This window comes from Hypanus sabinus, chromosome 30, assembly GCF_030144855.1.
Source record: "Hypanus sabinus isolate sHypSab1 chromosome 30, sHypSab1.hap1, whole genome shotgun sequence".
Lineage (NCBI taxonomy): Eukaryota > Metazoa > Chordata > Chondrichthyes > Myliobatiformes > Dasyatidae > Hypanus > Hypanus sabinus.
In genome coordinates, this window is record NC_082735.1 from 23,659,050 (window position 1) to 23,728,527 (window position 69,478).

Here is a 69,478-nt window from a genome sequence, read left to right on the forward strand (position 1 = left end):
AACTCTATCAGGCTTGTTAGGCACAATCTGCCTTTCACAAAGCCATGCTGACTGTCCCTGATCAGACCATGATTCTCTAAATGCCCATAGATCCTATCTCTAAGAATCTTTTCCTACAGCTTTCCCACCACAGACGTAAGGCTCACTGGTCTATAATTACCTGGACTATCCCTACTACCTTTTTTGAACAAGGAGACAACATTCGCCTCCCTCCAATCCTCTGGTACCATTCCCATGGACAACGAGGACATAAAGGTCCTAGTCAGAGGCTGAGCAATCTCTTCCCTCGCCTTGTGGAGCAGCCTGGGGAATATTCCGTCAGGCCCCGGGGACTTATCCATCCTAATGTATGTTAACAACTCCAACACCTCCTCTCCCTTAGTATCAACATGCTCCAGAACATCAACCTCACTCATATTGTCCTCACCGTCATCAAGTTCCCTCTCAGTGGTGAATACTGAAGAGAAGTATTCATTGAGGACCTCGCTCACTTCCACAGCCTCCAGGCACATCTTCCCACTTTTATCTCTAATCGGTCCTACCTTCACTCCTGTCATCCTTTTGTTCTTCACATAATTGAAGAATGCCTTGAGGTTTTCCTTTACCCTACTCGCCAAGGCCTTCTCATGCCCCCTTCTTGCTCTTCTCAGCCCCTTAAGCTCCTTTCTTGCTACCCTATATTCCTCAATAGACTCATCTGATCCTTGCTTCCTAAACCTCATGTATGCTGTCTTCTTCCATCTGACTAGATTTTCCACTTCATTTGTCACCCATGGTTCCTTCACCCTACCATTCTTTATCTTCCTCACCGGGACAAATTTATCCCTAACATCCTGCAAAAGACCCTTAAACATCGACCACATGTCCATAGTACATTTCCCTGCAAAAACATCATCCCAATTCACACCGCAAATTCTAGCCTTATAGCCTCATAATTTGCCCTTTCCCAATTAAAAATTTTCCTGTCCTCTCTGATTCTATCATTTTCCATGATAATGCTAAAGGTCAGGGAGCAGTGATCACTGTCCCCCAGATGCTCACCCACTGACAGATCTGTGACCTGATCCGGTTCTTTACCTAATACTAGATCTAGTATGGCATTCCCCCAGTCGGCCTGTTAACATACTGTGACAGGAATCCATCCTGGACACACTTAACAAACTCTGCCCCATCTAAATCCTTGGGACTAATCAAGTGCCAATCAATATTAGTGAAGTTAAAGTCACCCATGATAACAACCCTGTTATTTTTGCACCTTTCCAAAATCTGCCTCCCAATCTACTCCTCGGTATCTCTGCTGCTACCAGGGGGCCTATAGAATACCCCCAGTAGAGTAACTGCTCCCTTCCTGTTCCTGACTTCCACCCATACTGACTCAAAAGAGGATCCTGCTACATTACCCACCCTTTCTGCAGCTGTAATAGTATCCCTGACCAGTAATGCCACCCCTCCTCCCCTTTCTCCCCCCTGGGCAAACAAGTGGCAAATAAAATACAATGTTGGAAAGTATATGGTCATGCACTTTGGTAGAAGAAATAAATGGGCAACTATTATTTAGAAGAGGAGAGAATTCAAAATGCAGAGGTGCAAAGGGATTTGGGAGTCCTTGTGCTGGATACCCTAAAGGTTAACCTCTAGGTTGAGTCGGTGGTGAAGAAGGCGAATGCAAAGTTGGCATTCATTTCTAGAGGTATAGAAGAGAGGAGCTGGAATGTGATGTTGAGGCTCTATAAGGCATTCGTGAGACCCACATTTAGAAATTTGTGTGCAGTTTTAGGCTCCTTATTTTAGAAAGGATACACTGACATTGGAGAAGGTTCAGAGAAGATTCACGAGAATGATTCCAGGAATGAAAGATTTACCATATGAGGAACATCTGGCAGCTCTTGGGCTGTATTCCCTGGAGTTCAGGAGAATGAGGGGGGATCTCATAGAAACATTCCAGATGTTAAAAGACCTGAACAGATTAGATATGGCAAAGTTATTTCCCATGGTGGGGGAGCCTAGGTCAAGAAGGCACAACTTCAGGATTGAAAGACGTCCATTTAGAACAGAGATGCGGAGAAATTACTTTAGTCAGAGGGTGGTAAATCTGTGGAATTTGTTGCCATGAGTGGCTGTGGAGGCCAAGTCACTGGGTGCATTTAAGGCAGAGATTGATTAGCTGCGGTATCAAAGGGTATGGGGAGAAGGCAGGGGAGTGGGGATGACTGTAAGAATTGGATCAGTCCATGATAGAATGGCAGAGCAGACTCAATGGGCCGAATGACCTACTTCTGTTCCTATATATTATGGTATTATTTCCAAAACACTGGGTGTGCAACTTCAGACGCCTCCCTGATGGTCGCTGTGGGGAGACAACATCTCCTGGATGGTGAAGACTTTAATGATGAATTCTGTCTTCCTTGAGGCACTGCGTTTTTAGGGTATTTTTGAGGATCGGAAGACTGGTGCCCATGATGGAGCTGGTTAACCCTTGGCAGCTTTGTTTGCTCCCTTGGATTGGAGCCTCCTCACCAGACAGTGACGCAACCAGGCTCTGTAAGGGTTTGCTAGCATCATTGGTGACATGTCAAATCTTGTCATAACCATAATGAAGCTTAGCCACTGTTTGTTACACAACTCGGAATCTGAATCAAAATTAGGTTTAATGTCACCAGCCTATAGTATACTAGATAAATAAAAAAAGTAGTGAGTTCAATGTCCACTCAGAAATCAGATGACAGAGGGGAAGAAGCTGTTCTTGAATCACTGAGTGTGTGCCTTCAGGCTCCTGTACCTCCCTCCTGATGATAGCAATGAGAAAAGGACATGTCCTGGTTGGTGGAGATCCTTAATGATGGACGCCATCTTTCTGAGGCTCTATCCTTGAAGATGACCTGAATACTACGGCGGCTAGTGCCCATGATGGAAATGACTAATTTTACAACTCACTGCTGCTGACTTTGATCCTGTGCAGTAGCCTGCACCCCTCCCGCCCCCCAAAACCAGACGGTGATGCAGCCAATCAGAATGTAACTGAAGTACATTCCAAAAAATTGACAACATCTCAAGAACCCCAAAATGTATCAATTCTCCTCAGGGGATAGGACATAAAACATTAAAAATAGCACAGAACAATATGAAAAAGATGGCACTGTAAAAGCCAAATATAATAAGTACTTTATTGATCCCAAGTGGAAAATTACTTAATTTGGTTTAAGAAGTCTTTGGTCAAAATTAAAGCACAATTTCTTCAAGCGGGACTCACTAAATCTCTTCAATTAAAGTTACACCTGCAATCCATTTGTAAATTAAGAAGTAGCCACAGAACCAGTTTAATTGTTTGTTTTAAAGCATGGGAACAAAGGGTACATGTGGGTGTGAAGAAAATAGAGGAGAATGCTTTCTGATCACTGGAAGTTGCACTTATACACATTTACAGTATATCATGTTATTTACATTTCACACTCCCTCAGAGGCATGTTTAATACTCAAGGCCCTAAATGAGAGGTTTTACTTTTATCTGCAGGTGATAAATGCATGGCCCGTATCATCATGGTAAAGTGAGACGTGTCAATTAATCATAGGGACAGAATCAGAGACAACAGCTCCATAGAGTTTCCCTCCCCCACAACCTGGCTGCTTGCAACCTGTGTCGGCATCACATGATCAATTGAATGTTTTTCTCATTGGAAAGGTCTAACATCACAAGGTCTCTCTTTTTTTAAAAATAATTTACTCTCTTTAAATAAACGTGGAACATGTACCATTTAGAAAACTACATACGATTAATCATACTTAATTCTGTATAAGAACATTTGATGCTCCAAATTACCATCGACACAACTGAGATTCTGCAGCTTTTCATATTGCCTAAGTGTAGTTTGTAATGTGACGATTATACCATTGCCATCAACGCACATGAGACCATTGTGAAATGACTCATGTTTTCATCCATTTTAAATTATTGGTCTGTCACACAGCTTAACTGGGAAATGGAGCAGAATCCCCATCGGAACGTTGCCAAAAATATCCTCCAAATCCCGTGGTATCATTCCACTGATGTGTTGAGGGGCATCAATGAAATTTATTTTCTATTTCAAAATCTTTGTTTAAAAGTCATGGATTTAAATGGCAAGAATGGATATAAATTTATTGATGAGTAATGCTTTATTCCATGTTTCAAACATGCTTCAAAATAAAAAAAATTACAGAATTAGTATTTCAAATGTACTATTTTTCCTATGCAACTGTACGCTAACTAACTATGAAGTGTGGTGGGGCATTTCCAAAAGTGAGAACTTGTCATAAGAAATTAAAATGACTTTAGTTACATAACTCACAAGGTATTTACGTCGAAGTTCTGATTTTGAGCCCGGGTCTCACGCTAACCCACTCAAAACAAGAACAGAGGAGGGGGCAGCACGGGAGCTTAGTGATTAGCACCACGACCGGGATTCAATTCCTGTCGCTGCCCGTAAGGAGTTTGCACATTCTCCCCATGAACGCGTGGGTTTCCTCTGGGTGCTCTGGTTTCCTCCCACAGTCCAAAGAAGTACTGGTTGGTAGGTTAATGGGACATTGTAATTTGTCCCATAATTAGGTTAGGATTAAATCGGGAGATTGGTGGGTGATGTGGCTCGAAGAAATGTATCTTAATAAATAAACATTTTTACATCGTAAGACCTTTTTCAATGATATCATAGAACAATAGTAACAGAAGAGTACCATTCAGTAAAGTAAAGCACAAAATGTCATAACTTAACTGTACTTCACTTCCTTCCATTCACTTACCTTATAAACTTGTCAGCAAACACTTTGAAATTTCAAAATGACCCTGAGTCATTAACAGTCAATGAGTTTGATGTAATGAATGTGGACTTTCAAAACACATTTTATAAAATGTCACAGAATATGTTTATCATTTAAGACTGAAGCCCAGAAAGTCCAGAAGCAGAATTGGGGTTAGGTTTAATATCACCAGTACAGGCCATGAACTTTGTTAACTTTGCAGCAGCAGTATCAGTAATAGAGGAAATACTGAATTACTGTAAGTATATAATTATAATAGTTACATTAAATAAGTAGTGAGAAAAATAGAAATAAAGAAGTAGTGAGGTGGTGTTTATGGGTTCAATGTTCATTCAGAAATGGGGAAAAGCTGTTCCTGAATCATTGAGTATGTGCCTTCAGGCTTCTCTACCTCCTTCCTGATGGCAACAATGGGAAAAGGGCATGTCCTGGGTAACATGGGTCCTTAATGATGAACTCAGCCTTTTTGAGGCATCTCTCCCTGAAGATGTCCTGGATACTGTAGGTTTAAACAAACAAAACGGTGGAGGCATTTTGTGTTTGGAAAAAAAAAATGAAGTAACTTATTTATTGAACACCAAAAAAACTGTACACAAAGCACGCTAATAGTCCTTTATATAATTTCTTCATCACATCAGACCAGCCTCTTAAAGTGAACCCCAACCCGATGTCAATGGTTGTGAATTCTGTACGTTTCCACCAGTTACATTTCCCAACAATACTACAGAGGCTAGTGCCCATGATGGAACTGGCTAATTTTACATCTCTCTGCAGCTTTCTTCGATCCTGTGTAGTAACACCTCCCCCCCACAGCCCCCCTACTAGACAGTGATGCAGTTAGTGAGAAAAGGTAACTTTATAATCGAACATTCTATGAACAGTCTCCCTTCACAACAGAGCATGTATTCAGAGTTGCTCAGGATCCTAGCTAGTGTAAATCCTAGTTAGTGTAAATTAAAGGGATTTATTACTATTTGGAGGTGAATTTTTATTTGATTTCCTTTGGGAGCTGGTACCTTTAGGGAACGTCTCCGTTTCTTAAGTCTACGAGGAATAGTGCGCGAGTGCCTTTGATGTGACTTTAAAGCTCATGCACAAACCAGATGCTTCAAGACCCGAGCAATTCTAGGTACTCCTTCTGGAGTACAGCATCAAGGAATTATTCTTGCCGACAAAGAACAAGTTGGACGTTTACCCTTCAATAAAGAGATCCAAATCCAAGGGAAAATACATATTCTTATTGAATGTCAAACCGACTACGGCCATGCAGAACATACTTCCAACCTGAAAGTATTGGCGGCATCATAGTTGCCCATCTGCAACATTTTCAACATTAAACCTCAAAATGCTGTCTGCCATTCTTTGCCATTTAGAATATATATACACCACATTAAGTGTTTGGATTGAAGCAATCATTCAGAAGGAAGTTTTTCATTTCCTACATGTTCTTTTCCTGCACATATGGTTTTTTGCAGCCAAGAATGTCCTTTATACATTCAACTGTTTATTACTTTCTCAGAAGATTCTGAACTGCTTCACAATTAACAACCAATTCCATTCCTGGTTTTGTTGACATATGGGCAAATCTAACAAACAATTTTTCCTGTAAATAATAAATTTTAAACAAGCAAATCACCTGACAATCTGAAGCTTTGCTTCAAAATGTTGACAGAGGAATGTTTCCCAGAACTCAGGGAGAACTTTTTCTCCTTTGAAAGAGTGCCATGGCACTGTTTAGACTGAAATGTTTCACAAGAGGAATATCGAATCGTATGCCAGCCCAGAGGTACATAGAAAATGTCACGTATCATCAATTCAGTACTGCAATGTTACTGCACCTTATGTTATTTGACAAATTCAGAGTTTGAGACTATACCAGAACTAGGTGTTCGATAATGGGCTAGTAATTAATAAATCTAATCCAAAAAACAACTAACCTGAAAGTTGACTGTGAAGCTATTAAACTACCACAGAATGGACAACATGCTCCTACTACGATTGCGTGTGTTACCTCCAAAGAGATCTAACATCCCTAAACCAGGCAACCAGGTTAAAACTCAGGACATCATCATTAAAAGAGCATTGCACCACAAGCCATAACATTGTGGGCATCACATATCCCTCTCTATCATCATAAAACTTTAAAGATAAGAATCACATGCCAGAATATCAGTGGAGCACCAAGAAACAAATTTACTAATGGGATGATATGCAAAGTAATAATGCTGGTGCCAGCATATGCAAAGCAGATCTAGGGAATCCTGCCAATAGTAGATTACATCAAATCTTCGGTGACCTTCTTGTATGGGGTGTCCTATAACACCTCCATCTCCAGAAGAAATTCTGTGAACATGTTCTCCAACATAGGAGTATAAATGATCAAACAGAAGCAGTAGAGTGTGAAAGTACTCTTAACAAACACTAATATCTTGCTCACCAGTCTATGATTTCAGTTCTACCAGAAGCATTGAGTTCCAAAGCTTTGGTTGAAATATTGACAGGAAGTTTTTATTTATTTATTTTTTATGCGTTTCTACAAAACAACTACAAAAAAAATCAACAAAAATGAAGATTAATACAGTGCAATACAACAAAAAGTTTGAATTCCAAAGTTGGTTAAATTCGACAATATGGAACTGCCCTGCACGTCTTCTGCAGCACATGTCGGAATGTTGCTTGAGGCTCCTATCTGTTGTCATATTGAATTCCCTTGTCTCAATTATAATAGTACGTGGATTGGGTTCAAGTATTGACTCAGCTGGCTGAATCTAAAGACAAAAAGTATAGTTCTAATTCTATGCTAACAATTTTAAAGTTCTAGAAAAGGACTAAATATGTTTTGTTCTACTTGCCATATACGCTCAATGCATACTTTATTAGGTACAGGAAGTACCTAAGAAAGTGGCCACTGAGTGTATGTTCAGTAGTTATTACACTTCAACCAGCTTGGATAACTTCACTCACCGCAACTCTGAACTGATTTCTCAACCTATGCACTCGCCTTCAAGGACTCCTCATCTCATGTTCTTGGTATTTATTGCTTATTTATTAGTATTATTATTGCTTAGGGCTGAAGTGAGGCACCATCATGTCCGCTCTGCCCTAGCAAAGGGAGCACACCCTCGGCAGCTGCCCAAAAGCCCTGGGAGAAGGCTACTACTGCTGGTGCCATGACCTGGTGATGAATGCAGCGGCAGAAATGATCTCCTTGGCCACTAACGACAGTAAGCACCTCTACCAACCCAGAAAGCCCTTAGCTTTTGTCAAAGCTGGAGACTAACCACTCAACCACAGTCTCATCCAAGATCACCAGCAGGCTTGCTCGTCATGACATCTGACTCGCCACTGAAAAGTCGATCTTGGCAAACAAGGGAAGTTCCTTGACTTTGTTGCATCATCCCTGAGGCCTGACATGGTCATTCGTCAGAAAGCTTGAAGCGGGTGATCATGGCGGAACATACAATGCCTTGGGAAGACCGGATTGAGGAGGAGTTTGAATGCAAGGAGCTGGTAGAGCAGTGTCAGTGATAGGGGTGGAGGGCACGATGTGAGCCTATATAGGTGAGATGTAGAGGTTTTGCAGACTGCTTGCTGGGAAGAAATTACTCTCTGCTTGGCATTATGGGGCTGCAAAGAAAAGAGACATCAGGACCGACACAGAGGCTGCTGAGTGAGCCTCCAGATGACTATGGATCAAGAGCTGTGACCCATGGACCAATGCTGCCAGGATACAAGCTGGGACCTGATCAACCCTGAATGGGTCACCTCAGTGAGAATATCTGATGTTGAAAGACCCAAAACACCTGATGACATCACCGACGATGTGTCCCAGTGCATCATAGGATGCATCTCAGCATTACAACTCACATTCTCAGTATTATTTATTTGCTGTTTGTCTTCTTTTATACATTGGTTGCCAGTCTTTGTGTGTAGCTTTTCATTGATTCCGTTGTATTTCTCCATTCTAGTGTGAATGCCTGCAAGAAAATGAACCTCAAGGTCGTGCAACTGATCGGCAGACGGCGCAATAGCCACTACTCTACACACCATCCTTACACATCTGGAGAAGAAGGATGCTTATGTGAGAATGCTGTTCTTGGACTACAGTTCATCATTCAACACCATAGCTCCGTCCATGCTCAACGGAAAGCTCAGAGACCTTGGCCTTGACCTTGCCTTGTGCACTGGATCCTGGACTTCCTGTCAGATCCTGTAAGAGTGGGCTTCCTCCTCTCCACTCCTCTGATCTCAACATAGGAGCCCCTCAGCCCCTCCCTTACTCCTTGTATACCATGACTGTGTCGCCACCCACAGCTCTAATCTGTTAATTAAATTTGCTGACGACACTACATTGATTGACCTAATCTCAAACAATAACCAGTTGGCCTAGAGGGAAGAAGTCATCTGACACAGCGGTGTCAAGAAAACAACCTCTCCCTCAATACTGCAAAAACAAAGGAGCTGGTTGTGGATTACAGGAGGAATGGAGATGGGCTAACCCCTATGGACGTGAGTGGATCTGGCATCCACATCACTGAGGATCTCACATGGACTGTACACACCAGCTGTGCGGTGAAAAAGGCACAACAGCGCGTCTTTCACCTCAGATGGTTGAGGAAGTTTGGTATGGGCCTCCAAATCCTAACAACTTTCTACAGGGGCACAATTGAGAGCATCTTGCCTGGTACGGGAACTGTATTTCCCTTAATCGCAGGACTCTGCAGAGAGTGGTGCAAACAGCTCAGCGCATCTGTAGTTGTGAACTTCCCACAATTCAGATCATTTACAGAGACAGGTGTGAAAAAAGGGCCCGAAGGATCATTGGGGACCCAAGTCACCCCAACCACAATCTATTCCAGCTGCTACCATCCGGGGAATGGTACCGCAGCATAAGCCAGGATCAACAGGCTCTGGAACAGCTTCTTCCACCAGGCCATCAGACTGATTAACTCACACTGATTTGAGTGCATTTCTATGTTACATTGACAGTTGTATTTATTACAAATAACTATGATTGCACATTTAGATGGAGACGTAATGTAACGATTTTTACTCATGTATGTGAAGGCTGTAAGAAATAGTCAATTCAATGAGGTGACATACACGTATATACTGTGATAATAAATTGACTTTGAACTTTAATTTTTTCCACCCACTTGTGTTCCTTTCTTATCTTAAGGCAGCCTCTCAACCAGCAAGCATTCTTCCATAGCATCAGTAGTCCTCTACTTCCCTACCCAATCTCTCTAATTACATAGCAGGCAGCATCCTGAACAGACTGCTGTTTACATTTGCAATATTTCGGGATTAGTGGAGATACTCATTGGCAATCTAGTTGCAGAGATCACTGCATTCTTGTCTTCCAGAGATGGTGGCTATATTCGTTGAATCTTGCACTAAATATTAACCCTTCTATCAGGCCGAAAGGACGACAGAGAAAGGTGCAAGGAATTACTGGAGTGAAAATTGTGCTCTATATATGTAACACAATTATATTGTGTTGTTATTCGTGGTATAATGCCATTCAAGGAAACAATATCAGTGATATTGCCAACAGAAATTGAAGAATTAAACAAAATGTTATGGTTAAGTGCTCTCCTTGGTGCACAAGTTTATTCAGAGTTCTCAAGGGAGTTCAAGGTGGCGAAAGGGACACTGAAATTGTCATTTCCTTAGCAGCAGCAGATGTGTTGATGTTTCCAGTGACATTGCTCATGGGAGGTGTTAAAATAGTAATGGAATGGTCCTTCACAGCTGCTTCCACTAGAAGGCACAACACAGGAGTCAACTGATCGACACCTTTCCTTTTTTGGTCAGCAGTTACAAATAAGTATACGCATGCAATTATACAAAGCCCCCGGGGGCTTAATGTGGACTCCACATCGCACATAATTATTTCAGCACAAGCTTTAGGATCCTTCTTTTTGTCAGTGGTGTGTCAGCAGCAACTTTAATGGACCTCCATAGAAAAGAACTGGAAAAGTAAATCTCAGAATAATAAATTATCTACATCTATGTGATTGGGGCAGTTTAAGAATTAATTTGAGGCCCAGCAAAAACCTATCCTTTCGGAGCTATAAAATAATTGAATTCATCATATGTCCATGTTGGTCCTAAATCCCTCAGAAATGAAAATATTTATTTGTGTTTGGTACAAACTAAAACAGGAAGTGACTGAAACATTTATAGGTGAAATCAACCTGAAAAGGCCAATGATAGGAAGTTCCCCAGCTGCAAATTATGTTAATTAAAAATTATATTTGTTGAGATCAGTTTGTCACTTAAACAGGAATTCCCTATTTTAAATAGAAATAGTTGCTTTGGATAATAAAGTGCTAATAATACACTGCAGATTAATAATTCAGCGTTTGGACTGACTTATGAGCAAAACTCAAATTGTTTATCTTTTCCTTTTAAACACAGCTTAACTTTTTCCACTTGGATGTTAGGTCGCCAATTTTTTGTCTATCTATATCCATTAATTACAGCCATACAAAAATTAGAATACTCATGCAGGTTGAAATATGAGACATCAAATTAGAAACTTTCTGGCATTATGGGCCTATAAGTTTCTGAGATATATGGGAAGAAATAGAAGCAAAAGCTGATTACAGCAGAGCAAAGTCCAGAGTGCATCTTGGTGAATGACTTAAATCACCAATCGTGCCTTTTAATTTAAAAAAAAACTTCAAAGGTTGCAGCACTATGAAGGAGGAAATGGGGAAAATTAGAGTAAAAGGTAGAAATGAAAGGAAATAGAGATATAAAGAATTACATTTTTAAAAAACAGAAGAACTAAAATATATATTAGAATTACCTTCAAGAATTAATTATGATATCAAAAAGTTGCACCATTTAAACCATTCCTTATCTATGTTGGGCGGCCTAAAAAGCCATTAATGTTGAGCACAAACCTCAATTTTCTGTGAAGAATTTAGTTTATTTTTTTTTAAAACAGTGCTGGTGGGAGTTGATAGTTTTATCAGAGCAATGCAAACAGGTCAGCAAATTGGGGTGACACGTCTTCCTTGCCATAAACAACTTATTTTTGTATGGTAATATAAACCTCCCGTTACTTTGTCAGCAAATTCCATCTTCAGCTCGCCTCTCTTTACTTTCACATTACCTTTCTGCCAGTTGTAATACTCGTTAACTCCATGATTATTTTTATGTAGGGCGTAACTTGGTACGCGTGGATTTCTTGTCATAAGGCACAAGGAGAGAGGCACTGTACTCCATTTGGAGCATGATTTACAGGAATTTATCTCAAAGCATCAGGGCTGGGTGTTAGTGAGAAAGGCAGGGAGGGATCTATGCAACTGGTAGAAAAAAAATGTGACAGCTTTCAGGAAGTCATGACAGAAGTAAATGCTGGATAAGTGCTACAAAACAGGAATAAAGCACCAAGTTGATAGTCAACAGAAGGCAGATAAAAATACTTAAAACAAGAATAAAATGCAAAAAATATCACAATTTACTTTATTAAGCTGTGAAAATGTCAGATTCTGGGGTGAAAAAATCCATAAAGCAAAGGTCACATTATTAACTTCAATGAAAGAGCATTGTCTACTATACATTATATTCTGCTTTGACAAACTGGGTATCTGTAAAAGTTTTACATCCACCAACAAAAAAAGACACTCGTAGCGGTCCCACTTTCTTGGTTCAAAATGACAGAAAGTTACCTGTCATGCTTATTTCGCAAAATACAAAACAGAATTTTGTAAAACATTACATTGTGTTTTGGAAAACTAACCAATGATTTTACCATAAACAGAATAATACAAATTTGCAAACATCCACTTCTCTTTCAACTTCGTTTGAATTTGTGTATAGACTTTGGAGAGTGGTTCTTGAACTAATGAGAGGAAGAATAAAACTAAATTAAGCAAGCCTTGTCACTGTAAAGAGTCTGAAGAAGCAGCATTTCATTGGTTTAGAGTAAGCCTTGTCGTTTCAAATCTTCATAAGTCTTCTTGTTAACTACATTTCCACTTGAGTCTTCATATTCTTCCTGAAGTGTAAAATATTAATTCATAATTAAAACAATTCTTATAGTCCTGCAGAAAAATGTTATTATAATTTCAAAAATAAGGTAGTTAAACTATTTTAAGTGGGAACGAGTAAACTTGCATTTAGATATCTATACTCAGTGATCGTCTAAGATTTTATAGAATGAAAAAAAAAATCAGAAAAAAGGCTGTTTACTAATTTAGGTTTTTTTAAACTATGTTAATAAAATAATATGAATAAGATGCTGTTCTACTTCTATAATCACAAAGGGTCAGCATATTTTCACCCAAGTTTAAAAAGTCACACTATTTACATTTGCTCCAGGACATAAGCAATAGTTGGGAACAATTAATTCTGAGGAAGTGCCCTCAGAGAAATCTTCTGGATGAGACATTAAACTAAGGCTCCAGCTAACATTTCAGACCAAACAAAAGATTTAATAGTACTCTTGCCAAAAAAAAAGTAGAAATTCTCCTTGTGCCCAGCCAACATTTATCTGTCAACAATGTAAACAGTCCATCTGATTAAAGTTTATTGTTTTGAAATACCATTTCTCGTTTGTGATTCTGAAAATGCTGCCTGACCTCCCAAGGATTTCCAATAGCAATATTTTGTTCCATTCGTGTCCTCAATTTCTATCTTTCACATTACTAGCAGTTTCACTGGTTATTCTGTCCAGGGCTGCTCACATCTGTGCAGCAAATAGTTGCTGTGTTTATTTACAAAACATTAGTGATTCAATTTCAAAAAGGACAGTCAGGCTGGGTATCAAGGACACAGAAGGTACCATATAACTGCCAAGCGTGAAAACACTTTTTAGTATCTAAACTGTCAACACAGACAAAGGATTGTCAAAACAGCACAATGGTTACAAAATACACCATTGAGTGAACTGGCAAAATGCTTGCTGTATTACAATCTCACTTCCCAAAGCTTAAGAATAGCATTAATGAAAATGGTTGCAGGAATTAATATCCACTAGATACAAGATGGTCTGTTGTGTAGAGTTAGCAAAAATTGAAGAGATGACAATTGAGTGTGTGGTCCATCAGGAAGATTGGCAAACTAGTTTTAAATATAAATTGCAGAACATTTAATTTAGATATATACATGTAAAGAAATCAACCAAAGGAACACTATCTAAATGAATCTCAATAAAACAGAAGATAAGCAAGGATGTAGTGTTGCGGCTTTATAAAGCATTGGTGAGGCCTCACTTGGAGTATTGTGAGCAATTTTGGGCCCCTTATTGAAGAAAGGATATGCTGACATTGGAGAGGGTTCAAAGGAGATTCGTGAAAATGTTTCTGGGTTTGAAAGGCTTGTCATATGAGGAGCATTTGATAGCTCTGGTCCTCTACTCACTGGAAGTCAGAAGAATGAGGGGTGACCTCATTGAAACCTATCGAATGTTGAAAGGCCGTGAAAGAATGCATGTGGAGAGGATGTTGCATATGGATGGGGAGTCTAAGACCAGAGAGCACAGCCTCTGAATAGAGGGGCATCCTTTTAGAACAGCGATGAGGAGGAATTTTTTTGGCCAGAGAGTGGTAAGTGTGTGGAATTTGTTACCACAGGCAGCTGTGGAGGTCAAACCATTGACTATATTTAAGACAGAGGTTCAAAGATTTTTGATTAGTCAGGGCGTGAAGAGGTACGGGGATGAGGCAGGAGACTGGGGCTAAGGGGAAATGGATCAGTCATGATGGAATGGCAGAGCAGACTGGATGGGCCAAATGGCCCAATTCTACTCCTATATCTTATAGTCTTATAATCTTACGAATTTCAAATATCTCAGGCTGAAGAGAAAGGCTCAAATCAAACACAATGTTAAAAATAGGGTAGGAATAAGCTTCATAGTTAAGTATGTCAATAAAGGAATTGTTGTATGTATTACAAACTGTATAAGCTGTAAATTGAACCATGTTAACTATGGTAAATTTTCTTTAGATAGCACCAATAAGCTTCACATGAAGAGCTCTAATTGGCATTTTGGGAAGACTATTTCTAATACTAAGTCAATTCCCAGGCTAGTTACTAGTCAGAAATCACCAAGTCTAGCCAGGAGAACGGTAGCAACAGACTTCGCAGTAACACAGCTATCAAATTTGGTTGGAAGAGACTGCTACCGAATGCAGTGAAAGCAGCAAATCGTTCACATTAAGACCCTGCCAAATCAAAGCACTGTAAATATTTCACAACATTGTGACTAACCTGAATGCTAATGAGCAAGAACTCATATCAGTGTAAAAAGTAGAATATTTAGGGAAAGTCAGCATGGCTTTGTGAAATCATGGCTTACAAACTTGCTTTGAGTATTTGAGGAGGTGACAAAAGTGCATGAGGAGGGTAAGACAGAGGATATTATCTGGAATGACCTTACAGTGCTTCAACTGGTGAGGCTGCACCTGGAGTACTGCATGCAGTTCTGGTCTCCTCGAGTGAAGATATACTGGATTTGCAGGTGGTGCAGAAGAGATTCATTAAGTTAATTCTGAAGATGAGGCTTTAGTCTATGAGGAGAAATTGAGTTATGTTCGACTATACTTGCTGGAATTTCAAAAGGAGAGTGGATCTTATAGAAAAATAAAATTATGAAACGAGTAGATTAGAGCCACGGAAGTTGTTTCCTCTGGTGAGACTAGAACCAAGGGACAAGGTTTGAGGAACAGATTCAGGAGGGCCATAAAGAGAAAATGCTTTTCCTCCAGAGCTGTGAATGTATGGAATTCTCTGCCCAGGGAAACAGAAGAGGCTACCTTGTTAAATATATTTTAAGATGCAATTAAATAGGTTTTTGCATAACAGGAGAATTAAGAGTTATGGAGAAAAAGCAGGTAGATGGAGAAAAGGCAGGCAGGTGGAAATGAGCCCATGGCCAAATCAGCCACAATCTTATTGATCGGCAGAGCAAGATCTACAGGCCAGATAGCCTACTCCTGCTCTGCTTCTTATGTTTAATAAGGCATTTGACAAGGACCCTCAAAGTAAATTGATTTAGCAGATAATGATGCATGGGACCAAGGTAATTTACAAGTTCAGATTTGTAACTGGCTGATAGACCGTATCTTCTTCTGGTTGGAAGTCAGTGACTGATGGTGTTTTGCAGAGATTGGTAGGTACAGAGAACTCTGTTGCTTGTGATAATGGTTTGGATGAAAATGTAGATGGAGAGATTAACACATTTGTAGATGGCACCAAGATTGGTGGAGTTGTGGATAGTTTAAAGGACTATCAAATAATATAGTGGGATACAGATATGGACAAAGAAATCGCAGATGGAGTTTAATCCAAGCAAGTGTGAGATGTTGCACTTTGGGAGGTCAAATGGAAGGAGAAAGTATATAGTTAATGGTAAACTCTTTAATAACATTAAGGTACAGAGGGATCGTGGTATCATGGTGACTGATAAGTGACACACGGAAAAGTAATTTTTAATGCAGTTCTCCATACCTGCATATCACATGGACAGCATGGTTGATCCTGAGCAACAGAAGGTCTCAAAGGGAACTGGACAAGTATATAACAATGTTTCCAAGATTAGGGGAGAGTGACTAGTCAGATTGCACTTGCAAAGAGCCTGCTCAGACTGGATGGATTAATTGACCTTCTGTGCTATGATCTACATTAACAAATCCATTGATCCCTACAGTGCAGTAACTGTTTTTCTCCAATTATTCTCCTTTCATCCTGACTTTGGTCATAGAAACATCCCTCTGATTAAAATAGCTGACCGAAAAACCATATGTCTCCAACCTGGAAGTTATCCAAGTATTTCAAGAGCAAGCTGCATTAAATACTATGTGCTTCATTCACAGTTCAAGTAGCTTAATTACTGCAATTACCTCTGTGTCGGGCTGCCATCTCTCCGCTGCCTTTGAATGCTTGAGTTTTGCCCACACTAATTGAGAAAAAGAAATTGTTAATAGTCTTATCTAAATATTATCTAAAAAATGAATCCTTCGCTCTAGATAAATCACACCAAATAACAACCTGCTTACCAAAATGTGTCGATAAAAGTGTTTGACAGATTACTCTATGTAGTTTAGAACAGTCTAAATATTCTATATATAGTCTAAGTATTATAGATTAAGCAAAAGTATTACTTCTACTAAACAAGAAGACCTAATAGTCTCCTGTGGTTCATAATTTGACTTTTTAAGGTCATACCATTTGACTGTGCATTTTCTTGATCTATGACAAAGAGGAGTTGAAACCTCTGATTAAATATCGAACACTAGGAGCAAAGGCAGTTAAGCATTTTATTTATTGAAATATTTCGAATGTCCCAAAATCACCTACTAAGAAGATGATGTATTTTAAATGAAGTACTTTTTAAAAGAATAAATTTCATAAACCCACTGACTGTTTCTAGCATTTTGTTCTGACTGAAAGTGACCCCACTGTATAGAGCCTCTGTGCTAGAGGGAAAAACATATTTTTTCCATTTTAATCAAAACCGTAATCGGTCATAATAATGAAACAATTCCATAATTGTTAACAGTGCAAAAACCCTGACAGTGTGAAATCATCAATAGAACTTTTACACTGGTAAGTACAGAGCTCAATAAAATCATCTGTAAGTTTAGTAGTGACTTTGTAACCACAGGGTGAAATTAAAGGGTTAATGCTATTTGCCTGATAAAAACAACTATAAGTCCTTGCCAGCTATATATATATAGACACACACACTCAAACATTTGGGAGACTGATAGGATGAATTTGCTGGCATCTGTGGAATTGCAAGCATAACCTGCCATATGGGAACTCAGCTCGTGGCTGCATTATCACTTGCAAACTGTTTAGAAATTTTCAATTGCAGCTGTATTGTGATCTGCTTTTGGAATGGTTTTGTGTTAGAAGGGATATATAATGTAATTTTATTCAATCTGGACTGAAGTAAAACAAAAGAGCACTTACAAGATACTGCATCCTCAATTTGGGTGACATTTGCAAAATGAGCAGTGTTGGGGATTCCAAGACACCTCATGCCATGAGCATGACGCCATTCCTAAAAATGGTGGAAAAAAGTAACATGCATTGAACAGCAGAAATACACAACCTATACAATTTTCTGATTTTTTTTAAAACAATAATTTAGTTGTCAGCTAAGTTCTATAAAAAGCAATATGTTCAATCATTGTGGATTGGTAGGTGCTCCTGCTTTTATCTCCTCACTTCTCTCCAAATATTTTCTACCAAACCTTGTGTGTGTAAGTAAAAATGTCCTCTCTGCAGATACTACCTTGCACTGGGGCAAAGCATTACAGCAATAGCTTGCATGGACAGAATATCCATTAAATGGATTGGGTGAAAAAACAAACCTCACTTTAGTCATAGCTTCCCTGGGCACATCTACAGACTAGACACAGCAAATGTCCTCCTAAAGAGATACTTAAATAAAAAATGAGTAAACCAGCTTTTAACAATCTGACAAGTCATTAACACTGAGTCAGATATCATCAGCTTACAACGGGGTCAAAGTGGCACATGGTACAACACACATTTATTATTGTGATCCTAAGGAGAGGATTTCCTGATCTTAACTTTGTAGCTCTGTACAACTTAAAGTAAGGGCTGGGATCACAGAAAATAAAAAGAGGCCATTCCATATTCTAACAGCATAAAATACCAAACTGACTTGCCCATCTCAAAAAAAACCACAAAGGAGAATTACAAAATAATTAAACCAACTCACTGCTCCTTTTTGGGGAATTAATACAACTAAAGGAAGTAAAGTAAAAATTGGATTTTAGAAATGCATTTTAAAATAACATAAAAGTTTACAGACAGGTGAAATTATCACTTACAGCAAAGTGGCGTTGGAATGCTTTGGGTCCTCTGTAAGTGTAATTACCACAGATTTCACAGTTATAGTTGATATTCAAACCATGTAGCTTATATAACCAGTATGGAATGGGCTGCAAGAGAGAGAGAATAGATAAGAAAATTAAAACCATACTTTCGAAAGACAAAAATGCCTATTGAGATGTACAAAATTAATTAACACTGCCATCTGCTGATGACTTGTAGCACTGCTGACAATTGACCTCAAAGTGAAGAAAAATGGATGCCTAAAACCGACAAGAGTTTAAAGCAACCAGGACCAAAGGTAGAATGTGAAAATTCTACTTCCCACTCCCATTCTGACATTAGTCCATGGCCTCCTCTACTGCCCCAATAAGACACTAGGTTGGAGAAGCAACCCCTTATAAAGTCTGGGGAGCCTCCACCCTGATGGCATTAACACTGATTTTGTGAACTTCCATTAATTGCCCCCCCCCCCTCTTCTTCACCGTTCCCCATTCCTACTTCCCTCTCACATCTTCTCTTCTTACCTGCCCATCACCTCCCTCTGGTATCCTCTCCTTTCCCTTTCTTCTATAGTCTTCTGTGCTCCCCTATCAGGATCCCCCTTCTCCAGCCTTTATCTCTTCAACCAGTCAACTTTCCATCTCTTTACTTCACCCCGCCCCCCCACCCCCAGTTTCACCCATTACCTGTCACCTTGTACTTCTTCCTCCCCCTTCCCCAGCTTCTTAATCTGACATTTTCCCCCTTCCATTCCAGTCTTGATGAAGGGTCTCGGCCTGAAACATTGACTGTTTACTCTTTTCCATAGATGCTGCCTGACCTGCTGAGTTCCTCCAGCACTTTGTGTGTGTTGTGGGTGATTTCCAGCTTCTGCAAAATTCCTCACATTCGTCAAAGATTCTAGTTGTTTGAACTTAACATTACGTTTCCATGAACGTAATTTTCAACAGGAACTTAAATTAATTAAAACTACAGTAAAAGATGAGGTGTAGAAAAGGGTTTTAACCAAATTGGGTAAACTATTTCAACGTGGCAGCCTCCTTTATTTGCATTACACTATACCATGACACAATACTAATTCAAGACTCACCACTGATCAATTATTAGGTCTTATTATAATTTGCCATTTTTACTCAATTCATGTAAAACTTTAAGGAATTTGGGTGTGTTTCTCTGGAATTTATACATCAAAATTATTATCCAAAGAATGGTTCAATTTTAAAATCATTCAAGTGGATGAACGGAGGAATTGATAGGAGCACAGAAGGGTAAAGTTGATGAAGATTTACAGAAAATTTGGCATTCTCTTTTGAGTTAAACATCATTTTATAAGTAATCAACTAATTGCAAAAATTAAGATGGCCCAATTAATGGTTTATGAATCTGTCTAAAGCTCACCTTGCCATCCCAACCCAATGGCAGGTTCTTGGGATTGTAGATGATTTCATTTTCCTCATCTTCACTTTCACTTTCACTGATGTGTTCCTCTTCTTCTTCCTCCCGCTCCTCCCCCGTCCGGGCTTGTTTGCGTTGCACATTTTCTCTGGTGAGCTGTCTCTGTTCCTGTGGTACATGGACAAAAATCTCAGGCGGCCACAAATACTTTGCTGTACTAAAATAACAGAACTAATTTGTTCAGTTTACCAAACTTAAGATTTTTGTTGTGAATGTACATGTTCAACCATCATATTTAACATTAGGAAAGAAGCAATATAGTGTCTACAGATTATTAAATATTATAAGCTTTTATATTCTATATGAAATCTTTGGGCAATGTATCTCTATAATGTTCACCAGGGAGGAGATGATGGACATGCAAATGAGTAGGTCACATGGAAATATTTGCATGCTTGGAGGAGCTTCAACTTAAGTGGTAAACAAGGTTTCCTAAGACCTGATGCAATTTGAACTGTGACAACAGGTTTCGTTTATTGGGGTATCCTTCATAAACAAAATTTTTTTTTCAATATAGCAGTTCCAAACATGTTTTTAACAATAATATCTACACTTTAATTTTGTTAAATCAGTTATCAGTTACTGTGGAGAGTATTCTAACAGCAACATCACCGTCTGGTATTTTAGTGTGATGTTGCTACTGCACAGGATCGAAATATACTGCAGAGAGTTGTAAAATTAGTCAGTCTCATCAAGAGCACTAGCCTCTGTAGTATCCAGAACATCTTCAAGGAGCGATGCCTCTAAAAAACAGAGTCCATCAAGGACCCCCATCGCCCACTATCACCAAGGGCATATCTTTCTCTCATTGGTACCATCAGGGAGGAGGTAAAAGAAGCCTGAAGACACACAGTCAACGATTCAAGAACAGCTTCTTCCTCCCAGCCAACGGATTTCTGAGTGGACATTGAACCCATGAAAACTACCTCATTATATTTTTGTTTCTATTTTTGCACAACTTATTTAATTTAACTACTTATACACATACACACACTTACTGTAATTCAGTTTTTTCCTATTATGTATTATACTGCTGCCGCAACCAATTTCCCAACATATTATGATGCTATTAAACCTGATTCTAATTTCTCAAATACAGAAAATGTGCTCAAAGACCAAAGACCACAAACCTGCCTCACTATCACACATTCCTTGGGCAGGATGCCTGGCCCAGGATCATCGTTAGCAAGCATCTGTCTCATACCCTCTTCCTGGAGCAGAGACCTAAGATCTGGCTAACAACCATTTCCAAACATTTTGCAAATGCTCTGATAGTATTAAAAAGAGATCAGAATTTTGCATTTCATTTGTTCTACAAGAGCAATCATTTAAAAAAAACACTTCCATCATTTTTTTTTGATGCAAGTGCAAGATGTGATGTAGATCAGCTTTTTTATTATACAAGTCACTTATACAATTATTTCTAAAAAGAGTAACTTTGATCCACCGGAAAAAGCAAGCATCCATGTAGATGTTATTAAACAAATGGTCCTTTCCAGTGCTGCTGAGCTTAGAGATGTTGGGAGCCAGGTTCATAGCTCATTGAAAGTGGCTACACAAGTCAAGAAGGTGGTTAAGAAGGCTTATGGAATGCTTGCTTTTATTAGTCAAAACACTGAGTTCAAAAGTCAAAAGGTTATGCTGCAACTTTATAAAACTCTGGATAGGTCACATCGGGAGGTTTGCATACACTTCTGGTCGCCCCACCATAGGAAGGATGTTGAGGCTTTGGAGAGGGTGCAGAAGAAGTTTACCAGGATGCTGTCTGGTTTAGAGAGCACGTGCTATCACGAGAGGCTGGACAAACAGGTTGCTTTCGCTGGAGCAGCAAAGGTTGAGGGGAGATCTGATAGAGGGTTACAAGATAATGAGAGCTATAGCTAGAGTGGACAGACAGTATCTGTTTCTCAGGATTGAAATGCCTAATACCAGAGGACATGCATGGAAGGTGAGACGGGGTAGGTTTGAAAGGGGTGTGAGGGCCATAATAAAACTCTCCCCTATCAGAAAGGTCAGAACAAACAATAGATTTACTCATCTTACCCCAAGAATCTCTATGTATTCATAGACTTGAGCTTCAAGGAAAGCAATTTCTTTGTTGCGTTCTGAATCCCTGCAGTTGGGGTGGGAGGATAGCAGCCGAAGAACGAAGGAATGGAACACAAACATATTATTGAAGCAGATGAAAATGAATCAATTCAGTACAGTAAGATCACCTTTTTTTTAAATGAAATGTTGAACATTTAGAATATTCATCTGAACTGCTGCTATGGTTCAATTTTCAATTCGTTTAAGTCATGTAATTATATAACACTTTCTCTCTTATCTCTAATTCTACCATATGCACATAATATTCCACAGCAGTTCCAATTTATTAGCTTTTGTTCCAATTAAAATAACAATTACAGGCATGAGGAAATTAATTACTCTTTTTTCCATTTCATGCAATGCACACTACCAGTCTGATACAGTATAGATATTTACTTAGTGATACAGTGCAGAGTAGGCCCTTTGAGCCATGCCACCCCAGTAACCCCCGAGAAACCTGATTAACCCTAACCGAATCACGGGACAATTTATAATGACTAATTAACATAGCCAGTATGTGTTTGGACTGCATAAGGAAACCGAAGGACCTGGAGAAAGCCCACGCATTCCACGGGGAGGTCATCCAGAGACTCCTTACAGACCAGGGCCGGAACTGAACTCTGGAACACCTTGAGCGCTAACCGCCACGCTACTGTTGCACACATTTCACAGAGACGTTTTTCAACTTATTAACTGCGAGGGCTTTGGTGACACAGCATGCTCTAATTTTCAAGGGGTTTCCATCATGGTTTCATTTTAAGGCTTTCTAGATTTGGAAAGCAAAATGTGCTGAACCTATTGTGTTACCTGAATCTATGTATTGTAGCACACAGAAATGGTATCATGCCATCCAAATATCATATAAACATATCAAACGTTCACCTGTTGATCCACTGAAACAGCAGGTTCGATAACAATTGGCACTTCCAACTGAAGTGTAATAACATCATGCTTAATCAAATATGTGAAGAGTTAGCTTATACAGAAACTTCTGAATATTACGTTCTTAGCTTATCATGATGAAATAGAGCCGACTCCACCACTTCTGTGGTACAGGAACATTACGAACCAAAAACCCTGCAACAGATCCCTCTTTGCGTGACAAGATTATCATTTGGCTGTGAAGTGTCCAAACAAAAAAAAAATGACTGCCAACAACTGGCTTACTAGCGCAAGCTACTTCACAGTATTCAGTCTTAGCAACACTGTATCGATATCACATCAGGAGTAAAAGAGTATTCAACAGAATCTGGGGAAAATATTCCAAAAATTATCAAATATCATTGATCCGAATCGCTAATTCTGTTTCCCTCTGCACAGAATCTGCCTACCACAAGTACATCCAGTTTAGTGCTTTTAATGTTTAATTTACAAGACATAGTAATGTTGCTGGTTTACTGACCGTTACCATAGCAAGCAGACAAATGAACATAAACACAAAGATCACAGCTGCATTTCTCTAAATACAGCAGAGCTACTCTGGTTGTGTATGAACTCTTTGTTCAACAAGCTTTCTTGGTGAGGTAGAAGGTAACTAGATCTAGTAGGCCTGGTGGGAAACTGATGGGATCAGACCGTGTACCCATTTTACACAATTGATTTTACTTTCCAATGAAGTCAACAGAAACTAAAAATGAGGAAGGGATTAAAACAAGTACCCTTCCAATTCTGTCAAATACACTGGAAGGCGTTATTAAAACTACCTACACCAGTGACCATGAACTATTTCATTAGAAGACTTAAGAGCAAACAGAAAAAGGCCGTGAGAAGCAGCACTTACAAACACAAGAGATTCTGCCGACACTGGAGATCTACAGTAACACATGATGCTGGAGGAGCTCAATAGGTCAGGCAGTGTCTATGGAGAGGAGTGAACAGTCGCTATTTCAAACAGAGACCCTTCACTGGGTCAACTGTTTATTCCTTCATAGATGCTGCCCGACCTACTAAGTTCCTTTCAGTATTTTATGTGTGTCATTCAACATTCACAATGCTCAGAGCAAAATATGGAATGATAGACGAAGTCAAAGCAAAGGGCAGGTATCATATCCAAAACTGTAAGGTTTTATCTTTGGCATTATGTTACGCGCTGTAAGGATTCACTGCTAAGGTAATGGCTTCTCTGTAATGATTTATTGCTAAGGCTAATGAAATGGTTTCTCTGTAATGTTCACTGCTGAGGTAACGGTTTCTCAGTCGCAGCAATCTCTGGGTTATGGCTGGAGATAACAGAACTGTGGCATGCATGTTAGCCAATCAGAATTTTGTTGCTCTGTCTTGTGAATCGGGAAGATTTTTCGCGGGCTTTTGCCGGGGAGAGATGAGGAGAGAAGACGCGAATGAAGAAAGTTGGTAGACCGTCGGATGGGTTGGACTTGGAGCGAGGGTCCAAAGGGCAGCTACGATCAGAGGAGGTTGATGGTGGACAATCGACTTATCAGTGAGCTCCACCTTTGTGCAACAGACTGTTTAATAAGATTGGGCCCTTTTCTTTCTTTTTTCTCGTTTCTTTACTAACCATATAGTCAAAGTAAGAATTATAAAGCTTAATTGTTTAATCGCTTATCGTGTATTGTTATTTTGGGGTACTGATTTGTAACAGGGGACACATTGTGAAGCATCCACCCAAATGAGATTTCTTAAGTTTGGCCGGGCTGGGGGTTATCAACCCTATATTAAGCCACTAGCTGAAGCGAGAGTTACAATTATAAATGGCATATAGAGATATGCAAACTTATTTAAGATGAAGTGGCTTAATTGATTAATGGAGACCGAGGCATCCCCTGTTTGCGCAGAATCTTCCGTTTCCATTAGATGTGCAATAATGATGCTACAATTGCTCATCACACGGATGAGTGATGCAAAGGAAAATCTTTCACTGCTGTTTGCCATACAGCTATCATGGCTAATGAGTCAACTGCCTGGAAGTGATAAAGGAAACAAGATTCAGATAGAAAGGTCTGTTGTTTATAAAAATAATTTTTTTTCGATGATACATGTTAAATCTACAGAGAAACTTGCAGCATGGCCTTTACACACTAACATAAGTATCAATTTTGATATTTTACTAACTTTTTAGTGCCTTTGGATTTAGATTTTGCGAAAAGCGAGGGATCCAGTGCCTCCAAAGATTTCCCTTTGGTGCTGAATAAACGCTGAGCTCTTTCCTCTAAGGTTCTGAAAAAAACGATCAATTTTAATACACTTCACAATTCAATCTTAAAGTACTCCGACTTAAAAACATAAAAATTAGGTTATTTGTTTCCCCCATGAGTTTTTATCCGAACACTTACCCTCCACATTTCAGACCTAAAGCCATCAAAGCAGATTTCAATCTGTCCAGCCCCAGGGAAGCCAATTCCTGACATTTCAAGATAATAACAGTTATGAAAACCATCTAACACAAAAGGTTATCACATAAAGTGTGTCCTTATAATTAACATTAATATAATAGCACAAATACAAGATAATTGAAATGAATGGATTATTTTCAAGTCTGGCAGTGATCAATGGGTTGTATGGAATGGATCCAGGGCTCCGGCTGTATTAATTACTTAAATGAAAGGTCCAAGGGTAATATAGCCAAGCTTGCTAACAAGTCAGACTTCAGGGGCATTCAGACTGCAACATGGTTCCAAAGTGTGTGTTACAGCAGAGGGCATGTTAGGAGAGCTTTTTAGAAGATAGCAGAGTGTATTGTGGAAAAGTATGGGATTTTTCATTTTGATGGTTTTTTAAAAAAAATTATATGAATATAAATGTTGCTCAGTGGGATTGTATTTTATGCACACTGACGAATCAAAGTTGCCGTGCAGGTACAACACATTGGCAAAAGTCAAATGTTACATCGGGTCATTCTTGCAAATGTCAGAGGAGAAAAGCCAATTGCTTCTCAAGCTAAAGAATCTCGAAGCAGGGAAACATGGTTTCAGCACACCTAGCACTACAATGGGTAGAAATTCATCAGAGATCTGAGGGATAAGTGTTTCCACACAGAGCGTGGTAAATTTGCAATGAACTAACAGAGGAAGGAGGACAGGCAGATCCTGTTATAATCTTTTAAAGACATTTGGAAAGGCAGTCAGATAGAAAACAAGTATAGGGATATGGACCCAAAGCAAACAAATGGCCTCTGAAGTAGAAAGGAAATAATTTAGGAATCTACATAAATAACCAAAGTATGAGCCATGTAATTGTGTAAACATTTCAATATTTTCATTAATGGGTTGAAAATTAAAGTTTTAAACTATCAAACCATTTAAGGACATTAACTATGGCTCTACCAAACACATTCCAACTCAATATATTTCAAATTATGTAACCTTTAGACTAATCAAAAAAGGAATAATTAAAAGAACCTACTTCCCAAGATGAAAATGCTGACAAATCTAAGTGAGCTCCCGCATGAGTCAAGGCACTGCTGGTCTCTTTCTGTCAAAAGAAAAAGCAATTAAGTTCAATCAAACTAAATGATGCTAATATACAAGGTGATCTTAAATTCCTAATGCAATATAAATAGGCTGCAATGCTTGATGACTTTATTCAGATCTTTAAATTGTGTGACAGTTCAATGCACATATTTAATGAAAGAGCAGATCAAAGTAATATTTAGACTGTAAAGTGAAAAAAGTATATAAATATCATGTTCCAGGTCTCAGCTTTGTGAAAACATTCAAGCTTGTATAATTCTGTACAGGTGCCCCCCATTTTTCGAACATCGCTTTACGACAGCTCGCTGTTACGAAAGACCTACATTAGTACCTGATTTCGCTAACCAAAGAGGATTTTAGCTTCTATGAGAAAAAAGACACCCGCTTTATATGTGTGTTTACCCCAAGAAAGACTACCATGACCGTGAAGCCTTGTGTGGGCAGTTGTGTGTGCATACGTGTACATGCCGACTTTTTTTTCTCCAAATCGATTTCAACTTGTTGTCTTCCCGATTTTGATAAGTGAAACTAGGCCGTACATAAAATACTTCTACTTTATATAGGCTGTATATTTATCATACCATTCCTGCGTTTACTATATCTTCCTGTTATTTTAGGCTTTATGTGCTATTTGGTATGATTTGGTAGGTTATTTTTTGGGTCTGGGAATGCTCAAAAAATTTTCCCATATAAATTAATGGTAATTGCTTCTTCGATTTATGACATTTCCGCTTTCAAAAGGTTTCATAGGACGCTCTACTTTCAGATAGTGGGGGAAAACCTGTACTAAAATTATTCATGTCGACATGGAATTTTGACCCCCTCCTCCTACTCATAAGTTTTACCATGACTTGTTTGCCTCTCAATGATTACTCCATTGACTTTCTAGATCAAGTTTATAATTTTATAAGATTTCTGGAAGAGCACATATAAATCAAATTAGCCTTAAAGTATAAAATACTACAGATGCTACACACCTGAAATGTACACAAAAGTTCCAGGAAAACACTCAGCAATCACACAGCATTTTGGAGGAACAATTTATCCGTCACGTCACCAGTGACTTATTTTTTTAAATTCTAATGAAAAGTTTTCGACTTAAAATGATGCTTAAATTTCTTAAAAAGATCTGTGAAATGGTTTATAGAAATGTTATTGTTTTCCTTCTTAATTAACTTGGTACCGGCTGTGGAAAGTGAATAGGACAGAAAAGAGTTGGAGAGGAGTCTAATCAGTTCTTACTGATCTTTAATAGGCACCAGAGAGGAAAAAAAGGAATGAACTTTAATGTGATACAATCAGTAAACTCCTCCACAAAACCCACTGGACCAACAGTACTAGGGCAAAATGATACTCCAGATTAGGACTGTTTGGAGACAATGTTTGTGTGGCAACAAGTTACTGTACATTAACTGTTTCATTTTTCTGGCATTTTGCCATTTTGACTACAAACATTATATTGCAAATGGTGAATGTCAGAGCTGTATTTTTCTCCCAGCTAATGTTTAACGGCTTGCTCGGGACATCTAACACATTTCAGTAGGCTAGATGTAAATGACAAACACAAAAACAAAATTGATACAGATTTGCCTTGTAGCAGTTAAGTGAAGTTGGCACAAAAAGTCACACAGGTATGTGTCTTTGCAAATAATACTGAGAGAATAACTGAAATATCACATACTGGCCAGCCAGGAAAAGTGCCATTTTCCCATTTCTTCTCAAAGTCATTTTGTATTTTTCCGAATAGCTCATTCTGATCCAATAAAGGCTTCACTCGATCTCCGTAATCCTGGAGATAATCCAGCAACATTTCCAGGTACCTAAAGCAATTACAAACTACTTTTAAGAGTTTTTATCTAGGTATTTATGTCTTTTAACGTATAGTGACTTTATATATAATAAAACACGGGGTGACTTAGTTAAAACAAAACAAGGCACTTGGTTAAGGAGTGCTTACATGATTTAAACAACTTTAAATGATTTTAAGTGAAATAAATTATGAATCTCAATTTCAATTTTTAAGTTAACTTGTCAAAAACAATTCACTTAAAACCTCCTCTAACCATTATAAAGTGCCAGAACAAAACTTCTAGATACTGACACTTGGATTGCTCAAAAAATTTATACTCAACACATCATGCTCCCCAATTTTCTGCACTGTGAAGGAAAAGAATTGAATACATTTCTTTTAAAATATATCAATATAAATTTACAGAGTGGTGTTTGTAGGAAACAAAATTTGTCTGAAACTAGATTAACTACTAGCAGAAAGGAAAGCATATTGACTCATATTGCCAAGTACATGATTTGCATTTCAAATTGTGAAAAATTTGCTTATCAGTTATGAAAGTATAATTTTCTAAACATTTTCAAATTATAATGCAACAAGTTAAAATGCTTATTAGTTTCTAGAAGCTTGCAATCAAAAGCAATTCACACAGAATCGGATTAAAATCAAGGATATTTCAGGACACAGAAGAATGAATTTTCAGCTATATCATACTATTGACTCATAGTTTACTTCATAATTAGTTAATTTGAGCCGGGGTGTCTTGTAAAGAAGGTAATCACTTGATTGATTTAGATACAGCGTGAATAAGCCCTTCTGGTCCTTGGTGCCGCACCAAAGTGAAGCTAGAAGCCACACCATTGGCTCAAAGGCTTGAGAGGATCTGAAGTATAAAACAACTATCCTCCAGGGTTTATTGAACATCTTTCAATTAATTTTCAGGAGATGATATAAATAAAAAAAATATTGTTAACTCAAACTGATGATAGAACAAATAAAAGTAATTGTTCTGCTTCTAATTGTTCTTTCCATGTTTTGTCTGCAGTTCATTTTATTAAAACATCACTTCCTGCGTGGGCTAATTCATACTTCAGCTTGAAGCATACACTGTACAAAGACATCGATCTCCATCCACTCCTTATTTGCCCATGAAACAGCAATACCTTTTCAGAAGGTTTTCTGAATAAAAACCCTAAAGGAAGCTTCTGGCTTGGGTTACTTTTGAGAAGGTGTTTAACTCCCTCCGTTCCCTGCTTTGTACACAATGCACTGCCAGGGCAGTAGGTGAATGTTGCTTGAAATGGAAACTTCAAGAAAAGGAAAAAGAATATGTGCTTTTGATGAATGACAGCAATTTCGCTCTTCCATTAAACAAACTGCTTAAAATTCCAATACTGTCATTTCTACCTTAAGAACTCGAGCACTACAAATGCATTATTCCATGAGGTCAGATTGGAGCCCTATATATAAAATTAAACAAATGTACAAGAATGTCAACACTTATGAATTGTTATTCAGCTCCTTGTTATTCAGGTCAGTTATTAATATGCTGCTGGGAGATGAGTTTGATTTAATAAAATGCTTGCATCTTACATCAGAAGAAAGTGATAGCTAACTTGGGGAGTATTTATAGTCCGAACAGAGGGGCGAACATTTATATAAAAACTGACAACTTACCGCTTATATTCTGCGTTTTTCTTTTCTTTTGGAATATCAAAAAGTTGATCAAATGTAATTAAGTAGGTAATATAATCACATTTCTAGAAAACAAATATTTGTTATAGTCATTTCTGATACAACATGATAACAAAATAGTTACTTTTATGCTGATAACACTGCTATTTTATCAGAAAGCATCAGCTGATTGTGAAACAACCTTGGTAAAACAGACTGAACGTCTGGTCATGCTTTACTGAATTCTAAAGAGTACTTTATCTCAGATCCAAAAATACTGCATGTGGTTTATGTGCATTATTGCAATCTTAGTGTAAAATTATTTAGTTTACTTAAGGCAGGTGTTCCTAACCTGGGATCCACAGACCTCTTGGTTAATGGTAGGGGTCCATGACATATAAAAGGTTGGGAACACCTGGCTTAAGACTTGATTCTGTCTCGAGACCTGTGACTAGTGGAGTGACACGGGGGTCAGTGCTGGGACCTCATTAATTATTTATATAAATTATTTGAATTTGAATGCACATGGTATGATTAGCAAGTTTGCTGATTTTTCTAAATTAAGGGGTCTTGTTGATAGTGAATCGGGTTACAATGAATTGCAAAGAGAGCCTGATCAGTTAGGGAGAGAGGCTGAAGAATGGCAAGTAGATTTCAACTTAGATGAGTGTGAGGTGATGTATTCTGGATAGTCAAACTGGGGTAGGACTTACAAAGTGAATGGAGGGGCACTGATGAGTTTTTTGGAACAGAAGTACCTGGGAGTACAAGGGCATTGTCTGCTGAAAATGGCCACACAAGTACACACGGCTGTGAAGAAAGTGTTTAGCATGCTAGCTTTCAACAATTAGGGTATCAAGTTCAGGAGAAAGAAATTATGTTGAGTTACACAATTTGTTGCTGAGGCCGCACTTGGAATATTATGTACAGTTTTAGGCACCCTGTTATAGGAATAACTTTGTCAAGCTGGAGAAATTGCAGAAGAGATTTGAAGATGCTGTCTGGACTAGGAGGACTGAGTTAAGAGAGAGAAGTCGTCCAAACTGAATTGGTTATTTCCTGGAGTGCAGAATGGGGGATGACCTCACAGAAGTTAACAAAATCATGAGAACTATGGATAAGGCGGATGGTCATAGAATTTTCCCCAGGGTTGAGGAGTAGAAAACTAGAGTAACATAAATAAGAGATTTAAAAGAGATCTGAGAATTAACTTCTTTGCAGAGAGGGTAGTGAGCACCTGGAATGAGCTACCAGAGGAAGTGATTAAGGTGGGTGCAGTTGCAACATTTGAATAGATACATGGATGGGAAGGAACTTGGAGGATTATACGACAAACATGGGCAACAGGTGCTATCAGGAAGGATGCAGTGGTCGGCATGGACTAGCTGGGTCAAAGGGCCTGTTTCCGAGCTGTATTACTTCATGACTTTGAATAGCTATCAACCGAGAGTGAATCAAAACTCTAAATAGGGATAGAACCACTTGCCACCAGAGGGAGCAATAATAACATTTCAAGAAGTACTTTGGCCACATATTAACTACTTTCCAAGATGTGATTTAACTTTTTTTATTTGTACACATGACAGAGATATTTCATTATATTCAAAACCCTTCCAGGGACACTAATGACTCTGTATCCAATGATGACGAAGTGTAAATCATTAAATCACAGAATCTTACATTTGTTTCATAAAGGTAATTTATTTAAAGAACATCCAGAAAATAGACAATAGACAATAGGTGCAGAAGTAGACCATTCGGCCCCTCGAGTCTGCACCGCCATTCTGAGATCATGGCTGATCATTCACTATCAATACCCAGTCCCTGCCTTGTCCCCAAATCCCTTGATTCCCCTATCCATCAGATATCTATCTAGGGGCTTACTTTCCAATAAACAAGTCCCCTTGCACATTATCCTTTTGAAACAAAACTAAAACATTGAAATCAATCCACAGATTGGCTCAAGTTATGCTAACATTCTGTTTTACTGGTTTTATTCCTTTAATCCCATGAACTACGCATCATGGGACAGTACAGTAGTGTAGTGGTTAGCACAACGCTTTACAGTGCCAGTGATATAGGTTCAATTCCCGCTGCTGCCTGTAACGAGCTTGTACGTTCTCCCCGTGACCGCGTGGGTTTCCTCCAAGTGCTATGGTTTCCTCCCACATTTCAAAGATGTACTAGTTGGTAGGTTAATTGGTAATTGTAAATTGTCTCATGATTACATTGGGGGATTGTTGCTGGGTGGCATGGCTCAAAGGGCTGGAAGTGTCTATTCTGCACTACATCTCAATAAATAAACAAACTCGCTCTCATCTAAACGTGAAATGTCCAGGCAGCACAAACTTCAATTTTCTTGCTTGTGGGGAAACTTTCAGAACAGTGTCTTTATAAATGATCACCTTTATGGAGAACTATTGGACAAGATCCATCGAGAGATAAACAGAAGCACCAAGATTTTTGACTACTACAGCACCACTAAACTTCCTCATCCTTATGCAACTTACCTCTGAGCCTTTCAGGTTAATATATTTAAGATAGCAGTCATGAAGATCAAGGTAGCGTCCATATCCTTCCTCATCTGTGAACTCAACTAGATCTACAAAAAGAAATTGGATTTAATTTCTATTTGCATTTCAATCACAATCAAGGAAAAGCTTATTATGAAATAATGATGTTAAAACAGTCACTGTTATTTTCACAAAGATTGGTGGTTTATGAAATGAGCTAGCAACGGACGTAGCAGAGGAAGGCAAGATTACAACATTTAAACAACTTCTGGACAATTCATGAATAGGATAAGTTTAGAGCAGGGGTTCTCTACCTGGAGTCCACAGACCTCTCAGTTAATGGTAGGGGTGCACAGCATAAAAAAGGTTGGGAACTTTTGTTTTAAAGGAGTATGGGCCACATGCAGGCAAATGGGCCTTGCTCAGGAAGACATCTTGATCAGCAAGGATGGATTAGTCCAAAGAGCCTATTCCCATGCTATAAAACTATAATACTATGATACCAGAGAGGAATTTAAAAGTAATTTCACAATATTAAAAGGTGAAGGAAAAATTTGTTAAAATATATTATGTGAAAATTATTCCATCATAATTTTACATGTCATAAATAGTCACCATGACATTCACAGCATCCTTACAGTTGCACAAAGTCTATTGGTAAACCACACAATATTTTTAATGGTGTAATCAGCCTATAACTTAATACATAATCTATGCATAGAATTCTTAAAGGGAAGAGGGAGCAGCCAGGAGTCATGATACATATTAGATTCAATGACATAGCTAGAAACAGATGCGATCTTGAACAAATATAGGGAGCTAGGAAAGAAGCTAAAAAGCAGGATCTCAATTGCAGTAATCTCTGGATTGCTGCCTGTGCTACGTGCCAGTGAGAGTAAGAATATGATCTTGCAAGTGAGCATGTAGCTGAAGAATTGGTGCAGGGTTTCAAATTTGAGAATCACTGTGATCTCTTCTGGGGAAGGTACACAAGGGACAGGTTACACCTGAACTCAAGAAAGACCAACGTCCTTGTGGGCAACTTTGCCAAAGATGTCAGGAAGGATTTAAACTAGGTTGGCAGGGGGATTGGAATCAGAGTGATAGGTCAGATGATGGAATAGTTGGTGTAAGGATCAATGAAATGTGAGGAAAGGCAGTGGATAGGGCATAAATGGAATCAGCTGGATGGTGTGTCTATTTTAATGCCAGAAGGAACAACAGTGATGAACCTACAGCACACATGGGTAAGGACATGGAGCTACAATGTTGAGACCATTAGGAGACTTGGCTGTCACAAGGGCTACTGGATGGTCCAGAGTGTAGACGTTTCAAAAGTGATAGGGAGGGAGATAAAAGAGGTGAGGGGTGGCATTGCTTATCAAGGATAGTATCACTGCTGCAGAAAGGATGGACATCATGGAGGGACTGTCTACTGAGTCAGTGTGGATGGAAGAGAAAAACAGGAAGGGAGCAATCACTATACTGGGGGTGTTCTATAGATCCTTCAAAAACAATAGGGCACAGAGGAACAGATCGGGAGGCAGATTTCAGAAAGGTGCAAAAATAACAGGGCTGTTGTCATGAATAACTTCAACTTCCCAAATACTGATTGACACTTCCTTAGTGCAAGAGGTTAAGATGAAGCAGAACTTGTTATGTGTGTACAGGAAGAATTCCTGACACAGTATGTAGGTATGCCAACTAGAAGAGAGCCCGTACTAGATCAGGTATTACGCAGGTGACAAATCTCTCAGTGGGTGAGAATTTTGGAGATGGTGACCACAACTACTTGACCTTGGGATTGGATGTTCTCCGGGAAATACACAATAGAAATATGGACATTATTTAGATTGCCAAGAGAACTGGAATATCTAGTCAAGATGAAGAAAGAAGCACACGTAAGGTTCAAGAAGCAAACACTGGATATGGCTCTTATAAAATAGCTAGGAAAAAGCTAATTTAGGAGAGCTAGAAAGGGACACGAGATCTTCACGTGTAGGATTAGGGAAAACTCAAGGTGTTCTATATGTATGTAAAGAACAGCAGGATGACTAGAGTAGAGGGTAGGACCGACCAGGGATAGTAGAAGAAACATGTGGAGTTGGAGACTGTTGAGATAGGAGAGGTCCTTAATTAAGCTTCAGTATTCATCAGTGAGAGGGACTTTGACACTGATTTCACAATCAGTGTAGAACAGGCTAGTATGCTGTAACATGTTGCAGTTAAGAAAGCAGATGCGTTTGAACTTTTGTAAGACATTAGAACAGATAATCCGCAGTACTGGACAGAATATACCATAGGTTACTACAGGAAATAACGGAAGAGACTGCTGTGCTGTTGACAATGATCCCTGTGTCTTCACTGTCCACTATCTGAAGATTGGATGGTAGCAAATGTTATTTGTTTGAAAATGGGGGTAGGGATAATCCTGGGAATTATTGATTATTGACCAGTGAGTCTTACTTTAGTGGTAGGTAAATTAGTGGAGAAGATTCTCTGATAGGATTTACAAACATTTGGCAACATAAGAACATAAGAGATAGGAGCAGGAGTAGGCCAATCGGCCAATCTGCTCCGCCATTCAACAAGATCATGGCTGATCCAATCTTAACTCTAGTTATCACCGAATCCCACAAGGCAACAGTGCCAACCAACGGCACCATGCCGCCCATTTTATTTTATTATTCATCCTGCCCAAACCCATGTGATCACCCGGGGGAAAAAAAAAACGATTTGCCAATTGAGGAGAAAAAATCTGGAAAGTTCCTCTCCGACCCATCCAGGCTATCGAAAACTGGACCAGGAGATCACATGGCTGATCTAAACCTAGCCTCATGTCCACTTACCTGCTTGCTCACCGTATCCCCTAATGCCACTTTTATCCAGGAAAATGTCTATCTCCGTTTTGAATTTATTGAGTGTAGTAGCTTCCACAGCTCTCTGGGGCAGTAAATTCCACAGCCCCACTACCCTCTGAGTGAAGAAATTTCTCCTCATCCCAGTCCTGGAACGGCATCCCCTTATTTTAAGATTATGCTCCCTAGTCCTAGTTTCACCCATCATTGGGAACATTATCCCCGCATCCACCCAATCAAGCCCCTTCACAATCTTATATGTTTCAATAAGATCGCCTCTCATTCTTCGGAACTCCAATGAGTAGAGTCCCAATCTACTCAACCTCTCATCATACATCAACCCACCTATCCCCGGAATTAACCTAGCGAACCTTCTCTGCACTGCCTCGAGAGCCAGTATGTCCTTTCTTAAATATGGACACCAGAACTGCACGCAGTACTCCAGGTGTGGTCTCACCAATACACGGTACAACTGCAGTAAGACCTCCCTGTTCTTATACTCCATCCCCCTAGCAATAAAAGCCAGCATTCCATTGGCCTGCTTGACCACCTGCTGCACTTGCATACTAACTTTTTGTGTTTCCTGCACCAGGACCCCCAGATCTCTTTGCACAGAAGCACTTTCCTGTTTCTCTCCATTTAGATAATAACTTGCTCTATTATTTTTCCTGCCAAAGTGCAAGACCTCACACTTGTCAATATTATATTTCATCTGCCAAATGTCTGCCCAATCACTCAGCCTATCTATGTCCCCCTGCAGGGTTTCAATGCCCTCCGGACTCATTACACTCCCTCCCATCTTTGTGTCATCAGCAAACTTCGATACGTTGCACTTAGTCCCTTTCTCCAAATCATTAATATAGATTGTAAAGAGTTGGGGTCCCAACACCGACCCCTGCGGAACACCACTAGTCACCAATTGCCAGTCTGAGAATAAACCATTTATCCCAACTCTCTGTTTTCTGTTAGAAAGCCAATCCTCCACCCATGCCAGAATATTATCCCCAATCCCATGATTTTTTACTTTAAGTAATAATCTTTGGTCCTGAAAAACATAGTCTTGTTAGGGATAGTCAGCACAGCTCTGCGAGGGGCAGGTCAAGCCTTCCAAATGGTGGGCATGAACACACTGTTCTCTTCGATAGGCATATGAATGAAAGCTTAATGGAGGGTTTCTGTGGGAGAGAAGGGCTAAGTTGATCTTGGAGTAGGTTAAAAAGCCAGCACAAGATTGTGGGCCTAAAGGTCTTTACTGGCTGTAGTGTTGTATGATCTATGTATTAAGTGGGTTCAGACAAGGCATGGTATACAGAAACTGTGTAGCATTTGGAAGCTGAAGATGTGATGTGTCTACAAATACCATAGATGGAATAATTTTTGCAGAAGAATTCCATGCAATACACTTGTTGCCTTAAGAGCAATAATTAGTTGCAGGCAATATTTAACAAGGACAGTTATTAGATAATAAAGAATACAAGCCACTATACTTGGATAAATGGAAAAAAGATAATGTTTTAATAGCACTTCATGTCATTATCGTTAAAAGTAGTCATGCATTTTAAGGTAATTGAGCAACTGGAGTCAGTAAAGTATACTGAAATTGACTTTCCCATAGGTTTCAGTGTTAACACAATGTTACCCATGATTACATTTAAAAAAACGCAGAAACTCAGAACTACGGCACCTACTCTGTGCTTCTTCACTTGGATTATCTCGTGTCTTCATTAACTCCTCAAACTCTACTGACATTGGAATACTTATCTGTAGCAAAGATAAAAAGTTAAATATAATTTATATTGATTAGTTTCAATCAGAAATATGCAATTATCAACAAATATAAAACCAACTACTAGGCAGACATTAGTCATTCATAAATTGAAGCTCAAATTCCACCATATCTTTAAATTCATTTACACCATTAATTCAAAATTCAAAGTAAACTTATTATGAAAGTGCATATATGAAATAGGATCTAATGCTTTCCTGGTGTACGTGACGAATAAACTCTTCTCAGGCTTATCTGTACATAGCTGGATGCCCAAGAAGAGTTTTTTTGTCAAAGTACGTACATGTTACCATTGACTGCCTTGAGATTCATTTTTTGTAGGCATTCACAGGAAAAATAAATAAATACTATCGGTTCTACAAAAAAGTCATAAACGAAGACTGATAACCAATGTGCAAAAGACAAATTGTACAAATAAAAAAATGCTGAGAGCATGAGTTGTAAAGAGACCTTAACAGTGAGTCACATAATATACATAAATGATCTGGAAGATGGGGTGGTAAATTGGATTAGTAAGTATGCCGATCATACTAAGGTAGGAGGTGTTGTGGATAATGAGGTGGGTTTTCAAAGCTTGCAGGGAGATTTATGCCAGTTAGAAGAATGGGCTGAACGTTGGCAGATGGAGTTTAATGCTGAGAAGTGTGAGGTTCTACATTTTGGCAGGAATAATCCAAATAGAACATACAGGGTAAATGGTAGGGCATTGAGGAATGCAGTGGAACAGAGAGATCTAGGAATAACAGTGCATAGTTCCCTGAAGGTGGAGTCTCATGTAGATAGGGTGGTGAAGAAGGCTTTTGGAACGCTGGCCTTTATAAATCAAAGCATTGAGTACAGAAGTTGGGATGTAATGTTAAAATTGTACAAGGCATTGGTAAGGCCAAATTTGGAATATTGTGTACAGTTCTGGTCACCGAATTATAGGAATGATATCAATAAATTAGAGAGAGTGCAGAGACGATTTACTAGGATGTTACCTGGGTTTCAGCACTTAAGTTACAGAGAAAGGTTGAACAAGTTAGGTCTCTATTCATTGGAGCGTAGAAGGTTGAGGGGGTATTTGATCGAGGTATTTAAAATTTTGAGAGGGATAGATAGAGTTGACGTGAATAGGCTGTTTCCATTGAGAGTAGGGGAGATTCAAACGAGAGGACATGATTTGAGAGTTAGGGGGCAAAAGTTTAAGGAAAACACGAGGGGGTATTTCTTTACTCAGAGAGTGATAGCTGTGTGGAATGAGCTTCCTGTAGAAGTAGTAGAGGCCAGTTCAGTTGTGTCATTTAAGGTAAAATTGGATAGGTATACGGACAGGAAAGGAGTGGAGGGTTATGGGCTGAGTGCGGGTAGGTGGGACTTGGTGAGATTAAGAGTTCGGCACGGATTAGGAGGGCCGAGGTGGCCTGTTTCCGTGCTGTGATTGTTATATGGCTAACATCAGACCCACCAAGTAACTGACACTTCAACCCCTTTGAATGCTTCAGCAAGCTACTCAGATAGCTATCAGCTAGGAATGGGACAAATATTCTGGCTTCACCAGTGATGACCACACAACCACTACAATTGGGAATGAACTTTTTAATAAACTCATTACTTTGAGAGTACGAACCTCATTCGGGTGTTTTCTGTGGAATTCTTTGATCATCTTCAGCCGATTGTAGAATTCTCCAAATTCATTGGGTCCTGAAATAGCATTTAACTCGTCCTTTCTCATACTGCCAGACAAACAAAGCCATTACAAAGTTAAGGACTGTAATATGCACAAAGTGAAGATAAAACAGATAAAGCAGTAAATCCAGTCATCAATACATTGAACAATTTCTGTCAGGGATCCACAAGCTGGGGTCCATGGAAATGATATTGGACTATGTCACAAAAAAAATGTTGGGAAACACTGCTGTAAGATTTTAGTCAGAATACACTATTGAAAATATCTGTTACTCATTCAAACTAAAGAAAATACATTTGTATTATTGAAACAAGATTAAATGTTTTAATTATGATGCAGCTAAACCAAAGGCAGAGTCACATACATCAGTAAAAGTGAATGGCAATAAACGTGAAAACATTTTTTAAAGTGCCATTGGTGGAAAGAAATAATATGCTTATTAATAAATCTGTTTATGCTATTTGGGCAGCAGATGTAATATGTAACTTTTTGCCAGTTTCAAGCAAAAAATTCTGGGAAAAGAACTGGAGCTGTATATACCAAGCACTGAAATACTGGATTTACCATCCGAAGATCTTATTTCAGTAACAGCAAATACCTATCTTTATCTTCATACAAGTCTCTTAAGTTTCCAGCCACTTCCATGTATCTCTGGAAAATAAATACATTTCAAAGCATAACATTTTAATCGTGTTAAAAAAAAAGACAGTAATCTGTATAAGAAAACAGTTACAACTTAAGAAGCAAAAAAAAATTCTTACAATACCATTTTTAAAAAATTCTTAATTCTTGCATAACTCTTAAAAATAAAAGCTAACATTTACTTGTAGTTTTTAAGTTACTGTAATATTCCATATTTGTTTATCATTAACAAGTGAAATACAATGGACTAGATTTTGAGGAAAATTTTTCCACCCACAATTCAGCACACAACTGCCGGCATTTCTCAGCATAATTGCTAGCAAATTTCAGGATTCCTGTGGAAATACAGAGGTCCTGATCCCATGGAGGTCAGCAGTAAAATAGAAACTTGAAAAATATCAGACCTGCATCAGCAGCAATATGGCCACTCACTTAAATGAAGTCAAGGTTGTATCAGTTCACCATTTACAGTCTCTGCCATTCCAGCTACATTTTGTTGGGTAAATTGTTTACGAAACTCCTCCACAAACGTCTTAAAGTTAGCAGCAACCCTCACTCCCACCCTAGCTGTCAATGCTTTTATGTTTTATCATTGAAACATCATGATAAATTGAATAATTAAAAGAAAAAAGTCAATCAAGAATTCAACACTTATAATCATTAAAAGCCAAAAGTTAATTATTATAACTTTTTTCTTTTCCTTTCCCTGCCATAGCTATATAGACTCCAATTAAATGACTAATTATTGAGTGTTTTATGGTACTTGAATTGATTGCCATTTTAATAGATTGTCATGTTTAATATTAATGGGTTATACTGGAATAACAGGAATAAAGACAGCAGGAATAGGCTAAAAGGAGGAAAATCAGGATGCAGGAAACACGACAACATCTGCTCCAAATGAGAACCCTCGCAATAGTTCACTGGATTACACTGATGATTCTTGGTTTGCTTGAGTCAGCAGGACTCATTCCAGTGGAAAAACACATTGAGGAAGGAAAATCGATGATCTTCCGTTTCCGCTCCCTACTGTTGCCTATCATGTGATCCTTGCATATAAGCAATGTTTCCATCTCTACTGAAATGTCATATCCTATTTGAGAGTGGAACTTTATCAATACCTGAGAAAGCCCATTACTGAGAAAGAAATTGGACTAGCAACTATTTTGTCCTGTAAAAGAATACACCAAATCCTTAGATGGTTTACCCTAGAAAAAAGTTTTACACTTTTATAAGAGAGCACTGAGACCATAATTGATTTGAGTTCAGCTGCTACATTCTTCCTATATTGATGTATGATTGCGAGTCATGGACCATCACAAATGCAATGGAAAAAAGAATCAATGGAGCAGAGATGTGGTTCCTCAGAAGAATCCTATGCATATCATATACAGACAAGATAACCAACGAAGAAGTTCTACAGAGAACGTAAACAAAACGTACATTACTTTAAAAAAAAATCAGAAAACAGCAATCAAAATTCTTGGACACATCATGCGAAGAGAGACATTGGAACATTTAGTTACGAATGGAAAGTTGGAAGGAAACAGAGGCAGAGGCAGACAAAGAATTAAAATGATAGATGGATTAACATCATGGTTAGAAACAGGGGAGGCAACGACTACAACTCGGAGGGTCAGGGACCATGATGGTTGGAGAGACAGGATCGCCCATGCCGAACAGCAAGGCACCTGAATGAATGAAAAGAGCACTTTTACAAATCGGAGTCCAAACGATATGTTTTACAAAAATCTAGAGATCTATACAATGGATTGTCAATGTAAGGACTAAACAGCAGCAGTCTTAAAACAACCAGGAAATAAGAAGGGATAGTACTCACATCAAGCACTGCTCTGGCCCGATGATCAGAGTTGATTTGGTCTCGAAGCTAGAAAATAAAATAATTACTTAAATAAAATCAAGCAAATATTGAAAAAGAAGCCCTGGCCCTACTACCTAAGATGCTCAATAACTGGAGAACGATTTCTTGTTCGGTAAATAAATCACTCCATGTTTCCATGTTTCTAAATGACTACGAAACAAACCTGAATTAATCTTTGCACCTATACCCGAGAAGCAACACTTCTACTCGAAAATTTTGAAATTATAGCATCGGAATACTCAAAGCTACTGATGCAGAAAGAGCAACATTTGCAAACATCAAAAAGGGATGCAACAATTAAGTTTCCGACCAGAGCACTGAATGAAGATTTCCAGCAATCGTTTATTGCACTTGATCGTCAGATGATGAGCAATGAAGTCGACTGAATTGATATTATATCACTGGGAAAGAGTATTGAAGCCCTTGGACAGGAAGCAATTGTGCGAGAGGGTCTGTTGCACCTCCAACACTTGCTGGACAGAAATCTGAACGTAGAGGAATCAGCAGGTGATTGAGAATTGAAGCAGGATATTAAGAGGGAACAAGCTTTCACGATGGCGGAAGGTAAGTTGATTTATTTGCCTGTGCAACAATTTAGAGATGTCAGAAAAAGTAACAGCTAAGCAGTTGTGGTGGTCCTATGAAAGAAAGGAAGGGTGAAAGTGCGAGGGGAATCGGAGGGACATAAAGATCATTGTAAACTAAATGTCACGCTTGAGAGGAAAGAAGAAACCGTGGTTTGGGAAGGAACATTAACGTAAGCAAATTGACTAAGACAAGGAAACTAGAGTGTAGAGCAGAATACAAAAAGCGCAGTAAGAAGAATCACTGTCATTGTGGCTCTGTGGTGGGAATAGCCTGAACATTTGTCCTTCAGTTGTCCAGGATTTTACAGCGATGGGATAGGAGTGGAGACCCTACAAGTCGGCGCTCCCTAGGAGGTTGGCAAACTGCCACAAGCTGGGATAGTAAGGGAGGGGGGTGGCATGGGGCGAGGGAGCGGGGGCCCAGGTGCAAGCCTCCTGAACTGGGGTTTCAGGAAGCAAGGGCCGGAGGAAGGAAGCAGAGAGAAATGGCCGAGGGGGTCCTCTCCCTAGTTTCCACAACACCAACAGGATCGCCTTCCTGATCAGGGGCCGGGTATGCCACTCCGTTCATTCAGCGGACTGCCACGACTAAAGAGCCACCTCGGGCCCTGTGAAGGTAGTGCCCAGGGGCGGGACTTCCCTGGATTCCTCACCGTGGATTTCTTCACCATCATCTCCTTCACCATCACATCCATCAGACGTTCCTTCTCCTCATGATAGCGGCGCTGCTGTTCCAGGATGGTCTCCATTGCGACGTCACACAGACTCGCAGCTTCGAGAACGGACCTCAATCAGCAACGGACCCGCTCACCGATTGGACAGCTGAGCGAACGTGACGTTCCCAGCCCGACAGAAGGTGGGCTTGCTTTAACCTTCCGCAGTTGCTCGGGTTGTGTGACTAAGTTCCGTTCCGCTGAAGCTTCCCACGAAGAGAATGTTCTTTATAGTTCCCAACATGGTGAAAATATGGGATAATACTAGGACCATAGGCGACCATAGCTATGTTTCAACTGAAACGGGCCCCGCCCTCCCAGGAGCCCCCGACTGACATGCAAAAATTTAATGCACAGCTCCCAGACTCCACAATATTCTCCTGGTGGTCAGGCGAACAATCAGTGGGCATTCGTTGACTGACATCTGAGAAAATACATTGCTCCAAGAAACTGAGAAACATAGAAAATAGGTGCAGGCGTAGGCTATTCGGCCCTTCGAGCCTGCACCGCCATTCAGTATGATCATGGCTGATCATCCAACTCAGAACCCTGTACCTGCTTTCTCTCCATACCCCTGATCCCTTTAGCCACAAGGGCCATATCTAACTTCCTCTGAAATATAGCCAATGAAGGCTGAGAAGGCTACTTTTCAATGAGAGGAAAATGAAACGCTCCTATCCTACTGGTGCTGAAAAACGGAAAATATTAGATAACAAAACAAAACGTCTAATTAGTCTCCCAAAAGTTACAACAAACACGAGGAAATCTGCAGATGCTGGAAATTCAAACAACACACACAAAATGCTGGTGGAACACAGCAGGCCAGGCAGCATCTATAAGGAGAAGCACTGTCGACGTTTCGGGCTGGGTCCTGACGAAGGGTCTCAGCCCGAAACGTCGACAGTGCTTCTGCTTATAGGTGCTCCCTGGTCTGCTGTGTTCCACCAGCATTTTGTGTGTGTTGTCCCAAAAGTTACATCTTTCTTTGGTCCAGCATCTGTAAAAGGCCTGCCGACTGCAGTTGCTGCTGCACCATCGTCACAGCATAGGGCTGCAGTGCCAAGTGACAGTGTAAGTGGTACAGGAGATGTTGATAATCAGAGCAATGAAAATGAGAAGAGCAATTCTACTCAAACAGACGGTGATAATGATGGCCAAACTTCGTTTGATGAACAAGCACCACAGCATGATGACAGCCCTACAACTGAGGCAGGTGAGGGAGATGCCACCACTGGCACACCAGACGGAGAGAAGGCCCCACTAACATTCATAGAGACCAATCTGGCACGTTGGCCAACACATATTACCAGTGTCCAAAGGATTGACATTGTTAGGAGAGGTCCCGTTCAGTTAGAGGACATTAACTTTTCACAGAGCCAATCACGCCGTCATTTTACCAAGGACAGATATCTTACGAAGATGAAAAATGGAGAAACCATTCGTAGGTCATGGTCAGTGTACTCAGAATCAACTGATTCAATCTTCTGTTTCTGCTGTACTCTATTTGGCAGGTGAAATCACTGTGCTGTCTTTACGACAGTTATTTAGTTTATAATATTTTCGCTTAGTAATTCATTCAATAGTATTTTCTAGTTAGAATTAGAAGTGTTTAAAGTGTATTCATTGCATGTAAAATATATCGGCATGCGATGACGTCACATCCGGTTTCGCCGCGTCTTGTGGGAAAACACCGGTTTGAAATTAGCGCGAGGGTGGGGGCTCACCACGAGGCTCACCTGAGCACAAGCAGTTTGCAGGCATGAGAAATCACAGTGAGAGCAACGCTGTAAGTTAATAGATAATCGATATATTGAACTAAGATGTTAATGCTGATCCTGTTAGAGGTAACGACGGTAGATAATGTTTATGCTTTCGTTAGTTAAAGAGTCGCGGATAGTTTGCATGGAAGTGTATTTAAAGTAGTCAATGGAGCAGGTAAACTCTCCCTGTATACTGCACCTTAGTGTAATGTAGTTATAGTCACCTTTGCAAGTATTTACACTTGAAATGTGATATTAAGGAAGGAACAAATACTGTATCAATCTTGTATTGTTTTATCAACAGTTTTCACCATATGTTAATGTGAAGAGTGAACAGTAAATGGTTAATCTTACTGCGATCTGGTTCTTATTAACTGTGGTTTATCCGGACGTTAAATTCGGCGTTTCGTTACACCCGAAGGAGAACGTTACAATCACAGTCTCACTTGTGGAGGTTTTAGAATGTGGGAGCGACTCACTCTCACACTCCAGGATCACGAGAAGTCAAATGCGCACCGTGCCAACATGGATAGCTGGCGCAAGCTGGAAACGCGCTTAAGAACGCACAGTGCCATTGACAGCACGTAGCAAGAAATGCAAATGCTGGAAAAAAATACTGGAATAATGTCATGAAGAGGTTCATTGCCATAGTCTGTCACCTTGCAGAATGAAACCTTGCTTTCCGTGGTCACAATTCCACCCTACATGAACCAAATAACGGGAACTTTCTAGGTCTGGTGGAGCTGCTTGCCGAGTTCGACCCAGTGACAAGTGAACACGTCAGATAAGCAGAGAAAAAAGAGACTGCTGACCACTACATGGGGAAAACCATACAGAATGAGTTAATCACACTTATTGGAGACAAGACACTGGAAGCGATAACAGAGAGAGTAAAACAATCACATTACTACTCGGTGATAATGGACTGCGCCACTGACGCTGCACACATGGAGCAGCTCTCTGTGACACTGCGCATTGTCACATGCCAAGTAAATGTCGGAGTTACTGTTAGTGAGCATTTTGTCGGTTTCCTACCAGTGCTTGACACAACAGGTGCAGGCCTAACCGATGTTTTCCTAACGCATACGGAGAAGTCAGGATTAGATATCTCAAAATGCAGGGGTCAGGCATATGATAACGGGAGCAATATGTGGGGGGAAAATAGCAGGGTGCAGAAGAGGGTGTTAGATATTAACAAAAAAGCCATGCGCCAGCCACAGCCTAAACCTAGTCATTGCCGATGCTGCAAAATCAACAGTGGAGTCTGTGAGCTTCTTTGGGGTGCTGTAACATCTATAAACACTATTCAACACATCAACGCAGAGATGGGAGCTTTTCAAGGAGGACGTGCCGCAGATGACCCTCAAGGCCATATCCAACACACGGTGGGACTGCTGCGTGGAAAGTGTGAAAGTCCTGCGCTACCAGCTTCCCGAAGTTGGCAATGCGCTCCTGTCACTGATTGAACATGCCACTCAGAAAGGTGACAGTGAAACCACATCTGCAGCCAGAGGCCTAGAACAGGAGATCATGCCATAGAAATTCCTGCTGACTGTTATCATCTGGTACAACGTTTTACATGAGGTGAATCGTGTCAACAAGCTGCTCCAGAGCCCACAAGTGGGAATCGATGTGCTACAGCGCGAGGTGGAATGTGTTCTGAAATTTCTCAAGGAATACGGAGAGAACGGCCTTTCATCCACCCAAACAGATGCCAGAGACATAGCTGAAGAGATAGGAATGCCAACGGTCTTTCCTACTGCACGAATCAGAAAATCAAAACGCCAGTTCCAGTCCGAGTCCCAAAGTGCAGATCCTTCCCTGCCAGTGGCACCTGAGGAACAGTACAAGAGAGAAGTTTTCCTTCCACGAGTGGACTCTGCCGTCACTGGCATAAGTGAGCGCTTCAAGCTGATGGAGTCATTTTACAGTCTGTTTGGCTTCATTTATGGAAGAGAGGAAATGAAAAAGGCCTCCCAAAGTCGCACACTGAAAGACAGCTGTGTAAACATGGAGAGGACACTTGGTGATGTGGATGCTGAGGACCTTTTGCGTGAGGTGTCGGCTGCTGTCAGTGCCGAGCCTGCAAAAGAAACTGCTTGTTCCTTCTTCCAGTCAATTAAAAGCCGATATCTCGCCTTACGTCTCAGAGTGAGTTATTGATGGTGCATCAATATCCTAACCTCACCATTGCTCTAAGACTCATGCTGACATGGCCTGTGACTGTAGCAAGTGGAGAGAGAAGTTTCTCGAGGCTAAAGCTCATCAAAACGCATCTGAGGACAACCATGCTCCAGGAGTATTTGTCAGCTCTTGCTCAGATTTCAATTGAGCATGAAATAACAAGATCGCTGGACAAAGATGAGCTCATTAAAGGATTCTCAGCACTGCTGAAAGAGTGTAAGATGCAGTTTGTTGTAAGCTTCCAGTGGTTAACGTTCAGACACTGTTCATTGAATAAATAAAGTGTGAATTTTCATTAAATATGACATTGCTTTTGTTATTAATTTAATTAGAAGGAAATTGTTTAAGCAGTCCTCATGTCAGCTGATGCCGAACACATGGTGCCATTCAATGCAGGGTATTTGCTGAAAAGGGCGAGGCTTCTCACTCCAAAGCAAAAAATGTCATTGTTTCAGTTTTAATTAAGAGAATTGTTTGGATTATGTTGAGCAGTCTGTTCATTATGCTGAAAGTGCATATAATACATCAACGTTTAAGTCCGAAATTATACCATTGTTGATGCAAACCAACTTGAATATTCGCATTTTTTCTTTCTTTTTTTCGGGAAGCAGGGGTAAGGCCCCATATTAACCCTTGAAATGGGCCCCCAGATGCTTAAGGCCACCTATGACAAGGACAGACAGCTATTTAAGCTACAAATCAGTTACAAACTCTGGATGGCTTCCTTCTTGGAGGATTCGTGACATAAACACAAACTAACCACTTAGCAGCCAATACTTTTAGATGTCACCACTAACACACTAATCAATGCAGTCCTGATGCAGTGTTTCTAACCCGAATGTTGACAGTTCATTTCCGTCCACAAATGCACCTTGAACTGTTGAGTTCCTCCAGCAGATTGTATGGTTTAACAAGCAGCTCTCTTATAATTTTTGTGATCAGACTCACAGTAAGGTGCTGGCAGAAGGGAATTGGTTCTTGATTCTTAGTGAAAATTAGGGGGAAATCTCTCAGGTGTAGAAAGGTTGTTCCCTTTATTCTCTCTTCAGGACCTCCTCTCTGTGCTATTGGAACCGATAGACCAGTATCTTCCACAACTCCTGGCTGCTCCCCCAACCCATTTGTAATGGGTTGTAAAATGGTTGTAGAATTGGGGAGAAATAGCAGGGTGTATGCCTTGAAATGGCTCATAATTCCCTCAAGTCTACTGAATCCAGGTAATCTTCAGAAATTGTCCAAAACGCCAGGTCAAATTTGATATTTTTCCCATTCATGGGATATAAGAGTCAGAAGAGTTATATAGCAAAGAAACAGGACCTTTGGCCTAGCTTGTTCACCCCGATCAAGATGGCTAATCCCATTTACCAGTGCATGGTCCATAACACTCTTAATCCTTCCTATCCATCGACCCATCCAATTTATCAACCACTTTCTCTGGCAGCACATTCCAAATACATGCAATGACTTGTGTAAAAAAAGTTGCCCTTCAAAATCTTATTAAATCCTTTCACTCTAGTCTTAAGCTAACAGCCTCCCATTCTTGATTCCCTAGCCCTGGGGAAAAAAAGATTAAGTGTATTCACCCTATCTCTGCCCCTCATAATTTTCTACACCTTAATAAGATCACCACTTAGTCTCTTAAACTCCAAAGAAGACAGTCCTAGCCTGTCCAACCTCTCTCCATAACTCAGTCTCTCAAATTCTGGCAGCACTTTCCTAAATCTTTTGGACACATTTTCTAGTTTATTAACATACTTGAAGACAATGTTCTGAGAATGACCACACCACAATAATGTACAACTGCACCATGATCTCCCAGGTTCTAAATTCATTAATGCCCCCATGACAGGCTGCAATCATCATAAGCAGTTGCTTGTTTGGCTGAGACAGCGCGAAGTTTAAACAGAGCTCAGCATCTTTCAGAAGTTTTAGGTGGGCTGCAATTATAATGATCTATTAGGCACTCAGTATTGGCCAATAAAAAGAAGCAACGGGTAAACGGAGCGGCCATTGTAGAAACAGCTATTGTGTGTGTGTGGAAATTGTTAGAGTGGTCAGGCTTTGGCTCAACAGCTGTTTTTTTCTCTTGCTTTGTCTATCAGGCATACCTAGTGTACGAGAATGGGTCCGAGGTTGGTGGTCTATTCTTTGTTTGAGATTCGGGAACTCTGGGAGATCTCCAGTCTCCCTGATAACAATATCTGCAGAAAATCCATTGAGCAGCATCTCCTTAGAGACCGTGTTAAGAAACTGGAACTGCAGCTTGATGATGTACAGAGGAATGAGAAGGTGATAGGTAGGAGCTACGGTGAGGTAGTCACCCGTAAGTTTCAGGAGGCAGGTACATGGGTAACGGCCAGGAGAGGGAAAGTGAATACAGTACACCTGAGGTCCTTCTCCTCAATAATAAGTATACTATGTTGGATACTGGTGGAGGGTGGACCTACCGGGGGAAGCCACAGTGACCAGGTCTCCGGCACTGAGTCTGGCTCTCTGGCTCAGAAGGGCAGGGGTGAGAAGAGGAGTGCATTAGTGACAGAGAATTCCAACAGATAGGAGATTCTGGAGACATGGAAGAGACTCCCGGATGCTATGTTGTCTCCAGGCTCAGGGACGTCTCAGATCGGGTCCACAGCATTCTGAGGGGGGTGGGGGAGCAGCCAGGAGTTGTGGAAGATACTGGCCTATCGGTTCCAATAGCACAGAGAGGAGGTCCTGAAGAGAGAATGAAGGGAGTGATGCGCCATCAATAACTCACCCTGAGGCGTAAGGCGAGATATCGGCTTTTATTGACTGAAGAAGGAACAAACAGTGAGTGACCACCATACTACATCCTGGAGACTGAGAGGCCGGGCTCAGGCCTTGATCGCCTTTATACAGGGGTCTGTGGGAGGAGCCACAGGAGCAGACAGCAGGGGGCGTGTCCAGACAGGTATATGTAGTTCACCACAGGGAGTTAGATAGAAAGCTGAGAAGCAGGACCTCCAGGGTCGTCACCTCTGGATTGCTGCCTGTGCCATATGCGCCATTGAGGGTAAGGATAGGAGGATTTGGCAGATGAATGCATGGCTGTGAAATCTGTGCAGGGTTTCGCTTTTGGGGGAGGTGTGACCTGTACAAAAGGACGGTTTACACCTGAACCTGAGGGGGACCAATATACTTGCAGGCAGGTTTGCTGGAGCTGCTGGCGATGGTTTAAACCTGTAGCTCCCAAGTGAGCGTTATCGCCACCTAGGGATTTTTAAGGGGGGCAATTAAGGTAAAGGAGATGATGGGGGGACACTCAGTAGCAAGGCGCAGCTTAATTTAAGAAATTAATTACTTATTATAAGCATTTGATTCTCAGTGCCCCATAATTGATTACAATGATCATGTAATCACCTCACCTTTGCTAACCAATCTTTCTCTTAGATTTTGCACAAAATATGTTATAGCCGTAGAAAAGCAATAGATTTGACATATCATGAAAAATCTGGACTGAAGAGGTGGTGTTATTTCCAGACCCAGCCTGTACGTTATTGCTGTTCACTACTGTAGTTCAGTGTTGACTAGTATGATTCCCATAGTATGATTCACACAGTGTTGCAACTCCTGTGAATTAGGGTTTGGCAATTCAATGGGGTAAAGTTCAGAACCTGCCCTTTCGGATGGCCTACACTGCACTACTCTAACCCGTGGCCCCATCAAGATGTCACTGTCTCACTTTACGTACTTTCAAGCAGAGAGTCAGGTTTTTCCTGAGTTATGATGATGTCATAACCTTCCAATTTATTGATCGCAGTGCTTGAGGTTAGACTTAAACAATAAATGATTAATCATGGTCATTCATCCATAATGACAGTGGAAGATGGAGACTGAATGAAAAAGAAATGCATGCAGTAGAGTGTGGAGTATCTGAAATATGGATTTATACCAACACCAAGCAACCACGGCAGACAATGTACCTGTTGTGTGAAAAAGTATTTTTTTTCTCTCAAATGAGGCAATGAACTATCCAGGCTCCTTCAACATTGGAAGACAATGCACTCTGAAAGAGCAAACAGGAACTTGGCATATTTTCAGTCACTTTGTGAAAATATTCAGAAATGGAAAACTTTTCAAAATACCTTTGCCAGTACTTCACAACAAAACAATGATAGCTACATGCTTCATACAACATTTCACTGCTGATTGCTAAATCTATATAAGCCATACAATAGGTGAAGAACCAATTCTGCCAGCAGTAAAGGGGGTTCTGAGTATGATTTTGTGAATGTCTCCAGAGCAAATAATTAAAGTGACTCAGTGACAACTCTGTTCAAAGGCAAATAGTTGAAATGTCTGAGAATGTGAACGACACATTGTGGAACATATGTAGGACAAAAGTATTTGGCTCTGCATTTGGATGAGCTAACTTTGCCAGACAATGAATCTTTGCTTCTTGGATATGTTTGCTTCCTAACATATTAAACCATGGTTCAAAAGTTGTTATTTGTAGAGGCAGATATGAAGCAGGAGTCAATATTTTGGGTTGTTTAGCGATTTTTCAAGAGAGGTACATTCAATTCGTGTACTTAATATTTCAGTAACTTTTGAAAATATTGTAAATATATTGATTGATTGATCATTCTTTGTTGTTTACCGTACATAATTAATTATGTTACATGTAAAAGTGTGTGAATGGCATACGACATTACACCACCACGTCATAAGTGAACACCTCAGTGAAGTTTATCCTGGTCTCCTATGCTTTTCTTTCAATTAGGTTGATGTTTTTGGAGTTACAATACATGACACTGCTCACCAACATTTTTGTTTGTGCAACAGATGAGTCAACATTAATGACAGGACGTCATTATTAATGGAGTTATACTTTTTTTTGTAAAAAGCCATACCTAACACAATTACCATTCACAGTGTAATTCATAGAGGATTTTTGCAAGAACGTGACTGGGGACAAACCCAAGTGCAGGGCACAGGTGCAGAGACAGAGTCGGGAGGCATTAGCACCGTAGCGAGCATGGAATAGGTATCCAGGAGAGTCTTTACACGGAGACCAGATTCACGTGGAGAATCCAGGAAATGATGCGGGACTTAGATCTGCCAGTCCTAAAGAACCATGAAACAAGGTTACTCATGCAAGAGTTAACCAACAAACTGGCAACTCCTTGTTGTGATTCCAGAGTTTTTATCCTGCATTTACTGATGGAAGGCAGGTGTGTGTAATTAGTGCAACTAGGAATGATTGGGAATTAGATGAGGTGATTGAGGCCCAATTACTGAGGTAATAGCAAGGTGAGGTTTTGCCAGACGGGATCATTACAAGAATATCTTGTTGCCAAAAAAAAACTAAGTGATCTTCTGCACAAATAATTAAATACTGTCATCTCAGTGCTAAATAAAATCGAGCACCATACTCTCAATTCTTGACTACTCCAAGAGCTTTGTACTGAGAATGACCAACAATTTGAATGTTTGCTGTTCCACACAGATGTCAGATGGCTTTCCGAAGGAAAATGCCCTGGGCACTTTTATGCATTTTTTGTAACTGTGATAACATTCTTTGAAGATCAAATGCTTCATTCAGTAGTAGTCAGCTCAAGGATATCCAGAATGACATTGTTATTTTGTCAGAATTATTCACAGAGTTTAATTAAGTCAATCTTTATTTGCAAGGAAAAGATGTGAATCTTATCAAAGTCATATCAGTCATCTCAACACTTTTGTCCCAATTAACCTGATTTAAGTGCAACATTGGCTGTCATGACTTTTTCCAATTTCTGAGTGTCTTTGAGTTGGAAGAGAAAGTAAATTACCTAAGAAAATATGTGCAACCATTGGAGAGGTTCCAGAGGAGGTTCTCAAGAATGATTCCGGGTAAGAAATAGTTAATGTATAAGGAGTCATTTCCAGGAGCCTACATAGTCCCAAAGGTAGACACTGAGAGACAAGGAGTATGTTTCCCTAGATCTTCACAGTAGCTGGCATTTATGCCACAGCCATAGATCACAGCTAAATATTTGAGAAAATACTAATGAGATTCTATTGGATGTCGAGGTTTGGGGTACCCTGCATTACATGCTAACCATCATAGTGTACCAAACTCGTAGGAATCCAGCTACCTGGAGACAATACAAAATGCTAGAGGAAGATGAGCAGGGAATCTAGAAGGCTGAAAACCTGATGGAGCGTGAGGAGGAGAGGTGACAAGGGAGACAACAGGAGGTGAGGACTTTGTTGTCATCAGGAGTGAAGAGGGGTGAAGAGGCAATTACAATGGCAATTAAGTATTCCCTGATTCCAAGAGGCTTCCCTTTGTCAAATATCTCTAAATGAGTGTTAGCATTCATTTTGAGAGGACCAAAGTATAAAAGCAAGAATGTAATGCTTGGGCTTTATAAGGCATTGGTCAGATCGTATTTGGAGCATTGTGAACAGTTTTGGACCCTGTATCTAACAAAAGATGTGCTGGAAAGGATCCAGAGGAGGTTCATGAGAATGATTCTGGGAATGAAGGGGTTAATATATAAGGAGCCTCTAGGCCTTTACTCACTGGAGTTTAGAAGAACCGTGGGGGGTTGTGGGGTAGGGAATCTCATTGATACTTATTGAACATTGAAAAACCTAGATAGAGTAGATGTGGAGAGGATGTTTACTGTAGTGCGGGAGTCTAGGACTAGAGGGCACAGCCTCAGAATAGAGGGACATCCCTTTAGAAAAGAGATGAAGAGGAATTTCTTTAGCCAGAGGGTGGTGATTCTGTGGAATTTATTGCCCCAGACGGTTGTTGAGGCCAAGTCACTGAGTATTTTTAAAGCAGAGGTTGATAGGCTCTTAGTTAGTCAGGGTGCCAAAGGTTATGGGGAGATGGCAGGAGAATGGCATTGAGGAATAATAAACCAGCCATGATGGATTGGTAGAGTGGACTCAGTGGGCTGAATGGTCTAATTCTGTTCAGTTCAGGCCATTAGAGATGGACAGCGAGGGTCAACATTGGCAGAGACATCCATGTCACAAAATTAAAAAGGAGCAAATTCTGGTTAATGGGCGAGTAACACTGCCAAGTAATCTAATCGGAGAATGTTCTCCTTTTCTATACTGGTAGGTGTCAGGCATAGAGATCCTACAGCAGAGAGACAGGCCCTCACCTCACTATTTTACAGGGTGAGACTGTACAACAATTGACATTCCGCACTGACCATCATTTCCATCAAGGCTAGTCCCATTTGCCCACTGGCCCATATCCCTCTAAAAAAAAGGTTCCCAACTTGGGTCCATGAAGCCTTTGGTTAATGTCAGGGGTCCATTTCATAATAAAAGTTTGGGTAATGCTGCTCTAAACCTTTCCTATCCATGTATCTGTCTAAATATGTTTTAATTGTTGTAAATCAGTGTTTCCTAACCTTTTTTATCCCAGCACCCCCCCTAAAGCACCTTCATACTTGCCAATGCCTCTCCTCGGCACAATATACTTGCCAGTGCCCCCATAGTGTAAAAGTATGCCTACTTTACGCTAGCATGAGAAAATGAAGAAAATGATTCTGATTTAAATTTTTATTTGTCTTTAAGCCTAGCTTACACAATGTCAATGTGTCTTTTACGGAAATGTTCCTGCAATCTTGATGGTTTCATGTCTTCATTAGACAGTCCCATATTTGCAAATAAGACACACGAGGTGTCGCTGATCTGACGGGAATAGAATAAAAACCATACGCCAGCTACGTAACATGGCATTGATGCACTTTCCATCATTTCGGTTTCCTTGTAGGATTAGAATTCAAGGTTTCACTGCATTCAGGCTCATAGAAATCACACCATACATATTTATCCATTATTAATGGGGCTAAATTAAAATTAAAAATGAACAAACTGGGGATGCCTATCGGAGGTTGACAATGGCAGCTAGTTGATGCGGACGAAACAATGGTAACAGCGAAGGGAAGATGAAGATGATCACAGCAACGAAAATCACGCTGTAAGAATTCAGATTGGTATCTGAGTGCTAGTTGGAATAGAGCTGGTGTTCAGCAAGCTGACTTTACACAATTCCAGTTAGTGCAATTGACTAGTCATGTGAGGTCTCGCGGTTATAGTGCCATAGTTAGGGTGCTGCTCGCTACCCCGCCCCCCCCCCCCAAGAATCTTGAACGCCCCTGATGACTTCTATTTCTAATGCCCCCCTTAGCATCACTGCTGTAAATGTACCTGCCTCCAAATCTGTGAAGTATGCCTCCATTCTGATCCCATTCCCCAGCACTTATTCTGTGGCTTTCCATATGCCCCAGTGATGGAAGTGCATAAAGTAGGCATGTATTTACACCAGGCATGGGCAAACTACAGCCCGCGGGCCATATGCGGCCCGTTAAGCTTTTTAATCCGGCCCGCAGAACTTGATGAAATTATATTAATAAACCTTGTTAATGTTTTTTCCCCGCAATTCTGGCGTTTTCCCAATAGATGACGCACTCTATATACATTGACCTTTGTTGAGGTGCAGCGTATTACTCCACATTTGCGCTTTACTTTGTGACCTTGTGGCAACCCATTTCCTGGCACATCCGAACCGGCTCACAATTAGCCAGCGTTCCGGCTAAGGGAAATAGCCTGCGGGGATTTGCGAGCACAGAGCTTTGGAGCCTCTGTGCCACGGGGGGCAGTTTGAGGGAGGCTTAAAAGTGAGGCTGGGGATTTCGAATAAAGTTTTTTTCCTTCGACTGCAGTTACCGACTCAGTGTCGTAATTTTAGCGCTGCGTGTAGCACACCGCTACAACCTCTCACCCCTTCTGTAAAGATGAATGGAGCTAAGAAAAGAAAAGTGGATAGAGAATGTCGGGTGTTTAATAAGGAGTGGACAACTAAATATCTTTTTACCGAACACAGATCAACTGCTGTATGCCTGATATGCCAAGAGACTGTGGCGGTTTTTAAAGAATATAATATCAGCCGTCACTATGCCACAAAACATGCCAACTATGCTAGCGACCAGTCAACGAAAGAACGGGAAGCTAATGCTCAGAGGTTGGCAGCTAATTTACAGGCTCAACAAATTTTTTTTCACCGTCAAACTGCCATTCATGACTCAAGTACCAAGGCGAGTTTTATGCTGTCATTCAAATTAGCAAAGGCCAGCAAGCCTCTGTCTGAAGGCGAGTTTTTAAAAGAATGTATGGTGGAGACAGCAGGTGTATTGTGTCCGGAGAGCAAAGACAAATTTGAAAAAATCAGTTTATCACGCAGGACAGTGACTCGTCGTGTGGAACTGATAGATGAAGCTATAACCAGCGATTTAAATAAAAAGGCAGAGTCGTTCACGTTATATTCATTAGCACTGGATGAAAGCAACGATGTAAAAGAGACTGCTCAGCTCCTCATTTTTATCCGAGGAATTAACAATACTTTTGAAATAACGGAGGAGTTTTTGACAATGGAGTCTCTGAAAGGAAAAAAACGGGGAGAGGACTTGTATGACCGGGTGTCTGCTGTCATTGAAAATATGAAGCTCCCTTGGAGTAAACTTATCAACGTCACCACAGATGGATCTCCTAATTTGACGGGGAAAAATGTCGGCCTGCTGAGGAGAATACAGAATAAAGTGAAAGATGAAAATCCTGACCAGGATGTTATTTTCCTTCACTGCATCAATCACCAGGAATCTCTATGTAAATCGGTATTACAGCTGAATCATGTTGTGAATCCTGTCGTAAAACTTGTCAACTTTATACGTGCAAGGGGACTTCAGCTCCGTCAGTTCATCACGTTCCTGGAGGAAACTGATGCGGATCACCAGGACCTACTTTATCACTCCCGTGTCCGCTGGTTAAGTTTGGGCAAAGTGTTTCAACGAGTATGGGAGCTCAAAGAGGAGACCGGTGCATTTTTGGAGTTACTGAGGAAGGCCGGCGAATTTCCTGAGCTGAGCAACAAGAGCTGGCTTAGTGACTTTGCGTTTGCTGTGGATATATTTTCACACATGAATGAACTGAACGTGAAGCTACAGGGGAAGGATCAGTTTGTGCATGACACGTACACAAACGTGAAAGCCTTTAAATCCAAGCTGGCTTTTTTCTCCAGGCAAATTTCGAATAAGTTATTCACTAATTTTCCCACACTAGCCACGCTGGAAGAGGCCAGCGCAAATGGGAAAAAATACAGCGAGGCACTGGATGCGCCGCACAGAGAATTCTGCCGTCGCTTTTCTGATTTTGAAAAAATTGACAAGTCACTTCAGTTGGTGGCCTGTCCCCTGTCACAAGATCCTGAAACAGCACCAGAGGAGCTTCAGCTGGAACTGATCGACCTTCAGTCTGACCCCGTCTTAAAAGAGTTCAACTCTCTTAAACTGAATGACTTTTATGCTTCACTTGGTAAAGAGGTGTTTCCAAACCTCCGGAGGACAGCACAGAAGATGCTGGTGTTGTTCGGCTCGACCTATTTGTGTGAACAGGCGTTCAGTGTCATGAACATCAACAAAGCCAGCCACAGATCCAAGTTAACTGACCAACATCTCAGATCCATCCTGAGAATCGCCACAACAAAACTAAATCCAGACTTTGATGCGCTGGCTAAAAAGGGAGACCAACAACACTGTTCCCACTGAAATTAAAAATAAGTTTCTTCGTTGTGTTATGTAAAAAATGCGTTTTAAAATATTTTTTTCAATAAGCCTTACATGTTACATATCATTTCTGTTAAGTGATGGACATGAGTAATGCGCAGGTGCACGTACCTTCTCAAAATAAAAAATGCGCTCCAGATCAAATAACGTTCTGGCATGACTGTTCTGTCATTGTGCGGGTCGTTGTTGAGTTTTGGCACAGAGGACAATTGAATAAGAAGGAGCAGGACAAGTAGACCTGCATCTCCTACCGTTTTTGAAATAAAGACAGTCGGGAGGAGAGTGATGATGATAATATCTTGAAGGATAACAGAATTTTCAGTGCTTTAAAATAATAACTGTTACTATTAAAAAAAGCTGTATTTTATTCATTTAATTTTCAGTGTTTTAAAAGTCATTTCAATAAATAGCTAAATACCATGGGACTTCAAAGACAGATATTTTGTTGTAATGCATTTGTTCATTTTCAATTGAAATTAAAGCACATGTTTTCTACATATCCCATGATATTTTATTTTCTCTTATGAGGTGTATTACCAAAACACTCCGTCCATCTGCTCCTGGTCCGGCCCCCCTGTCAAATTTTAGAACCCTTTGTGGCCCTCAAGTCAAAAAGTTTGCCCACCCCTGATTTACACTATGGGGGCACTGGAAAGTATATTGTGCCTAGAAGAGGCATTGGCAAGTATGAAGGTGCTATAGGGGGGTGCTGGGATAAAAAAAGGTTAGGAAGACTCTTAAAATGCAATGCGAGGGCCTGCCTCCGCCACTCCCTCAGGCAGTCCTCCTTCAGGAATGTCAATGGTGTTCAATTCATATAGCTGTGAGATATTTCATTCTGAGAAGTCAAACAGCATGAGGCTTTCACAGCAAATGGAAGGGCCTTGGTAATTGTAGAATAGAGTGACGAATGACTACAAATCCATGGCTCCTTGAAAGTGGAGTCACAGGTAAACAAAACAGTGAAGAAGGCCTTTGGCTCACTGGCCTTATCAGTTAGGGTGTTGACAATAAAAATTCAGATGTTATGTTGCAATTGTACAAGATATTGGTAAAACCACGCCTGGAGAACTGTGTACAATTTTGTCAATCTGTTATAGGAAAGATTTAATTCAGGTGGGACGAGTGCAAACAGCATTTAGGAGAATGTTGCCAGGATGCAAGGGTCCGAGTTACAGTAAAAGATTGAGCAGGCTGGGAACTTATTCTGTAGAATGTAGGAGACTTAGGGGGAATCTTATAGAGGTGATAGGCATATATAGAGTGGATGCACACAGTGTTCTTCCTGAGAAAGGGAATCAAAAACTAAAGGTAGTTTACAAGAATAATCCTGGGAACAAAGCGGTTAACAGTGTTCGCTAGCTCTGGGCTTCTATTCACTGGAGTTTCGAGGAATCAGGGGTTACCTCATTGTAAGCTACCAAATATTGAAAGAGCTGGACAGAGTGGATCTGGAGAGGGTGTTTCCGATAGTGGGAGAGTCTGCAACCAGAAAACATAGCCTCGGAATCGAAGAATGCCCCATTAGAACAGAGATGAGGAAGCATTTCTTTAGCTGGAAGTTGGTGAATCTGTGGAACTCATTGCCACAGGTGACCGTAGAGGCCAAGTCATTGGGTATGTTTAAAGCAAAGTTTGGTAGGCCCTTGATTAGTAAGGTCATCAAAGATTATGGGGAGAAGACAGGAGAATGATGCTGAGAGGGGAAATTAAATCAGCTATGATGAAATGACAGCAAAAACCCAATGAGCTGAACATCTTAATTTTGCTTCTATGTCTTATGGACTTAAATCTTTCATTATTTTGTGTACCTTCATCCAGTTCCTCCACCAGTTCCTCCATTTCAGAGATTACAAACCCAGTTTATCCAGTCTTTTTTCAAAACAGAAATACTCCATCCCAGGTGAATCTCCTCTGCACCTTCTCAATACAAGTATCTCCTTCTTAGAGTGTGACAACCAAAATGATATGCAGAGCTCTGATAGTAAAGCCCAGTGAGACTGCATGAAACGCAATATTTACAGGGGGTTTTTTAACTGAGAAATTATTCCACTCTCTCTGATATTTTTGTTGATTCAACTAAATTCCATTGATTATGGTCTAGAAGATCACAGCAAAGCAGCATCCTTCGGCAGGGACCCCCACCGTCTGGGTCATGCTCTCTTCTCGCTGCTGCTATCAGGAAGAAGGTACAAGAGCCTCAGGAATCACACCAGCACATTCAGGAACAGTCACTACCCCTCAACCATCAGGCTCTTGAACCAAGGGGATAACTTCACTTGCCTCATTATTGAAATGTTCACACATCGAACGGACTGATTTTCAAGGGCTCATCATCTCATGTTCTCAATATTTATTGCTTATTGATTTATTATTATAATGTCTTGTTGTATTTGCACCGTGTTGTCTTCTGTACTCTGACTGAACGCCCTACTTGTGTGGCATTTTGTTGACTCTGTTACGGTTATTATTCTCTAGATTTGTTGAGTATGCCTGCAAGAAAATTAACCTCGGGTTTGTATGTGGTGATATATATATACACTTTGGTAATAAAATACAGCTTGAAATTTACTTTAAACAACAATCCAACTTAAGGAGGGGGTGGAGTTGTGTTGGCTGAACCACAGGAAATAGCTCGAGCAGTTTCAAAGGAGACTTCACAAGCATCAACACTCCAAAAACCGCTGCCAGTTTCATGGTATGATGGCAAGGGAATGCTGATCGTTCCACAGGCTTTACAAACGTTTCAACAAGGCAATTCTGTGCTTAATACTTATTTTAGTTTCTGTGGCCGTGACATTCTTGGCAAATGTGTGCCAAAAATAAGAACCATGAAGAATTAGGAAACTTTCTACTGATCTGGAAAACAAGCAGTAGGAAGAAATCTAGGTGTTAATTTTCAGCTGAATTACTTTGTGCTAGTGAAATGGTGAAGTTGTATATTTAATGTTTCAGTAATATTTGAGCAATAGTGTAAATAGATTGCTGATTTAGCTTTCATTGTTGTTTACATCATTCATTATGGGTTATCTGTAAAAATATGTAAACGGCATATGTCATTATGTCACCATGTGATGTGTGTGCACTTCTTTTAAGTTAGATGAAGTTAGACTCACATTCCTGGTTCGCTTGTTTTTCCTTTTAATTAGTTTTTTTTTGTTTTAGGGTTTCAAACATTACGGTGACGATAAGGAAGTTTTAAATGAACACAAGGTAATCGCTGAAGCACAGCAAGATGTTTCAGTTCTTTTAAAAAAAAAGCACTGTTTGTGCTTCTTTTGAAGGGACAGACAAGGTCGAGTTTAAAAAAGTACAGAAAATGGACAAAATCACAGGTTCATAAACAATGAGTAATGGGTGATAATAATCATAAATAATTTTTAAAATGCAGAAATGGCTGGCTACATTGGAAAGACAGACAGTTTCAATTGCACAAAAGATAACTGGCTGCTGTATACGGAGCTAACTGAGTAGTATTTTGAAGTAAATCAAATAGCCAATGAGAAGCACATGCCAATTTTGCTGAGTGCATTGGTTTTAACGACATATTGTTTACTTAGAAATTTAACTGCTCTAAACAAACCAGTAGAAATGAGCTTTGCTGATTTTGTGAGTGTAATGCAGGAACTTTTAAAACTGAAACCATTGTTGATTGCAGAACCCCATAATTTTCATAAGAGGAATCCAAAGGAAAGGGAATCCATTTCAGCGAACGTGGCTGAATTGAAGAAATAGTCTGAGCATTGTCGTTCAGAGTTGGGCTTAATGATACACAGAGAGATAATTTAGTTTGTGGAAACTTACAAGAAAGCAATCAAAATGGCTCCTAACTGAAGCACAACTTACATGTAAAAGAGCTGTTAAAATAGATGTATCAATGGAAACAGCAGACAGGGACGCAACTGAGATGCTGTGTGGAATGAAAGTGAGTGTGAATAAAATTGCAGAGTCAAAACAGAAACAACACTGGTCAACCAAATTGTGTTACTGTTCAGATGGAGTTCACATACACCAGATCAATGCAGGTTTAATGGTGAAACTTGCAAGCAAATGCAACAAAGTAGGATATATACAAAGAGCATGCCGGGCAGGCGAAAATGAATGGACGGCATAGGGAAGAGAAAAAGATTTTAAAAATCAAGTTACAGTTTCAAAAAGAGTACCAATTTACATGCTGTTGATGAAAAATCTGATAATGGTGAGAGTGACACGGGAGATTTGCAATGTGAAAACTAACAACAAGTAAGCAACATGCCACCAGAGGTGAATGGGACATTAACAGCTTGGCTGTTTCAGTCATTTCACAAAATGAGTTTGAAAGGCATTTCAAAGGTCCTGAGCTGAAGCAGATTTCCAACTAAGAACTTATATTGAAGAAAAGATAATTCCTTTGCAAATTGTATTTGTAAGAGTGAGATATAGTAACCAACAAGCCATATTGGGCTTGTATATACTGGGAAAAAAAAGGAGGGCCAACACTTTGAGTATCTAAGTAGTGGAGGCAACTATAATTTGATTGGAGATCTTATCTACCAGTTGCATGCCACTTCCCCGACAAGAGTGTCAACTGAAAGTGAATTGAGAAGGGCACTGCATAATGCCTCAACTGTCTCCATGTTGTACACCATGATGAACTATTTCCCAACAGAGGGCAAACAGGTGTCATTGCCAAACTCTGTGCCTGTGATTGGAAAGTATATTAGACCAACGAAGGATGATGCTGCCCTGAGGAATCGTGAAAGTGGTCTGACTACAACAGTTTCTGTAGCCAGCATATCTGAGAATGCTTCTGGTATGTCCATGAAGCTGTTACTTATGAAAAGTGGCTTGGTATTAAGCTGGAAGAGAGTTCAAGGAGCTTCAGGGAAGTTGCAAACTTTCAGCTTTTGAGAGCCAAAATCAACTCAGCGTGCATTAAGGTTAATGCATGACCTTCAAGTGGGAGACAAAGATTAGCTGGTAAAAGAGATGCAAAGACCAAAGCCCAGCTAGGTAAATGGAAGGCCAGATAGAAAGAGTCAGTGCAGACAGGGTAACAGAGGATTTGGCAGATGATGTTATGGATAAGGAAACCAAGAGAAGAGGTCAAATTGTAAAGGGAACAATAGAAAATTAATAAGAAAATACTCCGGTGATCTAAGTGCGGCTTCCCAAGATCAAGATGCATGTCCTAGAAAGAGGAAAAAGGAAAAGAGAGGGGAGGATGGCATACTGTTAATGCTACAGAGATGGAAAAGGATAAACAAGACCTAACTTCTCAAGAACTTAGCAAATTCAGAAACACTGACAAGATACTAGAAGAAATAGGAAGGTGAGAGAAAAAAGAATAAAAGTTGAAAAGAAAAGATAGAGAAAAAGATTGCGAGTGTGAAAGCAAAAGGCATGAAAGTCACAGGGAATGTGAGAAAGAAAAAGAATGGGATAAAGGGAGAGAAAGAAGCCGGGACCAGGGAAGAAGCAAGGTTCGACTTGGATTCAGAGAGGAAAGCCAAGTCTGTATGGATATTTAAGGCAGAGGTTGATGGATTCTTGATTAGTCAGGGCATGAAGGGATACGAAGAGAAGGTAGGAGACTGGGATTGAGTGGAAAAATGCATCAGCCATGTTGAAATGGTTGAGCAGACTCGATGTGCTGAATGGCTCAATTCTGCTCCTATACCTTGTGGTCTTAAAAGGAGAAGCAAGATGTCCATAGCTGTCAGAACCACTTCCTGCAGTCTCAGAGTCAACTCCTACAACTATCACAGAGGAGGCACCAGAACCTGAGATTGTTATTGTGCTGTCTTTACGACAGTTATTTAGTTTATAATATTTTCGCTTAGTAATTCATTCAATAGTATTTTCTAGTTAGAATTAGAAGTGTTTAAAGTGTATTCATTGCATGTAAAATATATCGGCATGCGATGACGTCACATCCGGTTTCGCCGCGTCTTGTGGGAAAACACCGGTTTGAAATTAGCGCGAGGGTGGGGGCTTTCCACGAGGCTCACCTGAGCACAAGCAGTTTTGCAGGCATGAGAAATCACAGTGAGAGCAACGCTGTAAGTTAATAGATAATCGATATATTGAACTAAGATGTTAATGCTGATCCTGTTAGAGGTAACGACGGTAGATAATGTTTATGCTTTCCTTAGTTAAAGAGTCGCGGATAGTTTGCATGGAAGTGTATTTAAAGTAGTCAATGGAGCAGGTAAACTCTCCCTGTATACTGCACCTTAGTGTAATGTAGTTATAGTCACCTTTGCAAGTATTTACACTTGAAATGTGATATTAAGGAAGGAACAAATACTGTATCAATCTTGTATTGTTTTATCAACAGTTTTCACCATATGTTAATGTGAAGAGTGAACAGTAAATGGTTAATCTTACTGCGATCTGGTTCTTATTAACTGTGGTTTATCCGGACGTTAAATTCGGCGTTTCGTTACACCCGAAGGAGAACGTTACAGTGAAAAAGCGGCATTATCAGGTGTTTCAAGTGCTGCAATGTCAGCTCAATCCAGCATCAAGTCGATGGCGCCCAGCGACAAGGGCAGTAGAACGACATCAAGTAAGTCCGCACAGGCAAGAGCCAAGGCAGAAGCCGCCAAGGTGCGACTGCATTACGCCAGACAAGAAGCAGTTTTGAAAATGAAACTGGCCACCAGAGAAGCCGAAATCCAGAAAGAAGAGGCTGCCAGAGAAGCCGAAATCCAGAAAGAAAGGGCCGCCAGACAAAGAGAAGAGGCTGCCAGAGAAGCCGAAATCCAGAAAGAAAGGGCCGCCAGACAAAGAGAAGAGGCTGCCAGAGAAGCCGAAATCCAGAAAGAAAGGGCCGCCCGAGAAGCCGAAATCCAGTTGGAAATGGCAAAAATATCGACAGAGTTGCATGTGCTGCAGCTAGAAGGAGAAAGAGAAGCTGCCAGGGTGAAAGCAAAGTACATAGAACAAGCTGAAGGGTCGCGTGATCTGACCGCAGCAAGATCTACTTTAGAAAGGACCAGACTGGAACGCACAAGCGACTATGTACAATCTCAAATAGACAGGCAGGCTCGTCTCCCCTCTCCATACGTATTCGATAACTTCCCCAGCTACGAGGAACCTCAGAGAGTCACGATTGCATCACATCCATACGAGGAAGGAAATTTACCCTCACGGCTCCGTGATGAAGTCAAGAATGAAAGAACCGACAACGCTCCTTCACCCCCACAACAGGACGGCGGGGAGGGAGAGGTTCACTCCAGGACAACAATTGTCAGCTCGAACTGTACAGAAGTTTGCGGTCAAACTCAGTCAAGCCGTTCTTGTTCCGAGATCTGCCTCACTGAGGTGTACCCTAAAGAAGCACAACAAGACATTAACAAGCGTAAAGTAACCGACGAGACGCTAGGTCAGTCAGTTTTCGTTCAAACCGAGGATGACAACAAACTTGCACAATCAGCTCAAGATACCATTTCTTTAAAAACCAAAGACACCAAGGTCTTCAGAGATGAAGCAAATAATGGGGTTGCCCCATTGCCTATCAGAGAACCATGCCAGCGCTCACCAGATAACAAAGAGCAGGCAGTCAAACGGTTCACGTCCTTACGGAAAACCTGGAAAAGGAAACCTGAGATACAGCAACGCACCCGATTGGCCCACGAGGTACTGTGCACCCTAATGGCAGAAGTCACAGCCATTATAAACGCACAATCATTCCTACCTGTGTCTTCTGACCCAGAAAACCCCTTCATCCTTTCGCCATCAATGCTCCTTACACAGAAGGCAGGAGCACCTCCTCCACCAGGAGACTTCTCAGACAAGAATTTGTACACAAGGCAATGGAGACAAGTCCAGGCTCTGGCAAATCAGTTCTGGTCCCGCTGGAGACAGAAATATCTACACTCGTTGCAACAGAGACGTAAGTGGACAGAACCCCGCAGGAATCTTCAAGTTGGAGACTTAGTCCTGCTCAGGGACAAGCAGATCACCCGCAACAGCTGGCCAATGGCCAGAATCACTGCTACATTCCCTAGCGAGGATGGACATGTCAGGAAGATCGAATTGAAGACTACCGACCAAGGCGATGTGAAAGTTTACCAAAGGCCAGTTACAGAAGTTATTCTACTTCTACCCAATGACTGATTAAGAGACTAAGTTTTGTACTCTGCTCATTGTGACCTTACGAAGGTCAAGCGGGGAGTGTGCTGTCTTTACGACAGTTATTTAGTTTATAATATTTTCGCTTAGTAATTCATTCAATAGTATTTTCTAGTTAGAATTAGAAGTGTTTAAAGTGTATTCATTGCATGTAAAATATATCGGCATGCGATGACGTCACATCCGGTTTCGCCGCGTCTTGTGGGAAAACACCGGTTTGAAATTAGCGCGAGGGTGGGGGCTTTCCACGAGGCTCACCTGAGCACAAGCAGTTTTGCAGGCATGAGAAATCACAGTGAGAGCAACGCTGTAAGTTAATAGATAATCGATATATTGAACTAAGATATTAATGCTGATCCTGTTAGAGGTAACGACGGTAGATACTGTTTATGCTTTCCTTAGTTAAAGAGTCGCGGATAGTTTGCATGGAAGTGTATTTAAAGTAGTCAATGGAGCAGGTAAACTCTCCCTGTATACTGCACCTTAGTGTAATGTAGTTATAGTCACCTTTGCAAGTATTTACACTTGAAATGTGATATTAAGGAAGGAACAAATACTGTATCAATCTTGTATTGTTTTATCAACAGTTTTCACCATATGTTAATGTGAAGAGTGAACAGTAAATGGTTAATCTTACTGCGATCTGGTTCTTATTAACTGTGGTTTATCCGGACGTTAAATTCGGCGTTTCGTTACACCCGAAGGAGAACGTTACAGTTATCACAGCCTCAAGTCTCACCTGCCAAGCAAAGTGACCTTTACTTGAAAGGAAAGTCATTATCCCACAAGAGTAAGAAATCTTCCATAGTGATTAAATATTTAGGCCTGATTGGGACAATTTAAAGTTTTACTATACTGTGGGTGTCTATACAATACTGTATTTTATATACACACACACACACACACACACACACACACACACACACACACACACATATATATATTTTATGTATACTCTGTGTGTGTGTGTGTGTGTTTTTGTGTGAGTGGGTGTGTGTGTTTGTGAATGTGGGAGTGTGGCGAGGGGAAGATGAATCTTAGGGCTGTATACTGAAATGAATGTACTTTGAATCTTTGAATCCTTGAATATAAGTTGAAATGCATTCTTTATTGAGAGGGAGCTTTCAGCTAAGCAGAGAGGAGTGTTGTGTATTTAATATTTCAGTAATATTTTTTTTAATTTTTTTTATTAGTTTTTCAAAACATTTTACAAATTAAAAACCCCAAATCCCAATGAGGAACATTAAAACAGTGCAAAATTAAGCATACAATAACAATATGCTACAAAGGAAAATTTAGCAAAAAAAAGCACCTAAATTAGAGACAAGTAAGCTTAGTGTCCTCCCCAAGCCCCACAACACAAGAAAAAACAACAACAACTCCAGACCAACCACAACACAATATAGAGAGTATAAGTCAGGACAGCCAAGCTCCCAGACTGTGAATACACTCAGCAACAGAGGATAATAATACCTTCTACCAGAAAAAAAAAGGAGCTGAAAGCAAGGGACCAAAAAGAAAAAAAAACCCTAGTCAAGAGGAAGGTTATGAAAGTACTCGATAAAAGGTCCCCAGACCTTATGGAACTTTAGATCCCAATTGAGAACTGAATAATGAATTTTTTCGAGGTCCAAACAGGCCATGATGTCGTTAAGCCATTGAGCATGAGTGGGCGGGGCGACATCTCTCCATCTGAGGAGGATCAAGCGTCTAGCCAGGAGAGAGGCAAAGGATAATATTCGGCATTTGGTCGGACCCAGACATAAATCTGTCTCGCCCCCAAAAACCGAACAGAGCAATTAAGGGGTTTGGTTCTAGGTGCTGATTCAGAATACACGATAACGTAGTGAAGACATCTTTCCAGAATTTCTCCAAGCTAGGACAGAACCAGTACATATGGATGAGAGAGGCCATGCCCCTCTTGCATTTATCACAGAGCGGACTAACGCTAGGGTAGAATCGAGATAGTTTAGATTTAGACATATGGGCTCTATGAACAATCTTAAACTGTAAAAGGCAGTGGTGAGCACAAAGAGAGGTTGAGTTAACCGATTTGAGAACTGAATCCCAGCTCTCCTCAGATAAGGAGATATTTAAATCCTGCTCCCAGGCCATTTTGATTTTATCCATGGGGGCCCGTCGTAAGGCCGCTAGTTTATCTCGGATGATTGATATTAAGCCTTTACCTAGTGGATTCATGGAAAGAAATAGGTCCATAGCATTTTTCGCAGGCATTTCAGGGAAATTAGGAATTAAAGGAGCAATAAAGTGTCGGATTTGGAGATATCTGAAAAAATGAGCATTGGGCAGATTGAACTTAACAGAGAGCTGCTGAAAAGAAACAAAGTGACTATCAATGAAAAGATCTTCAAAATGTCTAATGCCCTTCCTATACCAAACCTGGAATGCTGAATCGTATGTAGTAGGTAAAAAAAAGGTGATTATGAGCAACAGGGCTGGAAACGGAAAACCCCTGGAAACCATAGCATTTCCTGATCTGAACCCATATACGCAAAGTGTGTCTAACAAGAGGATTAGCTATTGATCTGGGCAGACTACTAGGGAGTGCAGAGCCAAGAAGTGCAGGGATAGATAATTCTTTAGTGGAGCTCAGCTCCATCGCCACCCAGTTAGGGCACTCGGGTTGGCCATGGAAGAAAGACCAGAAGGTAGCACAACGTATATTAGCTGCCCAATAATATAAATGAAAGTTAGGTAAAGACATGTCACCCTCTTTTTTAGATTTTTGGAGATGGATTTTATTAATTCTAGAGTGCTTATTCTGCCACAGATATGACAAAATAATAGAGTCTAAGGAATCAAAAAAAGATTTAGGAATAAAAATTGGGATAGATTGAAATAGGTATAAAAATTTGGGGAGAACATACATTTTAACAACATTAGTACGACCTACCAAAGACATAAATATTTCAGTAATATTTGAGTAATATTATAAATATATTGGTCAATTAAGCTTTCTTTGTTGTTTACATATGCATTAAGGTTATCTGTAAATGTACGTAAATGGCATTCATCATTATGTCATGATGTGATATATCCTGCCTCACTTAAAGTAAAAACAATGTTAGATTCACATTCCTGGCTCTCTTGTTTTCCTTTCAATCAGTTTTTTATGTTTTCAAGTTATAAAACATAACAGGTGATAGCCTCAGAAGAAGGCCACTATAAAAACAAGTCTTAGAAAGCAGTGGAAACATTCGGCATGTTGAGCGGTTTAATTGCAGATAATCCTGTAGTAACTTACCAACACTTTTTGAGCATTGATCAAAAACACTTTTTGATCAGTGAGGAACTTCTTCTGCTTTTGGTAAATCTGCTGTTGGCTCACTGATCACTAGATGGCACCAGACTATTTTCATCCGTAGAGTACCGGTAATTATGAAATCTGAGCTGAAGATTTGTCCCCATTATGAGTAAAATTCTTGAGCTCTGTGAGAGTGAAAAGATTACCAAGCAGGCTGTCTGAAAGATGCAAGGATGTGCTTCGAGCATCCTTGAGGAAATGTGACATCTTTATAACCATCAGTCCATGATCACTCGCAATGGGGAGGGAGCACATTCTATCTCGTGGTTCCTTCCGCACCCCTCCCTTTCTTATTCTGGCTTCTTCCCCTTTCCTTTCCAGTGTTGATGAAGGTTCTCAGCCTGACTGACTGACCTTCTGAGTTCCTCCAGCATTTTACGTGTGTTACCCTGGATTTCCAACATCCGCAGAACCTCTTCTGCTTATGATCTTCAGCCACTCTCAGCATTACCACACAACCTTAGACGAGTGGACCCAGGTACCGAGCAAATTCAGAACGTCATAGAAGAGATGAATGATGAAACTTTATTTGGAGAGTAATACAGGAAATAATCAAACTAAGAGTTCACTTACTTGGGATTTGAGCACTTGAAACCCGGACTCAGCGATGAGCTCTGGTCCAGAATAGCCTTAAATATAATATAAAACACAGGAAACCACATGGGTTGAAATCATAAAGTACTCAAAGTTCAAAGTACATTTATTATCAAAGTATGTATACATTGTACAACCTTGAGATTCATCTCCTTACAGGCAGCCACAAAACAAAGAAGCACAAAAGAACTCATT

General features: G+C 40.2%; 1 protein-coding gene across 1 annotated transcript; it reads right to left on the reverse strand.

The window, feature by feature from the left end:
* Positions 1-12,259: 12,259 nt before the first annotated feature.
* Positions 12,260-42,814, reverse strand: sf3a3 (splicing factor 3a, subunit 3). Its single transcript, XM_059954419.1, has 17 exons — positions 42,648-42,814; positions 41,366-41,413; positions 39,482-39,534; positions 38,824-38,929; positions 37,117-37,189; positions 32,568-32,659; positions 30,061-30,143; positions 28,276-28,414; positions 26,527-26,595; positions 25,458-25,525; positions 25,237-25,341; positions 22,120-22,189; positions 20,020-20,184; positions 18,618-18,728; positions 17,728-17,818; positions 16,653-16,708; positions 12,260-12,808 (listed from the first exon to the last, which is right to left on the reverse strand). The coding sequence occupies exons 1-17, from the start codon at positions 42,741-42,743 to the stop codon at positions 12,731-12,733; spliced, it is 1,503 nt and encodes a 500-aa protein (XP_059810402.1). The 5' UTR covers positions 42,744-42,814; the 3' UTR covers positions 12,260-12,730.
* Positions 42,815-69,478: the final 26,664 nt, after the last annotated feature.

What these genes read in the sequence shown, in the direction of transcription:
- sf3a3 (XM_059954419.1), bottom strand. Translation starts at nt 42,743, where the DNA reads ATGGAGACCATCCTGGAACAGCAGCGCCGCTATCATGAGGAGAAGGAA. An exon ending in TTAACCTGAAAGGCTCAGAG is followed by an intron (nt 30,144 to 32,567) that starts GTAAGTTGCATA and finishes TTTGTTTTCTAG; the next exon opens with AAATGTGATTATATTACCTA. An exon ending in AAATCCAAAGGCACTAAAAA is followed by an intron (nt 22,190 to 25,236) that starts GTTAGTAAAATA and finishes CCCCAACTGCAG; the next exon opens with GGATTCAGAACGCAACAAAG.